The sequence below is a fragment of the Fringilla coelebs genome, assembly GCF_963513975.1.
Source record: "Fringilla coelebs genome assembly, chromosome: 17".
Taxonomy (NCBI): Eukaryota; Metazoa; Chordata; class Aves; order Passeriformes; family Fringillidae; genus Fringilla; species Fringilla coelebs.
The window spans coordinates 13,014,877-13,069,993 of NC_140043.1; the positions used below are offsets into that span (position 1 = coordinate 13,014,877).

The 55,117-nt window shown below is 45.6% G+C and overlaps 1 protein-coding gene across 2 annotated transcripts; it reads left to right on the top strand.

Annotated features, from left to right (window-relative positions):
- Positions 1-2,006: 2,006 nt before the first annotated feature.
- ATP2A2 (ATPase sarcoplasmic/endoplasmic reticulum Ca2+ transporting 2) lies at positions 2,007-45,838 on the top strand. Of its 2 annotated transcripts, XM_084217203.1 has the most exons (21): positions 2,007-2,795; positions 3,899-3,916; positions 4,009-4,091; positions 10,982-11,086; positions 14,482-14,620; positions 24,841-24,921; positions 26,337-26,422; positions 27,371-27,835; positions 30,120-30,208; positions 33,379-33,481; positions 33,993-34,124; positions 34,211-34,333; positions 34,548-34,766; positions 35,477-35,812; positions 36,037-36,257; positions 37,225-37,427; positions 37,584-37,669; positions 38,068-38,201; positions 39,183-39,300; positions 39,401-39,521; positions 44,735-45,838. In XM_084217203.1, the coding sequence occupies exons 1-21, from the start codon at positions 2,678-2,680 to the stop codon at positions 44,746-44,748; spliced, it is 2,994 nt and encodes a 997-aa protein (XP_084073329.1). In that variant the 5' UTR covers positions 2,007-2,677; the 3' UTR covers positions 44,749-45,838. The 2 variants fall into 2 exon arrangements, with proteins under 2 accessions (XP_084073329.1, XP_084073328.1); XM_084217202.1 differs by lacking the exon at positions 44,735-45,838 and having other exon boundaries at positions 39,401-41,045.
- Positions 45,839-55,117: the final 9,279 nt, after the last annotated feature.

Consider the following 55,117-nt stretch of genomic DNA (forward strand, 5'->3'; position numbering starts at 1 on the left):
CTAGTAAATATACTTGTGTGTAAAAATAATGCTTGGTAAATGTATTTTTACAAAAAAACTTATATACAATCCGGGTTTTATTAACGTTGTAAAAGGTAAGAAACTAGTCATAGAGATATATTGAGCTGCTAGTGAAAGACATTAACTCAAGTAGCTGGCATTATTCCATATGGAATTATTGTGGAAATCATGTATTTTTAATGTTGCATATGCATATGTACATGTTTTGGGGATGGTTCATGCCATATCAAGAAAATTGTATAGATTTTATGCACCTGTCATGTTGACATTCTCCACCCCTGCAACAGGCTAAGTCTATTTAGGTGTAGTGTGATGTATGAAAAGCAACATAACTGTACTGATGCAACATTTGGCCACACTGATTAATCCTGCTGATAAGCAAAATGAAATTAATATAGGCATGGCATGGAATAAGTGACTGCCTTACCTGAACTAGGTCATCAGATCTAGCTCAGGAATTTTCATTCAGAACTGTCCTGTGAAGTGTAGGCTGTCAAGTTACCTTTCCTTGGACCTTGGCCATTCACAGAGGAGCCTTTTCGAGCAGTTCAATTTTTGTTAGAAAGGATATAGGGCCACACATACCATAGAACATCAAAATTTTACATGGGTTGTCCCCTCTCCATCCCTTTTCTAGCACAGAGGTAAGACTGAGATATTTCATTCCAGATCAGACACGCAGTTTCTTATAGCATGGTGATGTGGGTGGTTTGTAAGTGGTGGAAATGCAGATTGTAGGTAGGATCTGCATTTATGTAAGCCAGCACACATGAAGGGATCAGCTCTGGTATTTGCACAGGCATATGTACACAAAACATCACTTGGAACCAAGTTTTCAAGGTGTTTATGCTGACCTGCTCGCTGTGTTGTGCATGTATTAATGTCAGTTGGTGCTGATTTCTCTCTGCTTTGTGTTCACTGAAGTTCCCATAAATTACCGGGTGGGATTGGGTGGATCAGTCAGTTTTCTGCACTATCGGTGCCTGTGCCTGTGCCAGAGCCGAGACAGGGCGCTGAGGAAAGCTGGTACCTCACCCCACACCACGCTGAAATCGCAGCGCGCAGTTCATTCCCCCTCGCGTTATCGCCGGGGCTGAGTGTGCTGTCACCGGGATGTGTGCGACGGCAGCTGGGGACACTGCTCAGTGCCAGCGCAGGGCACGACCTCTGGGGACTGACCCCCGCACACGGCCCTCACCTCTGCACACTCGAGATGCACGAGGCTCCTGTCGCGATAGAGGCCGCGCAGCCCCACAGAATCACGGTCTTTAGGGTTGGAAGGGACCCCTGAGATCACCCAGTCCAACCCTCTGCCAAGGCAGGGTGACACAGGAACGAGCCCAGGTGGGTTTGGAATGTCTCCAGGGAGAGAAAATCCACGTCCTTCTCCTCACACTTTGACCGGATGATGCTCCTGTCGCGACAGAGCGCGCCAACCTCACAGTCACCCTTTGACCGGATGATGCTGAGGCGGGGGCCAACCCCACACTCACCCCTGGACTGGATGAGGCTGCTATCACGACAGGGTGAGGGCAGTGCTCCCAGTACGGCTGGAGCTCCTGTCGCGACACGCGCCGGTGCAGCTCCACACCACCCCGCGCGCCAAGACCCCTCAGGCGGGCGGCTCCCCTCAGGCGGGCAACTCCCCTCAGGCCGCCCCGCTCCCCCTCACCGCGGGCTGAGGCCGGGACAGGGGCAGTTCCCGCCGGGACAGGAGCGGCGAGAAAGCGGCCACCGCACCTGCGGGGCTGTCCCCGTGCGCAGCGGAAGAGGCTCCACCGCGGCGGGAGGCGCAGCCGCCGCCGGGCCCCGGGCGGGCGCACGGGCGACAACGGGACCGCGCTGCGCAGGGGCCGCGCCGCAGCCATCGCCTCCGCCCCACGGGCGGGCCACCCAGCATGCCCGCCCCGCGCCCCGGCCCCGCCAATGAGCGGCGTCCACATGCCGCGGCGGCGAGAGAGCGCCGGGCGGCCCCCGAGTTACATTAGAGCCGTCGCCGCCGCTGTGCGACCGGAGCGAGCGGAGGCAGCGGCGGGCGCGGGGGAGCCCGAGCCGTGACGGCGACAGCGGCCTGGGCCGGCCGGGGGGGATTGGGCTGCTAGAGAAGGAAGGGGGCGATCCTGACCCTTCGAGGGCAGCGGGGCAACTGCGGCTTTTTCTTCCCCGCGCCGTTATCGCCCTCCGTTACCGGGGACGGCTCGGAGCCGCTGAGGCGAGCGGAGAGGCCGCTCGGCCACCTGGACGCGGCCCATCCCTGCAGGGACCCGCCGCGGCCCCGAAGCGACCGCGGCTCCGGGGGCCCGCGCGCTCCCCGCCCGAAGTCCCTCGTCCCCGCCAGAGAGGCGGCTCGGCTCCCTCGGAGGCGTGAGGGGTGGGAGGGGGGGTGGGGGCTTTATTTTTAATTTTTTTTTTCTTAAGGGCGGCTTTCCCTATTTTTTTTTTTAATTTTTAAATTTTTTCCTGCCCTTCCCGGCCTCCTCCGCGAAGAGAGAGGTGTGCACGGGCTCCTCTGCTCCGAGAGAGGGTCTATGGTGATAGCACGGGGGTGGTGAGGGCTGAGGAGGGGTCTCGCCGCCGCCCCCGCCGCCGCTGAGGAGGAGGAGAGGGAGGAGGAAGAGGCGAGGCACGGCACCATTTGCTGCTCCCTGCCCCAGCCATGGAGAACGCGCACACAAAGACTGTGGAGGAAGTTTTGGCTTATTTCGGCGTCAACGAGAGCACCGGGCTCAGCCTCGAGCAAGTGAAGAAGCTGAAGGAGAAATGGGGCTCCAACGGTAGGTGAGGCGGCCCTGCCGCGGGGATGCTGCCGCCGGCGCTCGCCCTCTTCCCCCTCTGCTCCCTTCCCCAGCCCTCTCGCCTCTCCCTCATCCTTGCCGGGGCCCTGTGCGAGGCCTAACGCGTGTGCACTGGCAAAGCCGGCATCTCTTCCAGGACCCGGAATAGGAGCGAGGGAGAGAAGATGGCTGACTTGAACTCCACCTCGTGGGTTTCTTTCAATCCCGAGCTCGCAGGGCTGCTCTGGGGAGGAGGGTGTCACCTCCGTTCCCTTTCACCCTAACGGTGGGAAACCTTCTTCCGTTCTGAAATGAAGCGCTTTGGGGTTTAAGATTTACCTTTTTTTTTTTTTTTTTTTTTTTTTTTCCTCCCCTGTCTTGACCTTCATTTTCCCCAGCTTTTCAACGCCTTTCAGCCCCTTCTTTTATGTTCTTCTCTCCAGTCGGGACATAAAATTCAGTCGATTTTTTTTTAATCCTCACTGCTTGGGTGTCCTAGTCCCTTCTTAACTCCCTTGCCGTTGTGTAAAAATGAAAATCTATGAGAAGATTACACGGTGGAGGTGGTTTTTTTAGCTTTCACACTGCTTTTATGCCTCTTGGGTTACTAAACCTAGTTGCAGGAACATAAAGGGGAGAGCAGAAATAAGGACATAACCTTAAAATGGAGGAAAGAATCTGAAATATTTTTAACCAAGTTTGATGGTTTGTGTTTTTGTTTTGTTTTGTTTTTTTTGAAGTGAATGTGGAGGAAAAGCTTTGTCAGAAAGCATTTGAAAAGCGTTTTGAGCCTTTGACCCTTTGTATGCAGCAACAGCAGAAGTCCCACAGCTGGCTGGAGTGATGACTTGGCTGAATTATAACCCTTGGCACATTCCCGCGAACCTTTACGTGTCTTAAAATGCAAAACTCTCAGGCCCATTCACATACTCTGGTGAAAAGAGCAGCCTTAGTGGGGCTTTCAGTGTGTCTGTCAAATCCAACCCAGCTGAGCGTGCAATTCAGGAAGAATATCTGGTGTGGATGCCTGATAATGCTCTAATGTGTTTCTTCGATGATTTCTTTTCTTTCACATGCTTCCTGGAAAAATCTTCCACTGACAGAGCTGCCGGCAGAGGAAGGTGAGCCATGGTTATGAAATCTTCTGCTAATTCTTGTTGATAATTCATTTTTGTAAATGTGCATGACTCAATGGCTTTGTCACATATTGCAGGAAAAACCTTACTCGAGCTTGTGATTGAACAATTTGAAGACTTACTAGTTAGAATTTTGTTGCTGGCCGCTTGCATATCTTTTGTAAGTATGATTTATTTATTTTTTTTATTTCCTAGGGTTCTGTATGACAGAGTGACACATTCCAATGTATATGACCTGTACATACTGAAATTATTCTTTCTTGCTGGATAGATGCAAGATTGCTGTCGCTTAAATTAGTTCCTTGTGATGAGATTTCTGTGTGCTAGCCAACAAAAATTTTGGGGAGTCTTTCATTGCATGAGTCATAAGTACATAACTACACCAGACAGGTATTTTAAAAAGTGCTTCTCATTCAACCCAGTTTGCTTATTTGAGGTGGGATTTCCCAATGCTGCTGTTGGCTTTGAAAATTAACCTTGAGTAAGTAAGCGTTTAACTGGACGTTCTTCTTGCCTTTGGGTTAATCTTTATCAAGCTCGATGTATAATCATTGGAAGACATTTTTGGATGCAATGCAGACTGTAAATAGAATCTACATGGCGAATATTCCAGTTGCCTTCCCTTCCTGATAATAGCAAGGTGACAGTTGTTGCTTTTGACAGTGACAAGAATGTTGACGGCTGTGATGGCACCATTGTTGACCAAATTTGGTAACTGACCTTTGGATAGTCAAGTCATTAAATGGACATCTTGCTTTGCATACAAGACTAAAAGAACAAGAACTCTTTTAACTTTTTTTTTTCCTAAAAAACGCACGATTAGGCAATCTTCGTACATTATGTGTAAATGGTATGTGCTTGCTGAAAAACTGGAAAACGGGGTGAAGACTCAGAGAAGGAAGGTGAAGGCTGTATTTCTTGGAGAGCTGGACAACAGAAACAAAAGCTTGCAGAATATTAAATTGTTTAGGTAGGGAGTAAAAGTTTACAGTAGACTTTGCCCTGGAGTTGTAATTAACTGCTTGAAAAAAAATAAATGCTGCAGCTCTTGGGGGGAGTGGAAATTGTGGTGACTCTTTAGCTAAGGGCAAGCTAATTAGGATGGGCAGAGGAGAATGTGCTCTGGAGCTGTTGTGTTCTGGGGGAAGGGTTGCCCTGGTGCTGCAGTTTGTGCTGTGCTGGGGATCTGCTCTCCCCACACCAACACCTTCCACAGGGCTCTGGCTTTGGGTCTGTAATTCACCAGTAGCAGCTGAGTAGTGCCTGGTGACATCAATCCTGACCATGGAGACAGATGTGCTTCACTCACTCCTCTCTTTCCTGGAGAGGAAATCAGGCTGGCTATTGAAAATTGAATAAACAGTCATTCAAAAGCCTTCCCCCCCCCCCCCCCCTCCTCTTTCCCCTTTTCCTCACAGAGGGTGAGAAGGGGATGTTTTTTTGTTCCTGAAAAGTCAGGACTGTTTCTGCCATCTCATGAGACAAATGACAGCACAGAAGTTAGTTAGCCTTCCATGCCAAAGTAAATTAGTTGTTTTTATTATAAACAAGTAAGTGAAAAATCAGATTTCCCAAACTAAAGCTTTGATTACTGAGTCTGAGGAAGTATGAGACCAGACAGACAGAGGTCATAGAACATACACTGCTGAGTCCTCTTGGAAAACTTGATTAGTAGCTGAATTCAGTTGCTTTTTTCAGTATGGTTAATTTTCCTATCTAATTAAGAGGAGACTGTAGTCTAATAGAGTGTGGGATAGATCTGGGTTCTCTGCTTCTGTTCAGCTGACATGGTACATGACCTTGGGCTACTGCTCTGCCTTTTCTGCCTTCTATTTTGGAGTTAGAGGCACTCTAAATTGATGTTAAAAGTAAAGATTTTTCTCTGGTGAGAAGTAAAAACCCCTCTAGATAGATTATCATTTTGGTACTTTAAGTTCTTCCCCTTTGTGTTTGTTTCTGGTGTTTTCTTTGCTCTGAAGGCAATCATCTTATCTGTTTTTCTTAGGTTTTAACACTTTTTCTTGATGATAGCATAATATGGACTTTTGTAGTAGCTGTAAAGCACCGTTGGATATGTTGATACAAGGATTGCATTACTGCAAAAATACGATGTAATTACATCACCTAAGTTCTGGTGTTCTTGACCAGCAGTTCATTGTCAGTTTAGAAAAATTAAGATTGAGGTATGAGAGAGAGGATCTCTAAGTGTATGGATAACTTTTTTTTGTGTTGAGAGAGTTTTTATGGTGGTTGCGTTGCAATCATAAATCATATTAGTTTATTGCTGTTAGACCTGTCTGCACAGTAACACACATCTGTAACACTGAGACCTGCACTGGGTTTTGTGCAGAAACATCCCTTCTTATGCAGAACACAAACTTGTGTTCAGAGTGCCTTTTGTGCCCTCTGCTCCCGCACTGCCTGTCAGGTACGTGTCAGTAAAATAACTCAGAGCAGCAGCTCAATCTGTGCCAGGCAGGCTGATTGCCGGGGTCAGATGCTGCGTGTTTGTGGGCTGTGGATCCTGTGTCCTACATTCCAGGTCAGAACTGCTGTTAGGGATGTGCCTAGTTAGTGAAAGCCTTAAGTATGGCTTTGGAAGAGAAACGGTATAAATAATTTCTGATGGTGAGTAAATGGGATCTGTGAATAGACTCGGTCTTCTGTTGGATCCGTGAAGCCTCTGCAGAAATAAACCTGTGGAGTGTACTCATGCTTTTAATTCTTGATACTTGTGTAGCATGTGCTCAGATCTACAGTGTTTACTGAAAGGAACAGCTTGCTTTGCTGTATAAATGATTTTGACAGGTTGCAAAACGTTAACTGCATCTGATGTAGAATAATTCCTTGGTGAAGCGTGGCTGCTTTAAGCAGTGGTGTGTGCTGAACTCTGCAGTCTCAGCTCTGCATCACACAGTGGATTTCCTCCTACAAGGTGCAGTGTAGGCTATAAACTCTACCAAACCTTGAAGTATTTGTACAGCATCCTGAGAGCATTCCTTCCCCTCGATTATTCCTTTGATTCCTAAGCTGACTTAGAAGTGAACGTCCTGGGAATGTTTTCTAATAGTGGATATCTGTGTTTAGATTAAAACAGTACACTGTGCTTAAGCCCAGAGAGTACAATAGCCTGTAAATTAGCATGAGTAAAACCTGGCTTGTGTAGAAGGTGAGCAAAGGTCCTCTTGGAAAAGTAGGATGTGTCAGTAACAGTGTTGCAGGCTTTGCCCTGAAATCACCCCAAAAGCTACCTGTTAAGGTCAGCAGCAGTGAGTGTGTGGCACAAGATAAGGGTTGCTGCAGAACGTGACACTGACATGCTTTTAGCTAAACTTAGATTGCTCATTAGCATGAGGGTAGGGGCGATAAAAATGTGAGAAGTAATTGTGATTCTATTTTATGTTGTAAAAATTAAACTGTGGATGACAGGTATCTTTTCTTTCCTCCTCTTATTGTTATAATAATATATTTATTTTCAGAAATACGGCGTAACATTGATGGGTGCTTACAGTCTGTGAACTCAGTAAAATTCATAATTTTGTGCTTATACATGTGGTCAAGATGTGTTGGTTTGTGTTTGAGATTTTTTTTTTTCCCCCCTGACCTCCTTGCGTAGCAGACAAAAATTTCTACTGAAATCATGGAACTAAAATCGGGAGGTTTTTCTTTAATGTTACCTGGTGTTCAGTATAACTGACGTGGATGGAACAGGACTACTGAAATAGTTTGCATCTTATTTTTATGCTAATTTGTATTAAAAGGAGAAATCACTAAAAGAGGGGTTTCTGAGCAGTAGTTGATACTCTGTCCAAAATATATTCGAACTGAAATCACATTATCCTGTGAGAAGAAAACTCGTAAAAGCAGTCCACACATTTTGTATGACCTGCTTTAATTAATCTGGGAATTCTTTTTATTGGGATGAGATCTTACCTCTCCCAGCTTGCTTCTAAGTTTCCCTTGTCAAAATGAAAACCAAACAAAAATCCCTGTTTGGTTGCTGACAACAAAGTATTTGCTTTTCCTCTGTTAGTGGTGAGCGGGTACAGCCTGCTGGGCAACACAGTTTTGTCTCCACACTCCCATTCTCCAATTCAGTTGTTGTTCCTTAATAATACACAGTCACCTGAGGTAACTTTTCTCCATAACTTCCCTGACAATCGAGATCCTTCACTTGCAGAAATGGAAAAAGCTGCGAGGGCACTTGTGCTGTTCCAGTCGCTTCCATCAGCGCTCACCTCGTTGCTGGCTGACTTTGGCATTGTACCTCTGTCCCCTTTTTGCAAATAACCAAGTGCTGTTTGCCTGGCACTGTGTATCTTTTGCCTCCGAGTCCTGCAGGTCCAACCCATTCGGCTTTGTATAAAATAGGCTCTGCAAGCCATAGCTCGGGCAGCCCTAAAGCAGATATGTTGAATGAAAGTTGTCCTTTAAGCTGCTTGTGTTGATATGGGGCTTTCATGTCTTGCTATTATTTCCCTTATACTTTTAGGCTTCCATTTATCTTGAGCAATTATCTTATTCTTTTCTTAGTCTTCCTACTCTTTCTTAAATACATGGTGATTTTACCCATTGACAGTAGTGCCTGACCAGGGCATTGGAGATCAATGACCTGGAAATGAAGCTGGTCTCCCTGTGAGTTTTAAGTGATTGGGGCTGAAACATGGTGGGGCCCTTCTGAGTAGAAATTAAGAAAAAAATGAGATCTCTCACTGTAAACCTCTCCAGGGTCTTAAAAGTGTGCTAGTGGAAACTTTCGACAAGGACTCGGTGACTTGGACAAGAATTGTCTAGTCTTTACCAGGCCTTGGCATATGGTCTGTTGTTACTAAAAATGCAAAGTTAAATATTTGTTATTGCTTGTGCTACTTCCTCTTTGTTTCCCTTGCCTTTGTTTTGTTTTTTTTACTTCAGTCTGCTATCAAAAATAAACCTGATCTGTTACAGAATGTGTTTTGTATCACAAATATCCTAAGTGAAGTGTTAATACAGCTGAGTGAATCCTAAGTGAAGTGTTAATATAGCTGTAGTCTGCTATAGCAAAATCAAGAACTTGCAATGTATCAGATTAGTTTATGTCTTATGTTTACTAAGCTGTTCTAGAACTAGAGTTTCGATTGTTCCAGTGATAGTAATTATGTAGAAATTTCTGGAGAGAGAAATGTGTATTGCTGGCTTCCAGGGTTAACTAGATACTTCACTTTAGTCTTGTCACAGATTGATAATTTCACCAAAAAAAACAGCAGTGACGATTTAAACCTTCAGGCTCTATACTCTCAGGATCTCTAATTTGAGTTCATCTACTCTTTTTGAAATAATGACTTATTGAAAGAAAAGATCCCTTGAAAACTTAATTTTGGCTCTCCTTGACATACTTGGATCTTGCTGTCCTTGTAGCTCCTTTCCTTACCTCTGGAAGTTGTGGCCTTTCTCAGTGTTATTTTACAACACACATCGTCTTAAATTGGAAAAGATTCTGGTTTAACGTTGTGTAAGGCAGATGTTTTATTCCAGTTAACTTTGTAGGTGCCTGCTCAGATAAGCACATCACAACATAATTGAATTTATTTGCTTTGTTTGGAAGCAAAGTGGGCTCTACAGAATTCCAATAAAAAAAGGGAGGGAAGAAACAGATTCTGCTGGCAGCGTGTGACCTTGTGTACACTGACAGATCTGGGAATGCCCCATTGGCCTCTCCTGTAGCTCCACAGGCAGCAGCAGCTCTGGTGCAGAGGGGAGGCACAGGGATCTGTGTGGGGTGAGCAGGGACAGCAGGGCCTGTCCCACTGCCCCCCCAGGGCAAATGGCAGGAGCTGTTCCAGGCATTGGAGAGCACCGAGGTGTGGAGAGATCCCAACTAAATCTGTTCTGCAGGGGGATTACACAGCCCCTCAAAGAGTTGTGTTACCAGTTGGAATGTTGCAGTCGTATTAATCACAACCTGGATCTTACAAGTTTATCCCTTTGTAATAAAAATTTCTTGTTGCCTTGGATTTGCTTGACAGTCTGTTTTCTGCTTGAGGCTTTCATGCTGCTGCTCCTTCCTTTTGACATCCTGGAGTGTCTCACAATTGAGCAATAGCTCGGAGCAGCATGTTGGTGGAATCATGGGCTTGCTTTAGTAACAGTTTGCTCGCTGCAGTCTTCTAGTGATTCAGAGTGCTGTTGCCTGACTACCAGCCCTAATTATCTCAACACGTTGTTCCTATTTACTGTCACTTTCCAGGCTTCCTGTTGCTCAACATGTTGATGAAAACGCTCTTCCTCTCTGGTCATGTTAACTTGACTTTTCATCAGTGACTCCAGCGCTCTGCAGAGGCCCTGACACATTCAAGTCAATGAATGATAGATACCTAACACTGGAGTGCACTTTTAAAACAAATGAATTAAAATAAAATCTATGTGGAGCCATTTATGCAAGTCCTCAAGTTTGATTTACCTTTTAAAATCAAATTTTGAGTTTTATCAGCTACTTGGTTTACAATCCAGCTTCAGCTATAACTATACCATTCACTTCGATTCTTCAATATGACACTGTTTGTATTTAAATGAGTAGATGATTGGGTTTTGTATCTACTCACTGAAAACTTGTAAAGCTGTTTCCATTTGTGTGGCTAAGTTACTGGTGAAGGACAATTAACTTGCTTAAAATTCAGATTCTGGCAAGGTTTTACTGTTTCAAGTAGTCAAACTAATCTGTGTCCTGTTTTATACAGTAATTGAATAATATTTTTTCATTGTCATAACTGTTGTCACAACTTCTCCTTTCACTTCTGAAGCAACAGGAGCAATTGTTTCCCAGATAAATAGCTTACTCCTTTAAAAGAAGAGTGGCCTCTAAAATGAACTTTGTACTGCTTTAGTAAAGATTCTTTTTCTCCTTTTCCATTGCGTTTTGCCAACTCATTCATGAATTACAAAGCTACAAACTTGGTAGATTGAGGGGTTTCCAAAACTGCTGAAGTCTGAGCAGTTGAAACTTAGCAGGCATAAAGTTTGCAAGGTGTCTGTGTAAATCAGGAATTTTAAATTACTGTGTTTCTCTTGCAGGTCCTGGCCTGGTTTGAAGAAGGTGAAGAAACAATCACAGCATTTGTAGAGCCTTTTGTAATCTTACTTATATTAGTAGCCAATGCAATTGTGGGAGTGTGGCAGGTATGCAGAGACTTTTACAGCATCAAATCACAAATGTTTTGGGGTTTTAGGTTGAAGAGGAAGCACTGTACCCTGTAGTGTTGGGTGTTCCTACAAAGCAAGTAGAATGTGTTGCTAACTTGGGATTCCTGAGAGTCAGCAAACCATAAAGCTTCTCAACAGAAAGTGTTGACTTAAAGGTAAAATGAAAGCTTCAGAAGTGTTGCCAGAAAGGCAAAATGCCCATCAGTGTGTTTGGCCACACACTGCTGAACACACGAACGAGACAGGCCAGAATAAAGCCCTGAATTCAGGCAATAAATCAGGCCTTGCAAAGCTAAGAACAATTGGAGTGGTTTGCTTCCTGACTAAGGAACAAAGGATGGAACACTTGTAATCTTGTTTCTTTTCTGTTTCCTCTTGAGACAGCTGTTGTGTTTTAGTAAATTATTAATACAGTGTTAATTCTCCCTGTTCAATCACTGTAGTACCTTTTAAGTGTACATCCAAAGACTGCATGTCTGTCAAAAGGCACAAGTTTCTGATGAAAACATCTAAATACCATAAAACTTTTGCTACACTGTCAGCTGTGACATTAAGTTGATGCCTTTTTATAAATCATATAGACAGTAGTATCATAACATAAAATCACACTTCATGAGATGCCAAAACAGAAATGTTCATTTCACTTCACTTTGCTAATTTGATCACTTTAGACAGTGGATGTTTTGTTAAAGGGTTTTTTTCTGCAGATAAAAAATGTTCTAGGATTTTTATGGTAAGTTCTTTGGTTGGTTTTGTTGGGTTTTTCCCTAAGTGAGGGTGCTAGCATCACATAATTACTTGCTCTCTTAGTGCTTGAGGCTTCATGCTTTAAAAATATCAAACTGTCCAAAAATTAAGAGGAGGAGTCATGTTAATAGGTTACAACATATTAGAGAGGACCCTGCCTGCTGGAAGAAGTGGCCTTGAGTGGCATTGCTGCCCATTCCTGTGCTCTGCTTTGTGCTCTCCCAAGTGAGCTGGCTGAAGAATGTTCCTCAAAATTTGTTTTTTAGCAGTACCCAGCTTGCTGCTCACCCTGCTGGAGCAGGTGTGCAGGGAAGAGATAATGTTGGTCAAGGGGTGACAGCACTGCCCCCTTAAATGACACTTTATATTCAAGTCTTCATAAAGTAATTGTGTAAGAGTTAATGTTTAACTTGAAACTCGTGACTTGCAGTTCTGCAGGTACTAATTTTAAGCATTAAATGGAAGCTAATGTCTGTATAGTTTGAAGATTTTTCCTGTTGTAGGAAATAATCAGGTTGGGTTTTTTTCTGATGTCACAGTATGCAAAGGATATCTCTATGTATATTTCTACATGCATGGAAATTCATTGTGAAAGAGTTGCTGCCCAGGTGAAGTGACTCATTCCCTTGTTCTAATGGGCATGGAAAATCAGCCACAGTACACAGTCTCCACCCATAAATGTATCTGTTCCTACAGGTACCAGATGTGAGCACTGAGTCACAGCTCTGCTGCCCTCAGCCTTTCCTCTCACGTGCACCTTTCCCCAGGAGCACCTGCACTGCTCCAGAGCCTGCAGGGTAGTCTGGCTACCATAACTCCAGGCAAACTGCAGCAAAAAGACTCATTCTAGCACTGTGAGCTGGCTGAATGAGCTGAATCGTGGAATTGTTGAGGGTGGAAAAGATCTTTGAGGTCATCAAATCACACTATTAACCCTGAACTGCCAAGGCCACCATGAAACCATGTCCCTGAGGGCCACATGTACATTTTAGATACCTGCAGGCAAGGTGATTCATCCACTTTCCTGAGCAGCCTGTTTGGATGCTTGACAACCATTTCTGTGAAGAAATTGCTGCTAATACCCATTCTAAATTTCTTCTGGTGCAACTTGGATTTTTATTCTTGTTCTGTTCCTTTTCTAGAGAGTGACAAGGTCCCCTCTGAGCCTCCTTTTCTCCACGCTGAGCCCCCTTCCCAGCTCCTTCAGGTGCTCCTGGTGCTCCAGAAGCTTCCCCAGCTCTGTTTCCTTCCCTGGTCATGCTCCAACTCCTCCATGTCCTTTTTGTCAAGAGGGGCCCAAAACTGCCCCCAGAACTGGAGGTGCCTCAGCATTGCCCATCCCCTGTGCTCTAATCTCACTATTTCTGCTCCAAGCCATGTGCCGTTGGCCTTCTTGGCCACCTGGCCAAAATTCATGTTGAATTTTTATTTCTCTGTTTTGAAGAAAAAGTTTTGTTGAAGTAACCTTCCTTTAGAAGGTTTTGCCTCACAGAGGCTCATAGTCCATAGAAGAGCAGCGTTGGTGTTGTAGTGCTGAGGAGCAGAATTCATTCACCTGGTGGAATATGGGGCTGGTGTTACTTGCAGTTTTATGGCTCTGTGCTGGTATCTGCCCTGCCAGACCCTGAGCTGTGCCCTGTAAATGTTAGTTCCTTTAGGTAGTTTTGGTAACAGTCACTTTCAGCTGCACTGTTACAAGGAACTAGTGAGTTCCTCAGCTTTTGAATTTTTGATGGTTTTGTTTCTGCTTTGACATGCAAGGAGGAATTTTTTATTATCTGGAAAGGCTGATGTATAGTTGAAGGGCAGATGTTCTAAAAACTCTGTACACTCTACCATTATCTATAATTATCAGGACTAAATGACGTTTGTTCTTGTCAATAGGCAGGGAAATGGAAAATAAGTTCTTCCTCTAAGAGCTGGAGAAGGAGCACTGATAAGCTGCTGGTTTCTGCAGTTGTTCTTTATCCAGGTGGCATCACAATACTGATACCAATCTCTACCAGAGCTCAGTGAGAGGGCTGCAGCTGAGATAGGAAAGCTGATCTGTTGATGGAAATCAAAAGGTTTTCCTGCGTGGGCATTCATCTGAGTTTGTAAATTGTTTGGAGTTGTGGGGAAGTTTCTAGTGTATGCTTTAATTTCTCTTCAGCATGACTTGATTTGCTGAAACAAAATTGAAAATAAGCTGACTTCATCATAACTTGATCCTTGATTTGTGTTAGTAAATTAAACTCTAGGGTGAGTGTGAGCTGCTCCTGCCAAGGTACAGCCAGCATCTACATCCACGAATCTTAATTCTGATTAGTGCTTTTTTTAATGTCATATGTGACAGGGAACTCTTTGTGTGGCCTCCCTCCAACACAGTGGATATTCTTGATGGAAATCCTGCAGCGTTGAAATAACAATTTCTGTATTCTAAAGGCCCACAAACACCTGATTTACACTCTAATGATTCCCAGTCAGCAACCTCATAAGGGGAGGGGACACAAAATGTTCTGTATGAAGAAATATAGCTGAGCTGAGCTGGCAGCATTCATATGATAATGCTTTTGGAAAATCGGATATGACAGGCTTATTTTCCTTGAGGGCTTTCAAAATTACACATTTTTGCTGTCTTTTAGGAAAGAAATGCTGAAAATGCTATTGAAGCTCTTAAAGAATATGAACCAGAGATGGGCAAAGTGTATCGACAGGACCGGAAAAGTGTCCAGAGGATTAAAGCAAGAGACATTGTCCCAGGTGACATCGTGGAAGTGGCAGGTAAGACCCACTTATGTGGTGCATGCAGGCATTAGCATATTAATGTAAAATTGTTGTGGGGCTTTGTTTTAATGATTGGAGGTCCTGGGGGGAGTTTTCAAACACTCCTAAGTATATGCTTCACTTCAGAACAATCTTACTCCTGTTCATCTGTAATTACCTTAAATGTGCATGTGTACGGAGGGGATTGTTTTTCAAATTGCCACTTAGTTTAATTGGTAGGTCTGAAAGTAAGGCATCTTAATTGGAGTTGTGGTTTTAACACTTGTCTCAATTTTAAAATTTTGTTTTCTAGTGTCTGGTTTCAGAGTGTCTTAAAGCTTGTCTTCTTTTCTGTCACAAAATAGATTTTGTTCCTGGTGTTAAAATGTCTGCAGTTTCTTTAGGTTTGGGAGTGCAGAGATTTTTTTTGGTCACAGTCTCTTATTTCATCTGAATGTGTTTCTCCAGCTCTTAGGCTTGTAGTAGCAGTGCCTTTGAACTTCTCTTCACAAATGTCTTCTGTCCTCTCAGCAAGTGTGACTGGCACGTGACTTCACTGTTTTCTCATCTTTCACAATTCTTCATTGCTCCTTCTGACGATTTGCTGTATAGATCTCAAATACATGAGCTGTGCGGAGTAGAGCTCCCTGTTTCTCCTGGGCAAGCTTTTGAAGTGCCAGTCCTAAAAGCCTGGACTTCTGCCCAGAGCTTTGTAATACCTTAGTTTTGCTCTAAAAGCTGTGTCTTTGTCTGGAAGGAGTGCAAAAATAGATGGGTTATATACTTGTAGCTAAAATTCCATCATTTTGGTGATAATGTCGTAGTAATAAATTTTTCTCTGAACTGGGCTTGACTGTTCCTTCCCAGATAAAACTAGGTGGCTCTTGCTGAGTGTCAGGAGTGTTGCATGTTCAGATTTTGTAGGTCATTATCCACTGTTAACTGAGTGATTTTTTCCTTTGGGAACAATGCAGGGTGTACATCAAACTTACTTTGCACTCGTGTCACTTTGATTTTAGAGGTGGTAGCTGTCTCAAGAGGAGATAAATATATACCCTTAAACTTGACTATCCTCCTGTTTTAATTAGCAGGCAAAGAGAGTGTGCACTCAGAATGAAGTTGCTGTTGGCTGCCTGCCCAGCTTTCATTCCTTGAGAAACTTTAACGTTGGCTGAGCCCTGTCTCAAGCCCCTGTTTTGTGCACAGGGTGATTCAGCTGCAGCTCCAAATCCCAAGTGGTGATAGTGAAATGAAGGGTGCAGTGTGATGCCTTGTCAGTGGCTGTGCTGTGCCTCACTGCTCCTGCTCTGCAGGGCCAGAGCTGTGTGCTCTGCAAGGGGGGCTGTTTCTGCTGTGCCTGATGTGTCCTTTTGAGGCAAACAGAACTGTATCAATTACAGACTCTGCAGTGGATGGCTGGGCCAAATCCTTATCCTGTTTTTAAATGTCAGCAATGGAATGGTGGTTTTGGAAGGAGTTTTCATCATGGGAATACACTCGGGTTGTGTTTTTTGGTACTTTGAAGCAGAGTTGGTAGGATTGGAAGTTGATGACTGTGTGTTTTGCACTGGTTTGGGGTATCACTGAGGAGAAATGCTGGATGTTGATGCTCTGGCATGTATACAGAGCACAGAACGCTTTCTCCTTGATTCACTGCTGCTTCAGAAGAGGTACAGATTGTGTTTTCATCTTAAAATTTAGCTTTGCCTTTATTCTGCATGAGAACACCTGGGGGATGTGTGGGCTTTTACTTACCTGCTGTATATTGTCAGTACCAATAAAATCAATTACTCTGTTTAAAAGGCCTGTGTCTGAGGAAGAAAAACGAATTGGGAATAACCAATGTGCCTGTAACACCAGGCTGCCTTTAACTGGCATAGTGTCCCCTTTATCATAGGGTTACTATTGCAATATTAAAATCTGCTTGTAGAACAATGACTGATAGCCCAGCATATGTAGAATTATTTTTTTTAAAGATAAGGACAAGCTTAAGCCAGTATTCTCATGTAGAAACCCAAAAAATATCCAAGTTTTATGAGTGTCCTTTTTGTTGATGGATTGTAGAAGCTTTTCTAGGTAAAATACTCACTTAAATCAGTGGATCAAACAATACACTTAAATTACCTTCACTTGAAGCTGCAGTTAATTATAAGTCATGTGGATGTTTAATAGAGAAATCAGTGCTTCAGTGTAACACAACTTCTGATGCTGAAACAATAAATTCTCGTAGCTAGACAATGATGAGTTTTAATTGCAAGCAAACTGAGAAAAGCCACAGAGCAAACAGAAGAGCCACTAAATGCATCATGTCCCAGAGTTGGTGTCAAGACCTGGAGGTGAGAGAGACTCTGTGCATGCCTGTGCCTCAAGTGCAGGAGGACTGTGATGGCCTTTGACATGTGGTTTGCACAAAGATGGCCATGTAGGGAAGTGACAGAGCCCTTCATGCTGGGATACATATCTGGCTCTGGAATTCCTGGCCAAGTGCCAACGACATTTGTGTGTCCAGGCAAATCTCATTTAACCCTGTGGCATAAACAGCCAGGTGATTGGCTTCTCCCCTGTGCTGATAACGAATAGTGAGCAAATTCCTACAAGTCATCCCTTGCAAAATAGTTGTATTTAATGCTGTAACAGCTTTGCTAATTTGCAATAGCTGTGTGTGGGTCTGACACAGAGAGAACTCAATTGGTGGAATTGTTAGGCTGCTGTTGATACATGCAGATATTAATTACTTAACTGCATGTTGTTAGAAGGGCTTTCCTCCATGTTCACTTCAGCAGAGATGGTGGAAAAGGTACTGTACAATGAAGAGGAGCTCTTAGGGATGTTGGGGTGACAGATTTGGGAAGTGTGCCTTGAATTTGCTTGGAGACCTGTGGTGAGCATGGTTCTCAGAGCTGTACTTTGTGATGGTTACTAAGCTACAGAGTCTTTCTTAGAATTGATGAAGTGACAGACATCCAGATGCTGTCCTCACATGGCTTTTCAGTTTGCCTGCCTTTAAAGAGAAATTTAGAATAGCATGGCCCTACTTCTTACAAGTTTTGTATGAAGTGAGCCTGAGTAGTTGGGATAAACTGGTTGTAAATCACGTATCCTTTTAATAGAAGCACATTTGGGAGCAGAAATGACCTTTGTTCACTTCCACTGTATTTTCCTGTCTAAATTTTCTGGAGCAGATACAGTGTATCTGAGTTTCTGTAATTTAATAAATGAAAGTTCAGTAGTTGCAGTCAGTAAATGACCAAAGCTCAGCCACAGTAGTTCCTCTTTTCCCTGAATTTCTGAAGGATGGTTCTTGTCATCTGTTACTGTATCTGTAAGTACTCAACATGTTAAAAATATACACAGAATTGCCAGAAGCTGTTGCTTATTAAATTAGCGTCTATTCCAGAAAACTTAGTTTTATACCTGGCACAGAGTAGGCAAGAAGTATTTTGAGGCTTTTTATTCCAGCTGCAGAGCACTTCAAGACTCTTGGGTGCCTTATAATAAAAGAAAGATGAATTTTGGGATGAAGGTCAGGAAGATTCTTGATGTGAATTATGTCACTCCCATGTGGTTGTGAAGAGCTCCAGGTTCTCCCTGGTGGTACAGCTAAAAAAATGAATGTTGCAGGTCTTATTCCAAATCATCTGAGTCCTTGTGCCTCTGTTACTTTTCTAGCAACTAGGATTGATTTTCAGACTCAGTGCTAAGGATGCAGGTTTGCTTTTTCTGGGAGAGTATTGAGATTGGAAAAGATAGGAAAAAGGATTGTGGAAGGCTTAAGCCCAGAACAGGGACCTGCTGGAGGCTGTCCTAAAGCAAACTGCTGAGACCTTCTCTTGGTGAGGAAAAAGAATTATTGTTGTGGGTGTTTCCTTACCAGGTGCAAACTGTTGGATCTGGGTTTTAAAGCATTTATTTTGCTTTTTTCCCTGAAGTACTGCTTTTGAACCAGAAGAGAGAGGAAAGTAAGATCAGTGGTTAATAAACACATGTACAAGAAGTGCATAAATCTGTGAGCTTCAGTGAGCATTTTGGCCAGCACATCAGAGGCAGTTTGGGGATAACCAGACACAGTCCAAACTCCATTCCATACTTCACTGGAGTCTGGAGTTATGTGAGGTTCAGCTCAGGGCACAGCCTAAACTTGTGTCACTTTTAACACATATTGGAAGTATTGCAAAATGCATTTCCAATTTTTACCCCAGTTCTTGTAGTATTTTCCTTCAGAGTTACCAAACTGTTCGGTAAAAATAGCAAAACTAATTCTGGTTTAGTTGCTTGAAAATTGAGAACATAGCTGATATTCTGTACTCTGACAGAGCTGATGCTGAGTGGGTTTTATTATAAGGACAAATAGTACTGAACAAGAAGTTTAGACATCAAGATAATGTTCAGTTACTACTGTATTTCCCTGGCAAAGGAAGCTCTTTTTTTTTGTGTTTTTTTTTGTTTTGTTTTTAAGGCTAAATAAAACTTGAAACTTTGGTGTGCTTCCAGAATTCTGACTTTTGGTTCTGTTACCCAAGTGCAGCATAACTGGGAAACAGGACTTCAGTTTTGGTGTGCAGAAGTTGTTCTCTACCTGACCTGGCTTAAGTTGAAGCTTAACTTGCCAGTCTGTTCTTTCTGCTATTAGATATTTTTGTAGGCTGATCACAAGAGTTTTCCATCTAGTAGGCAGTGGTATAAATAGATCCACTAATTAAAAGCTAAAACTAGACAAATGTGGTTTAGAAATGAGTGCAGACTTAGAAGCAGGGTCCCTGTCCATCATCATATCTAATGTTCTGGTGCCCTCTTCAGAGAGAATGACAAGTCTGTTTTTAGACAATGTAAAGAAACAAGATTAAGAAAAATTTGAGTCTTACGTACTGTTTAACACAATATCTCCATTTCTCTCGACCCTCAGTTTTGACCTGGAAATACTTGCTCTCAGAAAGCAAAGCTTTTTCTGTCCTTTCGGCTTTCCTTTATAAGAAAACAACATATAGGTGTTGTTTAAATTTTTCTTAACCTCTACCTTGAACAGTTCCTGGGTTAGGATGCTCCCACCTTGCATACACTGCACAGTAAGCTCTGGGGATATTTTCTGTCTGCCCAGAATGCAGGAAATGGATGATAGGGGCTGTTTCATGCACATTGACTAATGCAAAGAATGAATTTAAATGTATTGTTCTGTCACCTTGTTAGTGAAAGCAAGTGCTGTTTTACTGCTATGGTTACAACTCTTGGACTTTTGCTGGTGTAATCTGTCTCGATGGAAAATAAATTTTACCTTCCTGGTTTGGAGTGGAAACTCAGACTTAAAATTTGATTCATAATCTCTCTTCTAATTTTGACACTTTGACATTCTTGGCCTTGTATGAAAGTGTAACTGGACTCAATTATGTTCCTGTTTTGTAGAGCATCTGATTTTTGGTACCATTTTATTATGGCCTGTTCAGGAAATGTTAAATACTTAAAAGCTGTTACTATGGAAGAAAAATTGTGTTTCTCATGGTCTAGGGAAATGAAGCACAACAAGAAGATGAGATTGTCTGTGTACAGTGGGGGAAGAGGAGCTGAGCTGAGCTTGTGTTAAGGAAGTTAAATACAAAAACCAGTTCTGCTGGAGCAGCTCTACCTCTAAATAAAAGCAAACCATTCTATTCAGGTGTGAGCTTTAAATATTACTGTCCCCAGCAACACTCAATTCAACACTCAGAAAATCCTCAGTTCTGTTGATTGAAGTGTGTTGCATCCCTTATCTGTTATTTTAAATGTGTTCATTTCCATTCTTAAAATTTGGTGGGTTTTGGCAATTGGTTTGGGGATGCTTTTACTCAGTTTCAGGAACTGTTTGTGTTCAAAAACTGCTCAACTATGGAATGATTGAAGCTGTACTGATAATCTTTATTACAATAAAGTCCAGTTCCAACCCCCAACGTGCTGATAGCAGATCCAGCGTGACGCTGGCTTTGGTTAATGATAAACATAAATAAAGTGTGAGGTACCTGTTGTATGTGAGCAGCTCCTGGTATCTACAGGAAGAATTAATTTCATTTGCTGTGATCACCAAGAGGGACTTGCTGCAAACAGTTCACTTTCTTAGCTAAGAAGAGGAATTGTTCTTGTAAAACATTACCATAAAAAAGAAGCAAAACTTTTTATAATGTCCCTGCCTGTAAACCTGAGCAAGTCTGCAGGGGTGTGAGGGGTCAGAGTTAACAGAGCTGATACTGGTGCTCAAAGTACACATCTCAAGCCTCACTTTTGTTCTGAGGACTGTTCTATAGCATAGTGGCTTTTGGGGTACAGTAATGTTGATTCCTGAGCCCACTGCCATCAGCAGTTTTGATTAGAAAATCTGGAATATGGATCTCAATAGACTGTATTGAGCTATGGTCTAATAATTTGAGACCTGAAAGATGAGTACGGTCCTCTTGTGGTCTGAGGTTTTTTGTTAGTACCCAGAAGTAACTGAAAATACAAGGGACTGAAATCCACTCAGCTTTAATAGTTATTTTCCCTCCACCTCCATTGTTCATAGAATGTGTCCCATCACTTCTGCCCATCTTCCTGGGCTGCTTAAAGCAAAGACTGCCATAGCCTGCAAAATTCATATTGTATTTTAGCTGTAGAGGTCTCCCAGGGAGTGTCTCAAACCATTGTCTGACAGAATTCTGAAATGAAATATTTAATTTTATTGCAATGCTGGAAACTGGTAAAGTATTGAAAGGGCTGTAAGTGCTCAGGTGAAACACCCAGGTAATGAGTTATCATTTCACTGCAGGACTTGGTCAGTGCCAAGGATAAAATTGGGACTTGGGTTGCTTAATAATACAGTCTGTACTTAAGTCAGTTTGGGACAAGTCTGTGGAGAAGCAGGGTTGGACTGTGTAAAAATCAAATATCTGTCAGGGATTGTTCATGTGGGGGGATCCTGACCCATAGCCCTGCCACAGCACTGGGAGCAGGAAGGGCTTTGGACCTGAGAGGAGAGTCTGGAGTGTTGGGTGCAGTCAGTGGGGATTTTGGAAGGGAGGATTGCTGGTTAGGTGGCTGAAGAACCCAGTATTTGAAAGTACTCAATTTTCCCTGTTTACGGTGAAAAAGCAACTGACATAAATTTTAAATTCATGTTGCAACAAAGTACTGCTCCAATTTTTCTACCAAGAAGTAGAAATGGTAAATTGTCTGTTTCAGTGTAGACTCATGCACAGTTAAATAAAATGGATATTTATCTTTCTTAACCCCCCTGTCACAACCAGGTTGTTTTTAAACAGACTCATTTATTGTGTGCTGAAGCTCAGTATTAAAATTCTAAAATTCTGTGCATGAATAAAAGGATTCTATGGGTAAAGCTGTAATGGTTCAAACCAAACCCTTCTCTCCCTCCTCCAGACAGCAGTCAGTGCTGTAGCTTCTGGGGCTGCTTTAATCAGTAGTTTTGTATTTGCCTACATTATGTTTCAGTGCACATAACCTGGGCACTTTTGAAAGCAGCTTATTTTATTTCTTCAGAGCCGTTGTGGAAATCAAGGGACTATTTAGGATTAAAAACATGGGTTGAAATAATGGATGAAAATATTTCTGCAACTGACTTTTTATTTTAGATGTCAGACTATGGAATTATATCATTTACTGTAGCAGCTCTGTGCTGAGCAACACAAATACATAATCACTTCCTCATTTCTTTCAAGACTTGGGTATTACTTTCATGGGTTCTGTGGACTGAATTATATGAATTTCAAAAAGCCTTCCAAAAAACAACAACAACCTCCCATTTTTCCCCCTGTTTTAAAGTATGTGTTTAAAAAGCCTTCTCTTGTAGATGAGATCTGTGGTACACTGCTCACTGAAAATTTCCTGTGGTTCCTCTGTCATAGGATGGCTTCCTATTTATATTCCATTTCAGTTGTGCTCTTGAAAGTATATTCAAGACTATAAATGACTTGGTCTCATAGTTGTTATTTTGCAAAGAGCTGTTTAAAATGTCCTGTAATTGACCCTGGCATACAGCTTTCCTACCTATTGGAAATGCCTTGAATATTTCACTACAGCCTTCCAGTCAGAGAGGGTGAGTGAATCATGTGTCTTATCTTAAATTGTTGAGATAAATTTATAAAGCTGCACTGTCATAATAAATTTCACACTTCAGTTCAGGAGATTCAGGCAATTGATAACAGTAGTAGTTTTCATGGAAATACTGATGTTGAATACCAACAGTCTGTTAGAGGGGTCTCTCTAAGTATTTTAAGTCTTGTGAATATTCAGTTTGAACAATTTGGAGCAGTTCAGAAGTAGGTTAGAAAATCACTTGTGAACTTTGCCATCTGTTCTGTCCAGTTGCTTGAAAGTTTGAAGATTGTTTTTTTTAACAGCTTCTTTCTTGTGTTCTGCATCTCCACCGGCGCTGCCAGCCGTGGTGGCCGTGTGCTGCCTGCAGTTCTGCTGAGCTCTGGGGATCTTGGTGCAGGTTGCCAGAGCTCTGAGCACATTGCTCTGAGGGCTTGGCCTGGCCAGCCCTATCTGCAGAGCAGCTGCTACTGTGGCTGCAAATAACCCTGCTCAGGACACCAGGAGAGCAATTGAATAGTTTTGCCTTTTTTGGCCTAGGTCACCATTTGTCTAAGGCTATTTTCTCTTGCTGCTCAAGGGCATTGTGGCTTAAATTAGTATTCACATGGTATAATGACACATTTGTGGCTGGGTTTTTGTCCCTTCATATACACACACTCACAAAAACACACATCTCACTCTACAGACAAAACTATACAAACTTTTGCTGGTTTTAGTGGTTGGAGTTACTCTGAATTTACAGGAAGTCACGTGGGGCGAGTTTTCCTAACGTTTGAAGTAGCACTTCATTCTCCTCTTCAGGGTTTTGTTCCACAGTTTTGCACTCCAGGGTGTGGGGTTGGATGAGCCAAGGCTGTGACACCACTGTAGAGCTTTTCATGATATTATTTCTTAATGTGCATTATTGCTGCTGATTGCATAAGCAGTTCCTGCAGGAATTGCAGCTTATTTTAATTTCACTGCAGGGACACAGATTCCACCTACTGAAAAGATCAGCTGTCTTTAGTTAGTTACTCATCCTTCTTTATTTCTTTGCATTATTTTATTATAATATAGCTGACACTTGAATGCTTGCAGTGTTAAATTACATTAGGAGTGTTCAATCATGTGTTAATTAGCAATATTGACATGCAGAATGTAGAACCCCTCCATGTGAATCAGAAATGTGCCTCATTAATATGCTTTAGCAAGTTAATTTGCATGAAGCCATTTATTTGCAGCAGGCACAAAATGGTAGAGCTTTAGTTTTCTTCTTAAAAACTGGGAAAAGCTGAGTAAGAGGAAGTAGGAAGGGAGAAGATAATGTTGAGATGTTAGGGATGCTGGAGCTCAACTGACAACTAGATTTATCACTGCCATTTTTAGGAGTGTGGTGTTGGCTTTTATTATCTGCTGCCTTGGTGTCTCAAGCACTTGTTAGTAGATGTTTTGTTGTTTGTGTGTTGTTTATTTTTTTTCCCCCTTCAGTATTCTCTTTTGCAAAGTAGAAATGTGCATGACAAGATAAACACAACAGAGATCTGTGAAAATTGTAACTGGGATGTGGATTGTGGTTATTTAATAGAGCAGCATTACTGGAAAATAAAGCTACTGTGTGATCTGAGGTTAACTTCCAACTCTGAAACATCTGGCAGCATTCAAAGTGTAACATTACAAGAACATATTTGCAGAAGCACGTTATTCTCACAATTGGTGCCAAAGAAAAGGAAAATACAACTTCTTTTAGTTTTCTAAATAAATAGTTGTGAATAATGTGATTTTTGGAGAGCAGAGGACTCACTTTGGGCATAGAGAAAAGAACTAAAAGATTCTGCAGGACCAGTTTTGCTGAATAGGGAGCTTGCTTCACCTTAGCTACGGGTTTTGATTGTTTATAAATATGTCTTCTGAAATTGATATCTTGCTCTTGAGAATGTTTTCCCTTTTCTTTCAAGTGGCCATGTGGTTGGAAAAACAATCCAGTGATTTACAGCTTCTTTTTTGGAGGTTAGGTAGGGGCAAGTCTAAATTGCCAAGGTGTATTGGATACTCAGAAAATTAGAGTATTGCAGAAGCTGCTGGTCATCTCAGTCACCTGTGCAGTTCCTGGAAAGTCGTTTTTCTGGCTGATGGAGGCAAGGGACATTGGGTTAGTCATCTCTCAAACAGCAAAATTCTGACTTTGTCTTGTCATTTCTTTGTAGTTGGAGACAAGGTTCCTGCTGACATAAGAATTACTTCTATCAAATCTACAACTCTAAGGGTAGACCAGTCAATTCTCACAGGTACAGTTTCTGTGACTTTTATGTAATTATGTGCATAATTGAAAGTGCCTTTTCACCATTTATTTGCAATGATCCATTAGAAACAAGCCTGCAGCTATTGAAGTTCCCTGCATTCAAGTGCAGTAAATTTCTCATCTGGTAACTTCTAGAGTGACTGAATGTGTTGCTTCATCATTGGCTTTGTTTTCCCTTTAGTGGGATGAACATTCTTCCTGAGTCTTGTAATGCTTTTTCAGCCTTCCCCTTTCCCCAGCAGACACAAGCAATTTGTGGAAAATTAAAATTATTTTTAAAAAAAGGGATTTCTCATGTAGTTCACAGAGTCTTCTAGGTTTGAACATCGTGTCACCACTCCAATCTGAAAGTATGTAAATCTTACTAAATGTCTTCTGCAACAGCAGAGAACAATTTTTGCAATGCTGGCAGCTTTTAAGCTGCTGCCACTAAAGACTCAGTGCACTCGAGCCTTATTTGCTCAAATTCTGTGCACACACATTCGTGTATTTCTGGTACCAGCCCTCAAATGCAGGAACTATTTTTAGAGTCCTTTTCAGATTTGTTGAAAACAAAACAAAGTAGCAGCACTTCTGAATATAGGAAAGAAGCTGGGAATCAACCAAGCATGCTACAACAGTTTTCTTTCAGCTGGAACATGGAGATCTGTCTGCCTGTTTTGGTAGCATAAATTATTGTTAACTAGCTCTGAATTTTAAAACAGTAAAGTATTCATAGGAAGCCTGTTTTTCATCCTTGAATCTGTCTTGAAACAGGCTCCAGAGTTTCTCACCACAGATCCTGAATAGCACAAGACTGATCAAGCTTTTCTTATGTTTAGCATAGGAAAATGATGCACTCCATGCCTGTAAAGCTGCTGGAATAAGTAGAAATAGCTCATCAGAATTCTGTAAAAAGGGACTGTTCCTTGCCTTTATTTAAGGAACAGAATTCTTGTTTTACAGGAAGCCTTTGCTGTTTTCAGCAGAGTTGATGCTTAAGTCTCCTGTCGGATGAAACAGGACTGAGGTCTGAGATGCTGCTCAACAAAATCCTTTTAAAGGGAAGAAGCTTTGGCTCCCTTGAGCTTACACAAAGTACTGCAGCTCAGTGCTGAAGCTGAGAGCACCACCTTGTGAAACCTGGTGTAGCAGTGAATATCTGCTTTTAAAGGAAAGGAACCTTTTTATACCTGTGTGACGTGCTTGTAGAAACTGATGCAGAGTTTTTGCTAAAAGCCAAACATTCTGTTTTTTTGGCCAACTGAAATATTTCCTGTTTCACTTAGACAGCTAAATTAAGATAATTTGAGGATAGAATTTTGACATCCTAAAAATTTCAGAGCTGAAAATTATAACTTTTTGATTCCCTCGGGACTCCAGATAGAAAATCTCTTCATAAGACTATTATCTTTATTTTAGGTGAATCTGTGTCTGTTATTAAGCACACGGACCCTGTGCCTGATCCTCGTGCTGTAAATCAAGACAAGAAGAACATGCTCTTTTCTGTAAGTCATTTACTTGGAGGTTTTCAAAACATTTCTAAAATAACACTGAAGCTGATAAAAAATGGGCAAAACTTCAGGTCTTCCCCCAAAAACTGCATGACTTTGCTATGTTCTCTGTACATATCTCTATGTGTGTCTCTATACACATTGAACTAAATTAACTTTTAATAAAAACTGTCCTCAGGGGAAGATGCTGGATGAAACCAGTCTATATGAGGAAAATTATTTTTGTCCTTCACAAGGAAGTCTTGGGGGGTGGAGCACACACACTTTTAGTGTTTCTGCAGTAGTTTTCTAATGTAATAGTTCTTCAGTGTGGTAAGAGCCCACACAAATTGTGGTGTTGTGTAGCTAAAGTTGAGAACTGGCATTTCTGCATAGGAATGAAATAGTTTGTTCAATTAATTTGAAGGAAGGATTAAAAGTCTTTCAGATAAGAGAATAACTTTTTGCTGGCAGGCAGTTTAATTTTACTGTTCCTTTCCATGTTAATATGTTCACACAGGGAGCCCCAGAGAACACCTCTAGTACTCATAGCAAATAACATTAAATCTGACAAAATAGAGCCCTAATTAAAAAAAAAAAGGAGAGGTAAAACACATTCAGTATTCCAGCTGAAACATCTACTGCTTGCTCAGCAGCTGGGTTTGCCTGTGGTGCTTGTGAGAGATCAATACTCGTTTTGAGCCTGTTCTGGGAGCAGAAATTCCACCCTGGAGCCTTCCCTTACAGACACAGGCAATGTCATCCTCTTCCTCTTTACCCTTTTCCATATCCTGGCTGAAGCACAGTCTGAATTTGAATGTGGTGGTTTGGTTCGAGAGGGTTTTGTGGTGGGTTTGTTTTGTTGGGGTTTTTTTGTTAAATTAAAACCAAACAAAAGAAACTCACCCACAGAACCTGTTTGTAAATTGACTCCAAGTTTTCCCCGCTCTTCCTTTACCTCAGGGTACGAACATTGCTGCTGGTAAGGCCATGGGGGTGGTTATTGCAACAGGGGTGAACACCGAAATCGGGAAAATCCGCGACGAGATGGTGGCGACCGAGCAGGAGAGAACCCCCCTGCAGCAGAAGCTGGACGAGTTTGGGGAGCAGCTGTCCAAGGTGATCTCCCTGATCTGCATCGCCGTGTGGATCATCAACATCGGCCACTTCAACGACCCCGTGCACGGCGGCTCCTGGATCCGCGGCGCCATCTACTACTTCAAAATCGCCGTGGCCCTGGCCGTGGCCGCCATCCCCGAGGGCCTGCCCGCCGTCATCACCACCTGCCTGGCGCTGGGCACGCGCAGGATGGCCAAGAAGAACGCCATCGTCAGGAGCCTGCCCTCCGTGGAGACCCTGGGCTGCACCTCAGTGATCTGCTCCGACAAGACGGGCACCCTCACCACCAACCAGATGTCCGTGTGCAGGGTACGTGCCGCGGCTGCTCCTGTGCTCCCAGCCACTCCCAGCAGTCAGCGCTGCTCAAATTCTCCCGATCCCGGCTCTTTTGGTTCTCATGTCACCAAAACCCTGCTCTCTTTTCCTGAGATAAGCCTCTACTTTGAATTCGGTTTTCCACTGTGTAGTCTTGAAGGCTTTTGTCTCTTTCCTTATTTAGTCATGGCCAAAAATAGCTGTACCCACACTCATGGAGGAGAAGGCTGTTTGTAAGCAGCTTTCCATTGACTTGCCTGTGAGCCTTTCAGGTTACTGGTAATTCTTTGGTGTGATTTATGCCTTTTTTTAGAAAGTTACACTGTAGAACTGGCTGTGTATCAGTGTCAAACACTTGCCTCTTCAGTTGAGAAAGACAACAATAGTGGAGAAACTTACTGTGAGAAAAGGAGATTTACTGCAGTAACTTTGGCAGTCAAAGGCGTTTTCACTCCTGGGTGGTTCCACCTTTATTTGGTTATCTTGCCTTCAGTGGCTTTGCTGGTCTGATGGGGATCACTGCAGTGTTTTCAGTGTGCAACACTGACTAATCTGGCAGCTTGAGGTGCACTTGACCCTGTCACCAGCACTGCCAGGGTCATCTTCAATGTTGGTGTATTTTTAGGTAAGCATGAGTTCTGTGCCTCCCCTCCCTTCCCCCAGTACTCTGTCTGGTGTTGGCTCATTTGGGACTTTGATTGCTGGTCACTTAACATAAAGCATGTTCAGTTGCCAGTTTGCCCTTCTGTGTAGGGATTTAATGGAGAAAACACTGAATTCTTCTGTTTAATAACTTTAGATGTTCACTGGCACAGCAACTCCAGCATGCAATGTCCAGAGCCTCATTACATTGGGCTAGAATTCCAAATGTGTGCATGTTGGGCTCTGTGGTGAAAGTTTGTAAGCCCTAAGCACTTTGTTCTCATGTGATTGATGGATTTTTCTTCCTAATTGGTGGTTGACTTGTTCTACTTCCTTAAGTATCGTAGTATTTATACCTAAGAGACACAAAGCAGCTGCTCATCAGTATTCCAGAGGAGGTTACTTGCAGTAGAGTTGCATAACTGCCCTAGTCTTTGCAGGGATTTTTTCATCCTGCAGATGCCAAAAGCAGGAGGCTTCCCTGGTTAACTCATCATTTAAGTTGTGTTTATTTAAAAGCTCAAAATGCTCTGCTCCTTATTTAGAGGGCTAAATGTTTTAGATCTTGTCCAGCACGACTTGGTTCCTTGTTAACATCTGAGGGCTGCAAAAGAACATGAATTGAAGTTTTCAAAAATGTGGCAAAATTCTAATACCTGTAGCAATGAGTTTATTTTATTTATTTTGTGAGGATGCTTGTCTAAAACAGAGGGCACTCAATGAGGGGAGAGGGGGACATTGCTCAAATGTGATGAGATGTGACAAGATGGCCTGTGCTAACCAGTGGATCAGAAGTTCCATTAGGATACACCATTAATGAGTGAGCAATTATCTTCTCCAGTGCTACTCCAACAAGCCATGAGAGCAAGACAGCTTCAGGCACTGTGGTTTTTATCTCCATCCTCTCAGATGTGATTCTGCCTGCAGCTCTCCTAGAAAGGAAAGACTGAGTTGCAGATCTCTTAGAGGTACAGCTGCATCCTTCAGATTGGTGTCTGAATTTGAAAATATCATGTCATCAGTGCTAGAAGAGCCCTGGAGTTGGCTGATTGGAGTTGGCTCCCAGTAAAGTGACTTGTAACTGGAAACCAGGACAGGAAACACTTTCATTTAAGGCTGGTATTAAGAGAAACTGGCCAGAGTCTGCCTCTTGCTAAAACCTCACCTCTTAGATGTCAGCTTCTCCCATTTGTAGATGCTTTTATTTTGATTTTGGGAGAAATTGTCAGTGTCCAGGCTGACAGTGTCCAGCTGAGCTGCATTTGACTATTCCAAAGCAGAGCATTAATTCATGATTTGTGTTACACGAGAATTAATTCACAGGTGTGGAGTTTAGGAAGAGCTTGGATCTAGTGAGGATTGTCAGGTGCCCCAGCTGCAGTGTACACAGTTCTGTGGTTTTCAGCTCTGTTTTCCAAGGAGCTCTGCAGGCAGAAGGGCTGTTCCCTGTACTTTGTGCTTCAGTGTATGGAGCTGTTCAAACACATGTGGGATCCAAGTGCACAGAATCAGGTCTTGCCTGGTTTGTTTATTCAGACTGAACTTGCCTCTTGTACCTGCTTGCCTAAGGCCTGTTTAAATCTCTTGCTTTAATTATTGTTCAAAGGTAGTAACACTTCTAACTCTCTAATTTCAGATGTTTATCCTGGACAGAGTAGAAGGAGACAGCTGCTCTCTGAATGAATTTACTGTAACTGGTTCAACATATGCTCCCATGGGAGAAGTGTAAGTTCTGTTCAAGTTAAACATTTGTCTGTTCATGCCTTCACTGTTACCTTAGTCTAGAAAAGGGATGCATGTAATATTCACTATGATTGTTAGTAAGTGAAAGGTCAGCCAGTGAGAATGCACACTGAAGGGCTGGGGAGGAAGTAATAAACAGGAAAACAAAGATAAATTGTAGAGAAGGGAACCTTCATAAAACAAAAAAAGTCTCCAGTATGGCAATGTTCCCTTGATAATCTAAAAATTAGTAAGGGGTAGAGAGGATTTATTTTGCTGAAATCTTCCTGGACTGAGATTAGCTATCTCAGTGCTTTTAAGTGAGGTTTACTTTTCTTATTTAAAAACCGGGTAAATCTGAAGAGGTGAACATTTGCTAATCTGTGAGCTCAGTGTTTCCAATTTCTCTGCCTCAGAGAATGGGGAAGTTGTTTTTTCTGAGGCATCTTCTGAATGTGTTGGAGTTACCTCTTAAATTGACTGTGAATTCCAGTCCCTGGCCCTCAGTAGTTTATTGGTGCATCTGTTGCTGTGTGTTTGTCCCAGCCTTTGCTATTTGAGCTGCTGTTAAACCCAGTCCTTTAGGAAAGGAATGAGGTTTGGTTTACTTTATCAGCTGCACATCTCTACTAATGAGGTAAGTGGCTCATCCTGGAATCATCCTGGAAACTTCAGGAATTTTTAGGACTCTTCTTCTTGAAGAAAAGCCTCTTTTTACTGGGTTGCTGCAGCTCCTTTTACTTGATCAGTCCTCCATGTGTTCTACAACCTTATCAGTTCAGCTTCACTTGCAGAGTAGAATTCTGCTGTGGATGATGTAGAATTTAATTTCAGTTATTGTAAACATCTCAGCCTTGTGCAGTTTCACTCGTGTGCCTCTGACTCCTGCAATCTTGCCCATCTCAATAATGATTATCTCTGTTTAATTTCCATAGCAGTTAAGACCCTGGTGTTCCCAGCAGCTGGAAATCTTAATTCCCCAGTTCTCTTTTTTCTTTCAAAGCTAATTGCTGTCAAAAGCAAATGCTTTCATTTCAGGAGGCAGCATTTGCTTAGACAAGGTGACTCCAGACCTTGCAAAACTCCCAGCTACTGCACTTTAGCTGGGCTCAGAAGAGCTCCAGATAAACAAAATAATAAAATAGAGTGTGGTGACAGATGTGGGGGATAATGAGACAGACAGCAATGTTTGTTAATGTGCTGTTTTCACTTGCTGAAGTTGAGGGAATGTGAACAAGCGTGTTAAACTCACTTCATCTGGGGACACAAAGGATTCTGAGAGAGGGAAATTGCCTCAGAAGGAGCACAGGGAAGCTCAGCTCAACTCCAACCCTTAGGGCTGGTTTATTTCTGCATTTATGGACAGCTTTTAAAGCAGTGGCTTTGGAGGGATTTTAAGTGACTGACTTCACCTTGGATTGCAAACTGTCACTGAAAGTTTGGGGGGGGATAAGAAGCAGTTAATCCATTGCACTGCCCCAGAGCAGGACCTGCTCCAGATATGAACCATTTCTGACAGGTCTTACTTGGTACTTCAGACACTGTTGGCTTCCACAGCCTATTCCATTTCATAACCATTAAGTGTTCTTGCATGAAATCAGTAATTTTTCACTTACTGTTAAAATATGATTCCTAACTCCTCCCCTAAGATTCATTCAGAATATAAAATCACAAATATTTCTTGCTAAAAATCTCTCAGATTTCATACTGATTTGTTTTCCAGGGATATTGGGAGATTGTCAAAGTTAGGAGTAATTTTGCCATGTCTCAGCACACTCAGTCTTACTGCAAACTGAGAGCACAAACCCAACAATAATTAAGAACTGCAGCAAAAGCTGGCAGATTTCATCTGACCTTCAGATGAGTTCATCTTGAAAAACCTGAAGCTGTATGGAAAAAAAATTCCTTTATCCAGAGCTGATCCCAGCACCTTAGGCCCTGCATTTGTTCTTCAGAAACTGTTGATAAGGAACACAAAAAAAAGAGGGCTGTAAAAAACACACCCTGGTGTAACAAGTTACGAATATTCCGATACTCTGGTGCTCTCTGAGTTCAGAACAGGTGAAAACAGGAAGTTTTGGGTGGGATGCATGAGGTGACAGCCTGAGAGCTGGACTTGAAAGCCACAGCCTATGGCTGTAGGATGATATGCCAGATGAAACATTAAAAACATACTTGTTTCCTTAAGATTCTTTTTGTTCTCGTGCTGTGTTGCACAACGCTGGGATTTGTTTGCAGTACCACAAGTGAACAAAAGCTTACATAATGGGACATGTCAGAGTCTGTGCTGTGAATTCTGAGAGTAATGATCCACATCTTTCCACCATCAGACCTTTTTCCCCCCCTCCTTCAGAGCTTTAATAAAAGATGTTCTCTGTTAGCTCTGTCGTGGTAATTTTGCTAGGGGAAGATAACAGTATTGAGCACTGTCTTGGTTCTCTTGTGCTTGCTGTGGAAGTCTGGGAATGTTCCAGAAAAGGAATCAATTCACCGTTTCCAAGCGTGAAAGCAGAGAAGTTGCTTTATTCTTGTGATACCAAAATGGTGCTTTACTTCAGGAAAATGTACCTTCCTCCCTCTGAAGCCTTGAGATATTGATTGTTAAGTGTGTTTCACTACTAGAAAAGAGCTTTTTTTTTTCTCATGGAGTTAGTCTTGTGAGCTCACTTTTCATGGCTTTAGGAGGCTCACATATAATACAAATCCATTGTTAGGAAATTAAAGAGGAGAATCTGCTTTAATGTCTGCCCAGTGCATGCACTTCATGCATTGCAGTAAAGCTGCAGAATGTGCAGCAGGGAGGACGCTGAACTCCTCAGGTCTCCTGCAATATCCCTCTCCTGCTTGGAGCCCCCCTCCAAGCCCTGCACAAGGTCAAAGAGTGCTCATCACTGAGCCCTTCTCCAGGCTGCTGTGACACCGGCACTGGAGGAACTGAGGTTTTGTCACTCAGGGAGTGATGTCATCAGTGATCTTCTCATTCCATTCATGATTCTCGTCCAAACTTCAGAGCTCCCCTTTGTCATTCCTGCTCTTCCCAACAACTTCTGTAGCTCCAAGTCCATAACTAATGAGCATTGTACTAAATGGAAATGCAGTAAAGAGGATGAAGAAAATGAGATGCTAATACTAAATAACTAACTTCAGTCTCCTCCTTTTCTTCCTCTGGAAAGGCATAAAGATGACAAACTCATTAAATGTAGCCAGTATGATGGTCTTGTGGAACTTGCAACGATCTGTGCACTCTGCAATGATTCCTCTTTGGATTACAATGAAGTAAGTTCATCTCCTGGAACAGAGGAGAGTGTGGGAATGAGGATAAATGTTCTCATCTGTCTGTGTAATACCTTTCAGTGCTAAATCCCCTTCTGGTCCGGGGGGAGAGTATTTAGGCCCTCTGAAGTATAAATTCTGAGAATTACTTGTTTGTTGAACTGAGAACTAAATCCAGCAGCAAGTGTAATCTGTAATTTGGAGATCTCCTGATGCTGCTTTCTTGCTTTGCCTCCCTGCCTTATGGTTGCTACCAAGCCTCAAAATGTCTTAAATGCTTAATGATAAAATACTGACTCTCTCTCTGCTGCTCTTGAGGGTAAAGGCTTCAAATTCCTACAAAACAAACTCCTCAAAGCTGCTCTTTTAAAATAGCTTTACTTGTTTCATGACCCACATTAAACCCTGTAAAGCTTCCCCTTCCCCCCCGTTGTGACCCTTGAGCTTTTGTCTCTGGCAGGTTCCAGGTGAGGTTTAAACTCCTGTGCTTTTGTTTGCTTTGTGTTAACTCAAGGCTAAGGGAGTTTATGAAAAGGTTGGTGAAGCCACAGAAACGGCGCTGACGTGTCTGGTGGAGAAGATGAACGTGTTTGACACAGACCTGAAGGGACTCTCCAGAATCGAACGCGCGAACGCCTGCAACTCGGTGAGCCCTCCTTCGCTGCCATTGCCCTGACACAGCTCTGTCCTGTGCATCACCTAAATGCAGTTTATGCTTTTTGTTTTAAAAAGGTGATAAAACAACTGATGAAGAAAGAATTCACTCTGGAATTCTCCAGAGACAGGAAGTCCATGTCTGTCTATTGTACTCCGAACAAACCGAGCCGCACGTCCATGAGCAAAATGTTTGTCAAGGTCAGTCCCTCACTGGAGAGACAGAGGTGCTGGAATGGCTGCAAAGTATTTTAAAGATGAAAAATCACAGTGTAACTGTAATTTAAAAATTAACTTAAAAATTACAGTGCAACTAACTGCAACTTGGAGTGGGAGGATGGACTTGGTAATTTAAGCAAATGTTGTAATGGAGGGGGATTTATTAAGTTAAATTACTTTTTTTTTGCCTCTGCAGGGTGCTCCTGAAGGTGTGATTGACAGATGTACACATGTCCGTGTTGGAAATGCTAAAATACCTTTGACCTCAGGAATTAAGCAGAAAATAATGTCTGTCATTAGAGAATGGGGAACTGGCAGAGACACACTGCGTTGTTTGGCTCTGGCAACCCATGACAATCCTCCCAAAAAAGAGGAAATGAATCTGGAGGACTCCTCAAATTTCATTAACTATGAGGTAAGATCAGTAGCACTTTTTCCTCTCCCAAACTGGAGAATGGTGGCTTCTTCTGTTTGATTGTGCCTTGAGGAAGGTACATCTGAGCCTTTTCTTTCTGGGTATTTACTTGTAGGGAGGCAGTGCTCAGTCTACAAAGAGACTTTGTGTTTTAGAAGAAATTGTTGACAGCAGGTAGCTTTTTTTGGCTAAAAGCACAAGAAGAAATCAGTTAAACCGTCCAAAAATTGCATTGTGGTTTCAGCTTTTATGGTTTTTCAGTTTGGCATTGCTCAACTACAAGACCTTTTGGGGGATTTTGTGATGGAACATACCTCTCTGTTCAGGTTCACTTCCCTGCCTCTGTGCTGTCAGCTGCAAGGGCTCAGTCCATGATTATCATCTTAGCTGCTCTGTAATTTTCCAATGAAATCTGTATCTGGTATTTAGGAGAAAAGTAATAACAGTTGCATGAGTTTTTGGCTTGTGCTCTCTCTCTGCTCCTGGCACTGATGAGAAAAATGAAAGACCCAATGCTTGCAGGTTGAATTTGCAAGGCTGGCAAGTAGAACACATTTTAACTTCAAATTAGTGCATTTGAAGCAAAACTTTAAGGAGTGATCCCAGGTGTCACGGCACAGGTGTGACATGCAGGGAAAACAATTCTTTCACTGCTAGCAGAGGAGAAATCTGCAGGATCTTGCACTAAAACTCTCTGTATCTTGTTTCAGACCAACCTGACCTTTGTGGGCTGTGTGGGAATGCTGGATCCCCCGAGGATTGAGGTAGCTTCCTCCATCAAGCTGTGCAGACAGGCTGGCATCAGGGTGATTATGATCACTGGTGACAACAAGGGCACGGCTGTGGCCATCTGCCGCCGCATCGGCATCTTTGTGGAGGATGAGGACGTGTCCACCAAGGCCTTCACGGGCAGGGAGTTTGATGAGCTGTCCCTGGCTGCCCAGAGGGATGCCTGTCACCATGCCCGCTGCTTTGCCCGGGTGGAGCCTTCCCACAAATCCAAAATCGTGGAGTTCCTTCAGTCCTTCGATGAGATCACAGCCATGGTAAGCGATGCTTACTTGGTTTGGAAGGCAAATAATGTTTAAACCCTAACTAGGCCTTCTCTGAGTAATTCCCCATTCTGGACAACACTTTCTTCCATGTTTCCCTGCATTTAATGAGTTTTAAGGATCCAAAACCACACCCAGTGCAAAATTCCTTTCTGGATCTGTATGTTAATGCCCACCTTATTTACTGATTCGTTTCCAACCCTGAATTCTCATTTTAGACTGGTGATGGTGTCAATGATGCCCCTGCACTGAAGAAAGCAGAAATTGGAATTGCCATGGGTTCTGGTACTGCAGTGGCCAAAACTGCTTCTGAAATGGTTTTGGCAGATGACAATTTCTCCACAATTGTGGCTGCTGTGGAAGAAGGACGTGCAATTTATAACAACATGAAACAGTTCATCCGATACCTGATCTCCTCCAATGTTGGGGAAGTTGTTTGGTAGGTTTAAATTTATTTTTTCTTTGAGCTAGAGTAGTGATGATGGAGTCTTCCAGTATTTCTCACTAAAACCAAAGGAGGAGGAGGTTCTCCAGGTAATGGATCTCTGTGGAAGTTTGCATGTTTCTGCCCTGTCTTTAGTGAAGAATTGTAGCTTGCCACAGAAGTTGCACGTTGTGTTATTTAGAATATGCTGGCTCAGTAGGTAATGCTTTCCAGTTATTTCTATGATTGGAATTATTCTCTAAAGAAGGAAAACCAAAACCTTGATCAAACAGTACGAGATGTGGAATTTCAGATAACATAGGCATAGCTTGGATGTTTGTTTAACCTCAAGTTCCATGAACACGTCTTGTGTTCCTCTGGGAGGAGCAGTGGTGACCCAGCAGCACAGAATGCATTGCTGGTGACAAAATGTAAATACTGATCTCCTCCTCCACAGTCCTTCCATCAAAGCAGACCTTTCCCAGAGTGGGATAAAGCACAGCAATTGTGTTGCCTTGTTTCTTGTCAGCTTTAAGGCTGTCCTTCATATGGCTCTTGCTGCAGCCCCTATTTCTGTTTTATTTATTCACACCTGGAGCCATGAAAGTTACAGGCTCAATAAACTTCTGCAGGGAATAGCAGTAATCTAGGGAAATGAAGGTTAGTTATTTGAGCCAAAATATGTCTTTTAAAAAGTGGTTTGCAAGCCTTTAACCACGTGTTTGTAGGTATTTAGCTATACAGACAAGTAGAGTGGAGAAAAAACAACCCTGAAGTCAAAAGTCTTCAATTTTTGAAGTTATCAGAAGAAGACAATGCTTCAAAGCTTACATGCCAGTGGTTAGTCTTTGCTCTTGGGTATGTGTTTAGTTTTCTGATTGTGAATATTCAGCTTGTGATCTTCAGTGGGTAAGAGAGAATAGAAGTGCTGCTGCAGGTTTAGGCTCAAGAATAAGCTTGTAACTGGTGGGTTTCTTTGTAGTATCTTCTTGACTGCTGCCCTGGGTTTTCCTGAGGCTCTGATTCCTGTTCAGCTGCTATGGGTAAACCTTGTGACTGATGGGCTGCCTGCCACTGCCCTGGGCTTTAACCCTCCTGACCTCGACATCATGAACAAGCCCCCGCGCAACCCCAAAGAGCCCCTCATCAGTGGGTGGCTCTTCTTCCGCTACCTGGCTATTGGATGTAAGTACTAATGGCTTTTTTTTTTCCTTAAATACACTAACACATGAATTACAACTTTTTTTTTTTCAGTACTGGAAGTCTTGAGGCCTTGAGAAGTTTAAGTGTGGCAAGTGAGGTCTTGTCTTGCATACAGCTGAGCTCTTTGTTTCCTTGCAGGTTACGTTGGTGCTGCCACAGTGGGTGCTGCTGCTTGGTGGTTTATTGCTGCTGATGGTGGTCCAAAAGTTTCCTTTTACCAGCTGGTATCTGCTCAGTTTAATATCTTTGGGGGGAGAGGGGAGGTTCCTGCTGCTTTCATACTTGAAATGACTGTACAAACCCGGTAGGTTATGGGAATTTGTATAATTAAACATTTTCAGACTTATTCCTGTAAAACTTGATCATGATTAATTAGTCTTGATAGGAAAGCTCAGAGGTGGGATAGCTGAGCTTTTAACAATTTGAAGGACAAATTGTTGTCTTGTAAGTGAAAGCCTAAAGAGAATTTTTCTAAAACAGGCAAAAGTTTGTAAGCACTGGTTTTAGAAGTCAGGGTAGAAACTTTCCTTTCTATAACACTCGCTGTTTTTTTCCTGGTTGCCTGTTTTACATTTTAAAAGTTAACAAGCTGTGGAAGTGAGTTGTGTCTGTTCTGTTCTAGAGCCATTTTCTGCAGTGCAAGGAGGACAATCCAGACTTCTATGGGGTGGACTGTGTGGTGTTTGAGTCCCCGTACCCCATGACAATGGCTCTCTCTGTGCTTGTCACCATAGAGATGTGCAATGCTCTCAACAGGTTCGTATGTCCCCACAGGAAGGCCAAGCCCCTGCATAGCTTATCCAAAATCCTGCTTTTTGTGCAATTTGATCCTTGGTGAACAGCTCAGCTAATGAAGAGTGAGTCACATTTCCCTTCTGAGTTCTGCTAGTGCAAACAAACTGACTCTTAGATAACATTTGAGATCTCTTATCATAAGGTGTATTTTTAAGTCTGCCAATTCATTCTGGTATTTTACTAAGCACAAGCAACTGAAATATTTTCCATTATTTTTAATCTAAGCTTAATCAATCAGATTATCCCTACTATGTTGGTATAAAGTGATATCAAGGAGAACTAAAATAAGAATGCTGAAGATATGGAAAATAGTTTTTCCTGCCCTAAGGGAGTGTGGGTTTAGCCAATTAATATTAGATTATAAATGGAAACCACTAAATAGCACAATGTCAAGGGTATTTTTCTTCAAATAGCTTAGAGGTCAGTTAATTTAAAAACAAATAAACTTGAAATACAAGTGCACTGGGGTAGTCCTACATAAAGATACTGCTCTACATCTGCTGCTCTGAATCTCAGCCCCTTCTCCAGCACAGCCTAAATGCAGATGGAGTCAAGAGCCAGCATTTAGAAGGTGAAAGTTTTTGACCCTCTGTCAGTCTTTCAGTGAACTCCAGCAGAAGTGGGTGCACCTGGGGCTCTGGTAGACTCAGCTCTCTAAGGCTGCCATGACCACACTTCCCTTTCCCTCCCATGGAGAAGATTTTGGGTCATAGTGAGAAGAATAGACTAGGCCAGGACAGACTCGAGACTTTGAAGAGCAGACCTGAGGCTGATGGTGGCTGCTGTGCTAAGCTGATTCCAGGCCAGTTTGAAGTTGCAGCCTCTAAACTGTGTCCTGAGCTGTTTCCTGCCTGGGATCCCTGTGCTGTGCCAGGCTCCTTTGTGGTTCTCAGAGCTTCCTGTTGGTGTCAGAGTCACACATGAGCCATGTTTCTGTTGCAGCCTGTCAGAAAACCAGTCCCTGATGAGGATGCCCCCGTGGGAGAACATCTGGCTGGTGGGGGCCATCTGCTTGTCCATGTCCCTCCACTTCCTTATCCTTTATGTGGAACCACTGCCAGTAAGTGCTCATGCCTTACCCCACCCCTCACCTTCCAGACAGGGCCAAACCCTGCCTGGGGCTGGAGGGGGAGCTCGGTAACCCCTGGCTTTTCTTGCAGATTATCTTCCAGATCACCCCTCTGAACGTGACGCAGTGGCTGATGGTATTGAAAATCTCCCTCCCTGTCATTCTGCTGGATGAAACACTTAAATATGTGGCCCGTAACTACCTGGAACCTGGTAAAGATGATAGTGTGCGGCCTGCCACCAAACCCTGTGCTCTGTCAGCATGCACCGAAGGAGTTTCCTGGCCGTTTGTGTTCATTACTATGCCCCTGGTTATCTGGCTTTACAGCACAGACACTAACTTTAGTGATATGTTCTGGTCTTGACTGACATGGTGACGAGTTTTACATTCAAAGGAGAAAAAAAAAAAGTTTAACTTAATTTTTTTATTGTTTAGAGCAACTGTCTATTTCTGCTGAATTTTCACATGAACATATTTGCCGGTGATGGAGGTTTCATAATCTAGATTTTGGTTTTTTGCTTTTTCTGACTTCAGTGGGGGCAATATATTCCTCTTTTATACACAGTTAAAGTGTCCATTGACATGTACAGAGAACTAACACTATTTTATGCAAATATTTTTTTGTAGATGAAAAGCATGTACAGTGTTCTGTTCAATAGTCTATTCATCATGTAAAAAAAAAGTAAATTTTTTTTGAGCCAGCGGACACTATCAAACTAAATTGGCAGCAGATTTTAGGGAATGAATGTGTGTTGTCTAAAACTAAAAAAGCATGTAACTGTTTGTCTTCTGCATGATCATCCAAACTTAATTTGTCATAAAGTCAGGTTTTGTTCACAAGCAGAACTTTCTGCACTGGGTAGAGAGTCCTGCTCCCTGGGTCAGGATTTCTTCTCAGTCCCCTCTTCCCTCACTCTCGGTTCTTGACTGTCCTTGTTTACACCACTTTCTGTATGAGGTATGCCTGATCTTGCTCGTGCAGAAAATACCATTCCAGGTGCAGCCTGCTGGGGTTCTTCCATACTCTCCACACACATAGGGTTGGTTTTTTTTAAGGATTATTTATTTGTCTATTGTATTTTATTGTAACAGACCTTACTTTGCCAGTGTTGCCCATTATGCAGGGATAGGGAGGGCTACTTCTGTCTCCTTAAATCTAAAGCCTTTTTAAAACACACAATCAATTCAAAAGAGGGTTTAAGTTGGGGTTTAATACCTTTTTTACACATGTCAGACCTTTTCTTTTTCTTTCTTTTTTTTTTTTCCCCCTTTAAGATCAAAATTTGCAATGAGACCTGAAAAAATAACTTGCACTGCATAGCTAGAAATTGGATTTCCTACACTTAGGGCACTAATGCTCAGTTGTGTACATGGAGTTACTCTGCTGGCCTGTTGTTAGCCTGACTTGAAGTAACAAGCTCGTGTGTGTTTTTTGTAAAATCTGTAAATAGCACATGACCAAATTGAACATATTGTATAGAACTATTTTTATTTTAATGTGGCACTAACCACCTTCATTATTACGGTAAATGTTAAAGCATGTTTTCAAATTCAGTCCTGTATCAACAATGTGTAAGTCATTAACAGTCCTAACTGTGGTGTTTTTCTCCAATGCCTTCCAACTTTCATCGACTAAAGTGAGTATTTTTCTTCCATTTCACCCTGCCAGTGGTGACTTGCTGTAAAATAGCATATGCTGTATACATGTTGAAGAATAAATAGTAATTTCCTTCATTCCCATGCTGTGTTTTGTCAAACTCTGCTGTGCTACATTATTATCACCACTTTAGACTCTTGTTTTGTGGTCTGAAGCTCAAATTACTGATTCCAAAGGCAAAGCACTTGCTTTTGGTTTAGTGTATTTTAGGGTCTTGTTTTATAGCACCTGGGAGCCTTAGTGCCCCAAGGTCTTACAGCTTTTGGTCTTAAGTTTGAGATAAAATCAGACAAATCTGTAACTTAAGACCCTGACAGCTGTTACCATGAATGTTTAGTGTCCAAACTCTCTGGTACTCGTGGTCAGGTGCTGGTTTACTCCAAAGATTTTTCCCTGCTCTGAATCAGGGGCTGTCCCTCAGAGCTGAGCACCCTTCCCTGGTCCCTGCAGTGCTCGAAGGGCAGGTGCTGCTCCTGGCAAAACCAGCTCATTATTTGTTGTTTGCCATCTGAGAAGGCAAAAGAACAGTCTCAGCTTAACAGGGCAGTCTTTGAAACCTGCCCTGGGGTCACTGTGTCTGTAGAGCAGCAGGTGCTGTTATCTTGTGCTGGCTCAGTCTGCTTTAGAAACCAAATTCAATCAGCTTTGTGATCCCTCTTGGAGGGGAAGGACAGTTCCAGGCTGTGTTCTCTTGCTGCCAGCTGGAATCCAGCGAGCACACATAATTCTCTAGGTTTAAGCTCTCAAGTGGAGAGATGCTCCCTCAGAACACAGAGGCTCTACCAGAAATTCCACTGCATTGTGATACTTTGTTTATGGAGACTTTGACTTGAGTTGATGCTCAAGTGGCTCAGAGGAGCTGACCTGATGATGTAGCAGGTGTGTTGCCAAACTGTGAGCATTCAAATCCCCTCAAATGCCCTTTTTTGGTGTGGAAGAGCCAAACTAAGGTTTTGCATTCCACAAAACCACTGGCCTTCACTGGCCTTCAGCTGTATCAATAACAAATGAGCAGCGTGAGACCTGTCCCTGTTCTTGAAACAAAAAATAATAATAGCTCCTGTGATGTAGGATTCCTTGAGATCAAAGTGTGTACCAGTGTGTTGTTTGCTGGAAACAAATCAGCAGTTTAGTTCTGTGTGCTCCCACTGCTATTGACAGACATTTCCAGGGCAGGAGTGCCACTGAATCCTTGAGCACGGGTTCTGCTGAACCTCAGAGCGCCATGTGGTGGCCTTCTTAAAGCCACGTGTGTGGCTGCCACCATGAATAATTCTGCTTCTTGTACCATCCTGTTCCTGTCTTTTATGCCAAATAATCCTGCCATACACCCCCTTTTTGCCTCTCTTAAGAAGCTGAAGGGGAAAATGACTGTCAGGAAGTAGAATTCAGAATATTCAGAATTCAGCACCTTCTCTGTTGGATCTGTCAGTGTTGAAGATGAATCTTGCTGCTTGACATGGATTTCCATAGAGATCTCATTTGTGCCACTGTCTCAGAGGCACTTGGGGTAGGGCCCTGTGTTCCTTGGACTTTGCCTTCAAATCTGGATGAGTGGTGGGCAAATGGAGATGTTGGGATCCATCCCTGCAGGCTCCTGAGCTTTCACAACAGTCAGGTTTTACAAGGTGCTTACAGAGCCCAAGCAATCTTCATCTGCCCTGGTTTTCCTCTCTTTCTCCCAGTCTTGTCCAAGTTTCCCTGCAGAAATGGAGCCATAGGGTTCCCCAGGATCAGCAGCTCAGGTTGGATGGCAGCTGTGCTGTGCTTTCAGCATCCTTTTCTCCAAGTGCTGTGAATCCCACCCCCCGTGGCTGGTTGGGATTGGCCAAATGTTCAGACCTACCTGAGCTTCCCCCTGGGCAGTGAAACATCCTGCCCTGGAATCACATCCTTGTGACCCTGGAGCTGGAGTGCTGGGTCTGGGCTTCAGCCCTGGCAGCTGAGCAGGCTGGGGGAGGCTGCAGCAGGAGCTGAAGGAGCTGAGGGCTGTTCTGTCATAGAAGTACAGAACTGCAGTGCAAAGTTTGTAATTTCTGCAGGAAATGTCTGAACTAAAGTGTTTATCCTTAGCTGTATAGATCCTGTCATCTTTCAGCCTCAGTCTTTTCAGCTGGAGAAGCCAGGAAGGGAGGACTTTTCAGGACAGACTCATTTGTTTGGTCCCAAATGTTTCCTCTCCAACCTCCCCAGTGCTGGGGTTGAGGAAGGTTCAACTCCTGTTGAACCACGTTAGCCCACAAACAGCAGCCCTTGTTCAAGCAGGACTAACTCAGAATTCCCCAGGCTTGATCTCCCACTCCATTCCTACAAAATTACTTCATCTTTTTTGTTTCTCTTTGCTCCCATCTCACTGAGCTTTTTCATCTCTGCTGTTTTCTGGATTCCTTGGTGCCCTCACACATCACTGCTTATTCTCTCCTGTGAGAGGGGTGTGTAAGACCAGGATCAATCGTGTGATTGATGCTGCCTTATGCTGGGAACACCAGGAAGGAAATTGGCTTGTGCTGGGAACCCACTGGGGTTTGGAATGAGAGCAGCTCCTCCTGAATCCTGTGTCCTGTAGCAAGGAGGATGCTCAGGCAGCTGCAGTCATCATGCATTGAATTTTTAGCCAGGAGCTTTTGTCTTTGCAGTGCCTTGGGCTCTCTCTGCTTTCACGTGTGAGCAATCCAAAGTGCTGAGCTACACAACGAGCTGCTCCTTCTTGCTGGCATCTGAGCAATAAAAATAGTTCATACTTGGTTTCCCAAAACGTTACTGCAAATAAATGAGTACAAAAGAGGCTGCAGAAAAACATTTCTACTGGTCTGTCCAAGTGCTCCGAGGCGTGTGTTGGTAGAGAGGCTGCTGGGGAGGTTCCTGGTACAAAGCTGAGTTTTTAATCTGCTGATAGAATGCAGTACAGCAGTGCCAGCCCGACAGCTCGAGGCCAGAGCTGATGGTACACAGCCCAAGGGGGCTGAATTTGCTGAGATGAAGGGAGGTAAAACCAATAGAGTCGTCTGTCTCTTGCACCTGTCTTGTTTACTTTTTTGCACTTCTAACCATTAACTGTTTCCCTAATCTCTGCTAATTACATCCTTAATTGCATTAATATGCATTTTCAAATCTTAGCAGGAGAGCCCAAATTTTAGTGTTGAAGCAGTGTTTGGAAGAGCTTCCCTGGAGCTGTAGGGACTCAGAGCAGTCTCTCCAGACACGAGGCTGACCTTATGCTGTGCTAGGGGTGAAGTCCAGCAGGAGCTTTAGGACCTTGTACTCTACCTTTGCCTACACATTAATCCGTGTAGTTTAATGACTTCTTCAAGGCTTTCCTACTGCTTCCCAGAACAAGCTGCCTGGCTTGGAAAAGGGACATTGTTAGGTCACTTTGGGGCCAAACCTGCCCTAATGCCTCGACAGAAAAAAACAAATGCATAGTACGGAACTTGAAAGTAAAAATTCCAAAGAAGTGAGAATTGTCTGTTGCCACTGGTCGGGCAAAGAAAGGCAAAAGCTAATTAAATGTGTCTTAATTGTTTTTCACTGCATTCTTGAGTAGGAACTGCTGGCTCTGCTGATAATCAAGGGAGCTGAGCCCTAATCCAGAGGATTCTGAGCTTCAAGAACAAAGTAACCTGAGAGTGTCCCTTCAATGACAGAGCAGGCAGTTACCAAACTTAACATTCTTTCTTCTGTCACTGTTGATCTTAGTCTTGCTTGTATAATGATACTTAGCATTCATCCCTTTCATTAACTGATGCCTTTTCTTTCTTTCCTTTTCAGCAATACTGGAGTAATCGCTTCCTAAACAATTTTGCAGAAATGTAAGGTTGTTTTGTTGCGTGCATGTGTTTTTAGCAACACATCTACCAAAACTTCTGCATGTATCGTGTAAAGATTCTTTGCTTTCCCTTAAAAACAAAACTCATTGTGTTCTCTGTGGAAGAAATGTGTGGTACCATTAGGACTTCATGATACAGATGTACAAACGTGCAATATAGCTTACCAAGTCGGAACTCTCTCCAGAGAAGCTGGGTTTCTGTGCTGCATGGAGAAGAGTTTGGTTATCCTTGAACAAGAATTGCGGAGCTGTCAGCTGATTTCCATATTCCTGTATGTAAAATGTCAGTTTATACAATGTACAATATCAGATAATGCATGCCTTGGGGTGTAGACAGATCTCTCTCTGTATTGTATCATCCAAACATCCTACTCCAACAGCTTCTGTACAATGCTCTCCTATTTATAAATCCATGGAAACGATTACAGATGAATGTTAAACCGTAAGCCTCCACTTCATAGCGTTGGATTTTTTTATCATCTGTGCAAATCAACCTCTTTTGCACTGTAATGTAACTTATTTAAATCTAAGGCAGTAAGACAGATGTTGGTGCAATACAAAATATCGTGATGCATTTATCTAAAAAGCAACGACGACGTAGCCAGTTCCCACAGCTGCATGTGTGACCTTTAGAAGTTGTAAATAAGATCAATTGTCTGTTGACATGCTGACAGTAAAGGAGCATCACACCTAGTTTCATTTGTATCAGGTAAATAAATTTATTCTACAATACGTGCTCGGCGTGTTATTTGATGCACTTTGTTCCTGCAGGTCCGTGCGTGGCTCTGCAGCCGCTCTTATTTTAATGCCAGGATGACACTTTTAGCACCAACACCATTGCAATCTTTCCTCCTAGAACTATGCAGATGCAGCTGCTCCTCGGCAGTATTGACCTCCTCGCTGGTGTGATTTCCTCTGTCCAGGGGCTTGTGTGTGTGTTTAAGGGACACTGTCAAGTACTTTGATCACTCAGTTTTTTTAAAATGCTCCATTGTTTGTAAAATCCCTCTGAGAAACGTAAAATAAACAATTCTTTCCCAACTACATCTTTTTTTTTTTTTTTGTCCTTTTCTATTTTCTAAATTGCCCCAGCCTAAAGTAGCTCCTGGTCTCTTCCCTTTCTGTAGGCAAAAGGAAGATGAGCCAAGCGTGTTTGTTACACCAGGAGCATCCTGCTGGGAGTGCTTGGCTGTTTGGGCTCACTCCCTTCCCCAGACCAGGGGCTGCTCTGCCACGAGCTCACAAGGCTGCTGCTGGGCAAAGCTAAAGCACTCCCAGGGTAAGAGCTGGAATTTCCAAGTGTCCTGTAATGCTCTGCTCCAAAGCCCAAACACCAGATTTTGTTTGGAATAAGAGACAACTTAGGAATGTGTTTTACATTAAATGTAATGCCTCTTAGCCTCCAGCCCCTGATAGCAGCACCCTGCTGGCAAACAGCGTTATCCAAATGAGGTGGCACGTCTGAGACACTTCAAACGCAGCAGTATGAGGTTTAAAAATACAGGGGTCGAATTCCATGGTCCAGCACCTCTATAGGATAGTGGAGGGTGAGTTAACGCATCGGGCTGAGCTGCTGGCAGCTGCTTCCTACTATGGTAGTGCTGTGCCGAGCAGGGTGAGCTCTGCTGCTGGCCCCGGGGCTGTCAGAGCCTCCCTTATCTCCCCCGCGGCTCTTCCCGAAGCCGGAATTAGAGCCGGGCCCTGGCACACGGGGCCAGCGCTGTCAGCACCGCCCCTCCCGCTGCAGGGCGGCCTCGGCGCCTCTCGGGGCCACCTGAGCTCGGGGCAGGTGGGGGAAGAGCCCCACGAGCCTCTCTGGCCTTTCACAGCCTCAGCCTCAGAGCTCCGGGCACACTGCAGCTGCAAAGGGCATCCCAGGGGCATCGCAAAACTGCCACAAGCTGGCCTCCTCGAGGCCTTTCTCCTTGGCACCTGCCCTAACCCTAGGCTGATTGGCTGCCCTGCCTAGGGTTAGGGTTAGGGTTCCGCAAACTAAAAGGCCCACAGCTCCGGGCACACTGCAGCTGCAAAGGGCATCCCAGGTGCATCGCAAAACTGCCACAAGCTGGCCTCCTCGAGGCCTTTCTCCTTGGCACCTGCCCTAACCCTAGGCTGATTGGCTGCCCTGCCTAGGGTTAGGGTTAGGGTTACGCCTAGGGTTAGGGTTCCGCAAACTAAAAGGCCCACAGTTCCGGGCACACTGCAGCTGCAAAGGGCATCCCAGGGGCATCGCAAAACTGCCACAAGCTGGCCTCCTCGAGGCCTTTCTCCTTGGCACCTGCCCTAACCCTAGGCTGATTGGCTGCCCTGCCTAGGGTTAGGGTTAGGGTTACGCCTAGGGTGAGGGTTCCGCAAACTAAAAGGCCCACAGCTCCGGGCACACTGCAGCTGCAAAGGGCATCCCAGGGGCATCGCAAAACTGCCACAAGCTGGCCTCCTCGAGGCCTTTCTCCTTGGCACCTGTCCTAACCCTAGGCTGATTGGCTGCCCTGCCTAGGGTTAGGGTTAGGGTTACGCCTAGGGTTAGGGTTCCGCAAACTAAAAGGCCCACAGCTCCGGGCACACTGCAGCTGCAAAGGGCATCCCAGGGGCATCGCAAAACTGCCACAAGCTGGCCTCCTCGAGGCCTTTCTCCTTGGCACCTGCCCTAACCCTAGGCTGATTGGCTGCCCTGCCTAGGGTTAGGGTTAGGGTTACGCCTAGGGTTAGGGTTCCGCAAACTAAAAGGCCCACAGCTCCGGGCACACTGCAGCTGCAAAGGGCATCCCAGGGGCATCGCAAAACTGCCACAAGCTGGCCTCCTCGAGGCCTTTCTCCTTGGCACCTGCCCTAACCCTAGGCTGATTGGCTGCCCTGCCTAGGGTTAGGGTTAGGGTTACGCCTAGGGTTAGGGTTCCGCAAACTAAAAGGCCCACAGCTCCGGGCACACTGCAGCTGCAAAGGGCATCCCAGGGGCATCGCAAAACTGCCACAAGCTGGCCTCCTCGAGGCCTTTCTCCTTGGCACCTGCCCTAACCCTAGGCTGATTGGCTGCCCTGCCTAGGGTTAGGGTTAGGGTTAGGGTTACGCCTAGGGTTAGGGTTCCGCAAACTAAAAGGCCCACAGCTCCGGGCACACTGCAGCTGCAAAGGGCATCCCAGGGGCATCGCAAAACTGCCACAAGCTGGCCTCCTCGAGGCCTTTCTCCTTGGCACCTGCCCTAACCCTAGGCTGATTGGCTACCCTGCCTAGGGTTAGGGTTAGGGTTACGCAAACTAAAAGGCCCACAGCTCCGGGCACACTGCAGCTGCAAAGGGCATCCCAGGGGCATCGCAAAACTGCCACAAGCTGGCCTCCTCGAGGCCTTTCTCCTTGGCACCTGCCCTAACCCTAGGCTGATTGGCTGCCCTGCCTAGGGTTAGGGTTAGGGTTACGCCTAGGGTTAGGGTTCCGCAAACTAAAAGGCCCACAGCTCCGGGCACACTGCAGCTGCAAAGGGCATCCCAGGGGCATCGCAAAACTGCCACAAGCTGGCCTCCTCGAGGCCTTTCTCCTTGGCACCTGCCCTAACCCTAGGCTGATTGGCTGCCCTGCCTAGGGTTAGGGTTAGGGTTACGCCTAGGGTTAGGGTTCCGCAAACTAAAAGGCCCACAGCTCCGGGCACACTGCAGCTGCAAAGGGCATCCCAGGGGCATCGCAAAACTGCCACAAGCTGGCCTCCTCGAGGCCTTTCTCCTTGGCACCTGCCCTAACCCTAGGCTGATTGGCTGCCCTGCCTAGGGTTAGGGTTAGGGTTACGCCTAGGGTTAGGGTTCCGCAAACTAAAAGGCCCACAGCTCCGGGCACACTGCAGCTGCAAAGGGCATCCCAGGGGCATCGCAAAACTGCCACAAGCTGGCCTCCTCGAGGCCTTTCTCCTTGGCACCTGCCCTAACCCTAGGCTGATTGGCTGCCCTGCCTAGGGTTAGGGTTAGGGTTACGCCTAGGGTTAGGGTTCCGCAAACTAAAAGGCCCACAGCTCCGGGCACACTGCAGCTGCAAAGGGCATCCCAGGGGCATCGCAAAACTGCCACAAGCTGGCCTCCTCGAGGCCTTTCTCCTTGGCACCTGCCCTAACCCTAGGCTGATTGGCTGCCCTGCCTAGGGTTAGGGTTAGGGTTACGCCTAGGGTTAGGGTTCCGCAAACTAAAAGGCCCACAGCTCCGGGCACACTGCAGCTGCAAAGGGCATCCCAGGGGCATCGCAAAACTGCCACAAGCTGGCCTCCTCGAGGCCTTTCTCCTTGGCACCTGCCCTAACCCTAGGCTGATTGGCTGCCCTGCCTAGGGTTAGGGTTAGGGTTACGCCTAGGGTTAGGGTTCCGCAAACTAAAAGGCCCACAGCTCCGGGCACACTGCAGCTGCAAAGGGCATCCCAGGGGCATCGCAAAACTGCCACAAGCTGGCCTCCTCGAGGCCTTTCTCCTTGGCACCTGCCCTAACCCTAGGCTGATTGGCTGCCCTGCCTAGGGTTAGGGTTAGGGTTACGCCTAGGGTTAGGGTTCCGCAAACTAAAAGGCCCACAGCTCCGGGCACACTGCAGCTGCAAAGGGCATCCCAGGGGCATCGCAAAACTGCCACAAGCTGGCCTCCTCAAGGCCTTTCTCCTTGGCACCTGCCCTAACCCTAGGCTGATTGGCTGCCCTGCCTAGGGTTAGGGTTAGGGTTACGCCTAGGGTTAGGGTTCCGCAAACTAAAAGGCCCACAGCTCCGGGCACACTGCAGCTGCAAAGGGCAACCCAGGGGCATCGCAAAACTGCCACAAGCTGGCCTCCTCGAGGCCTTTCTCCTTGGCACCTGCCCTAACCCTAGGCTGATTGGCTGCCCTGCCTAGGGTTAGGGTTAGGGTTAGGGTTACGCCTAGGGTTAGGGTTCCGCAAACTAAAAGGCCCACAGCTCCGGGCACACTGCAGCTGCAAAGGGCATCCCAGGGGCATCGCAAAACTGCCACAAGCTGGCCTCCTCGAGGCCTTTCTCCTTGGCACCTGCCCTAACCCTAGGCTGATTGGCTGCCCTGCCTAGGGTTAGGGTTAGGGTTACGCCTAGGGTTAGGGTTCCGCAAACTAAAAGGCCCACAGCTCCGGGCACACTGCAGCTGCAAAGGGCATCCCAGGGGCATCGCAAAACTGCCACAAGCTGGCCTCCTCGAGGCCTTTCTCCTTGGCACCTGCCCTAACCCTAGGCTGATTGGCTGCCCTGCCTAGGGTTAGGGTTAGGGTTACGCCTAGGGTTAGGGTTCCGCAAACTAAAAGGCCCAGAGCTCCGGGCACACTGCAGCTGCAAAGGGCATCCCAGGGGCATCGCAAAACTGCCACAAGCTGGCCTCCTCGAGGCCTTTCTCCTTGGCACCTGCCCTAACCCTAGGCTGATTGGCTGCCCTGCCTAGGGTTAGGGTTAGGGTTACGCCTAGGGTTAGGGTTCCGCAAACTAAAAGGCCCACAGCTCCGGGCACACTGCAGCTGCAAAGGGCATCCCAGGGGCATCGCAAAACTGCCACAAGCTGGCCTCCTCGAGGCCTTTCTCCTTGGCACCTGCCCTAACCCTAGGCTGATTGGCTGCCCTGCCTAGGGTTAGGGTTAGGGTTACGCCTAGGGTTAGGGTTCCGCAAACTAAAAGGCCCACAGCTCCGGGCACACTGCAGCTGCAAAGGGCATCCCAGGGGCATCGCAAAACTGCCACAAGCTGGCCTCCTCGAGGCCTTTCTCCTTGGCACCTGACCTAACCCTAGGCTGATTGGCTGCCCTGCCTAGGGTTAGGGTTAGGGTTAGGGTTACGCCTAGGGTTAGGGTTCCGCAAACTAAAAGGCCCACAGCTCCGGGCACACTGCAGCTGCAAAGGGCATCCCAGGGGCATCGCAAAACTGCCACAAGCTGGCCTCCTCGAGGCCTTTCTCCTTGGCACCTGCCCTAACCCTAGGCTGATTGGCTGCCCTGCCTAGGGTTAGGGTTAGGGTTACGCCTAGGGTTAGGGTTCCGCAAACTAAAAGGCCCACAGCTCCGGGCACACTGCAGCTGCAAAGGGCATCCCAGGGGCATCGCAAAACTGCCACAAGCTGGCCTCCTCGAGGCCTTTCTCCTTGGCACCTGCCCTAACCCTAGGCTGATTGGCTGCCCTGCCTAGGGTTAGGGTTAGGGTTACGCCTAGGGTTAGGGTTCCGCAAACTAAAAGGCCCACAGCTCCGGGCACACTGCAGCTGCAAAGGGCATCCCAGGGGCATCGCAAAACTGCCACAAGCTGGCCTCCTCGAGGCCTTTCTCCTTGGCACCTGCCCTAACCCTAGGCTGATTGGCTGCCCTGCCTAGGGTTAGGGTTAGGGTTACGCCTAGGGTTAGGGTTCCGCAAACTAAAAGGCCCACAGCTCCGGGCACACTGCAGCTGCAAAGGGCATCCCAGGGGCATCGCAAAACTGCCACAAGCTGGCCTCCTCGAGGCCTTTCTCCTTGGCACCTGCCCTAACCCTAGGCTGATTGGCTGCCCTGCCTAGGGTTAGGGTTAGGGTTAGGGTTACGCCTAGGGTTAGGGTTCCGCAAACTAAAAGGCCCACAGCTCCGGGCACACTGCAGCTGCAAAGGGCATCCCAGGGGCATCGCAAAACTGCCACAAGCTGGCCTCCTCGAGGCCTTTCTCCTTGGCACCTGCCCTAACCCTAGGCTGATTGGCTGCCCTGCCTAGGGTTAGGGTTAGGGTTAGGGTTACGCCTAGGGTTAGGGTTCCGCAAACTAAAAGGCCCACAGCTCCGGGCACACTGCAGCTGCAAAGGGCATCCCAGGGGCATCGCAAAACTGCCACAAGCTGGCCTCCTCGAGGCCTTTCTCCTTGGCACCTGCCCTAACCCTAGGCTGATTGGCTGCCCTGCCTAGGGTTAGGGTTAGGGTTAGGGTTAGGGTTACGCCTAGGGTTAGGGTTCCGCAAACTAAAAGGCCCACAGCTCCGGGCACCCAGGGGCATCGCAAAACTGCCACAAGCTGGCCTCCTCGAGGCCTTTCTCCTTGGCACCTGCCCTAACCCTAGGCTGATTGGCTGCCCTGCCTAGGGTTAGGGTTAGGGTTACGCCTAGGGTTAGGGTTCCGCAAACTAAAAGGCCCAGAGCTCCGGGCACACTGCAGCTGCAAAGGGCATCCCAGGGGCATCGCAAAACTGCCACAAGCTGGCCTCCTCGAGGCCTTTCTCCTTGGCACCTGCCCTAACCCTAGGCTGATTGGCTGCCCTGCCTAGGGTTAGGGTTAGGGTTACGCCTAGGGTTAGGGTTCCGCAAACTAAAAGGCCCACAGCTCCGGGCACACTGCAGCTGCAAAGGGCATCCCAGGGGCATCGCAAAACTGCCACAAGCTGGCCTCCTCGAGGCCTTTCTCCTTGGCACCTGCCCTAACCCTAGGCTGATTGGCTGCCCTGCCTAGGGTTAGGGTTAGGGTTACGCCTAGGGTTAGGGTTCCGCAAACTAAAAGGCCCACAGCTCCGGGCACACTGCAGCTGCAAAGGGCATCCCAGGGGCATCGCAAAACTGCCACAAGCTGGCCTCCTCGAGGCCTTTCTCCTTGGCACCTGCCCTAACCCTAGGCTGATTGGCTGCCCTGCCTAGGGTTAGGGTTAGGGTTACGCCTAGGGTTAGGGTTCCGCAAACTAAAAGGCCCACAGCTCCGGGCACACTGCAGCTGCAAAGGGCATCCCAGGGGCATCGCAAAACTGCCACAAGCTGGCCTCCTCGAGGCCTTTCTCCTTGGCACCTGCCCTAACCCTAGGCTGATTGGCTGCCCTGCCTAGGGTTAGGGTTAGGGTTAGGGTTACGCCTAGGGTTAGGGTTCCGCAAACTAAAAGGCCCACAGCTCCGGGCACACTGCAGCTGCAAAGGGCATCCCAGGGGCATCGCAAAACTGCCACAAGCTGGCCTCCTCGAGGCCTTTCTCCTTGGCACCTGCCCTAACCCTAGGCTGATTGGCTGCCCTGCCTAGGGTTAGGGTTAGGGTTACGCCTAGGGTTAGGGTTCCGCAAACTAAAAGGCCCACAGCTCCGGGCACACTGCAGCTGCAAAGGGCAACCCAGGGGCATCGCAAAACTGCCACAAGCTGGCCTCCTCGAGGCCTTTCTCCTTGGCACCTGCCCTAACCCTAGGCTGATTGGCTGCCCTGCCTAGGGTTAGGGTTAGGGTTACGCCTAGGGTTAGGGTTCCGCAAACTAAAAGGCCCAGAGCTCCGGGCACACTGCAGCTGCAAAGGGCATCCCAGGGGCATCGCAAAACTGCCACAAGCTGGCCTCCTCGAGGCCTTTCTCCTTGGCACCTGCCCTAACCCTAGGCTGATTGGCTGCCCTGCCTAGGGTTAGGGTTAGGGTTACGCCTAGGGTTAGGGTTCCGCAAACTAAAAGGCCCACAGCTCCGGGCACACTGCAGCTGCAAAGGGCATCCCAGGGGCATCGCAAAACTGCCACAAGCTGGCCTCCTCGAGGCCTTTCTCCTTGGCACCTGCCCTAACCCTAGGCTGATTGGCTGCCCTGCCTAGGGTTAGGGTTAGGGTTACGCCTAGGGTTAGGGTTCCGCAAACTAAAAGGCCCACAGCTCCGGGCACACTGCAGCTGCAAAGGGCATCCCAGGGGCATCGCAAAACTGCCACAAGCTGGCCTCCTCGAGGCCTTTCTCCTTGGCACCTGCCCTAACCCTAGGCTGATTGGCTGCCCTGCCTAGGGTTAGGGTTAGGGTTAGGGTTACGCCTAGGGTTAGGGTTCCGCAAACTAAAAGGCCCACAGCTCCGGGCACACTGCAGCTGCAAAGGGCATCCCAGGGGCATCGCAAAACTGCCACAAGCTGGCCTCCTCGAGGCCTTTCTCCTTGGCACCTGCCCTAACCCTAGGCTGATTGGCTGCCCTGCCTAGGGTTAGGGTTAGGGTTAGGGTTACGCCTAGGGTTAGGGTTCCGCAAACTAAAGGCCCCAGCTCCGGGCACACTGCAGCTGCAAAGGGCATCCCAGGGGCATCGCAAAACTGCCACAAGCTGGCCTCCTCGAGGCCTTTCTCCTTGGCACCTGCCCTAACCCTAGGCTGATTGGCTGCCCTGCCTAGGGTTAGGGTTAGGGTTACGCCTAGGGTTAGGGTTCCGCAAACTAAAAGGCCAGAGCTCCGGGCACACTGCAGCTGCAAAGGGCATCCCAGGGCATCGCAAAACTGCCACAAGCTGGCCTCCTCGAGGCCTTTCTCCTTGGCACCTGCCCTAACCCTAGGCTGATTGGCTGCCCTGCCTAGGGTTAGGGTTAGGGTTACGCCTAGGGTTAGGGTTCCGCAAACTAAAAGGCCCACAGCTCCGGGCACACTGCAGCTGCAAAGGGCATCCCAGGGCATCGCAAAACTGCCACAAGCTGGCCTCCTCGAGGCCTTTCTCCTTGGCACCTGCCCTAACCCTAGGCTGATTGGCTGCCCTGCCTAGGGTTAGGGTTAGGGTTACGCCTAGGGTTAGGGTTCCGCAAACTAAAAGGCCCACAGCTCCGGGCACACTGCAGCTGCAAAGGGCATCCCAGGGGCATCGCAAAACTGCCACAAGCTGGCCTCCTCGAGGCCTTTCTCCTTGGCACCTGCCCTAACCTAGGCTGATTGGCTGCCCTGCCTAGGGTTAGGGTTAGGGTTACGCCTAGGGTTAGGGTTCCGCAAACTAAAAGGCCACAGCTCCGGGCACACTGCAGCTGCAAAGGGCATCCCAGGGGCATCGCAAAACTGCCACAAGCTGGCCTCCTCGAGGCCTTTCTCCTTGGCACCTGCCCTAACCCTAGGCTGATTGGCTGCCCTGCCTAGGTTAGGGTTAGGGTAGGGTTACGCCTAGGGTTAGGGTCCGCAAACTAAAAGGCCCACAGCTCCGGGCACACTGCAGCTGCAAAAGGGCATCCCAGGGGCATCGCAAAACTGCCACAAGCTGGCCTCCTCGAGGCCTTTCTCCTTGGCACCTGCCCTAACCCTAGGCTGATTGGCTGCCCTGCCTAGGGTTAGGGTTAGGGTTACGCCTAGGGTTAGGGTTCCGCAAACTAAAAGGCCCACAGCTCCGGGCACACTGCAGCTGCAAAGGGCAACCCAGGGGCATCGCAAAACTGCCACAAGCTGGCCTCCTCGAGGCCTTTCTCCTTGGCACCTGCCCTAACCCTAGGCTGATTGGCTGCCCTGCCTAGGGTTAGGGTTAGGGTTACGCCTAGGGTTAGGGTTCCGCAAACTAAAAGGCCCAGAGCTCCGGGCACACTGCAGCTGCAAAGGGCATCCCAGGGCATCGCAAAACTGCCACAAGCTGGCCTCCTCGAGGCCTTTCTCCTTGGCACCTGCCCTAACCCTAGGCTGATT

Bases quoted from the DNA above. Each gene is read 5' to 3' on its own strand.
- ATP2A2 (XM_084217202.1), top strand. From the start codon at position 2,678: ATGGAGAACGCGCACACAAAGACTGTGGAGGAAGTTTTGGCTTATTTC. The intron at 24,922-26,336 runs GTACAGTTTCTG...TCTTTATTTTAG, and splicing joins AGACCAGTCAATTCTCACAG to GTGAATCTGTGTCTGTTATT. The intron at 38,202-39,182 runs GTTCGTATGTCC...TTTCTGTTGCAG, and splicing joins ATGTGCAATGCTCTCAACAG to CCTGTCAGAAAACCAGTCCC.